Genomic DNA, 72,089 nt, shown 5'->3' with positions numbered 1-72,089 from the left:
GTATGAAGAGGGAAGGTCATTAATTGAGCACCCCCCTCATCCGATCAAAAGATCAGCCTCTAATAAGCCATGATATGAATTTTATTTCCTTTATATGTTCGTATTCTGATTATTTAATAAATACTAAAATTACTATGTAAAGCAATCAAGTATAGACCGTGTCATTTATTTTGGAATGATTTGATTTTATGCATTTTGAAAGGGGTTTTGAGATTTGTATAGCTCACAATTAAATTGAGTCCACAAATATAAAAAATCAATACCATCCCAAATTGAGAGACACAACCTTCATCCACCGGCAATCATAGAGTTATATTAATTAAGCAAATAGCCACATGGTAAGATGCTAGACATAATAATAAAAACACACAAAAGCGAGATGCTAAACCATAAAAACTCACATATTTACTGGCGTTCCGCAAACAGCTACAAAACAAAATTAGCAAAATATGCATGATCTTATATACAAAATCCTAATGCAATACACACGAAATGCGACAAGAGATTCGGCTACTAAAACATTACATGTGAATTATCTCCAGACATGAGATAGCGCACAAAATCACATAGGAATTGATTAAGCCCAAAATGTAAATTTAGCCGAACATTAAGGCATGAAATATGGATGCAAACATGGATATGATTAAAAAATTAAATATGATGCTATGTACAGATATGGAAGGCGAGTAAATAAAAGCAATAGAAAGAAATGAGATTAGAAGATATACATAAAAAGGGATAGAAAGAAGTGGCGGTTGGGAATTATTACAACACTAAATAATTACAAAATCGAATAAAAAAAACATGGGATTAGAAGATTATTGCAACACAAACCGAATCTAACAAATCATACGAATAAGATAAATAAATAAATAAAAAGATTAAAAAATTATTATTCATTCGTCGGTTAATATTCATTCGGCAGAACATTATTCATCCGTCGAAAATTATTCTATTTATTGTTGAGTGACTGCTTTGTTTCGCTCGACAAAACTTATTTTGCGGAGCACTATTCATCCGGTGGAGTAATATTCATTGTCGGCAGTACTATTCACAGCAATAAGTATTATTCACCCTCCTTGGTCATTATCCGTCTTACCGAGCATTTTTCATATGTGGCTACTATTCATCGCCGGAGGTACTATTTATCGTCGGGGTTACTATTCACCGCCGAAGGTTACTATTTATGCCAGAGGTAACTATTCACCGCCGGTTACTATTCATCCGGCGAGGTCACATATTTAACAAATAAGGTGGTTTCGACCAACCATTTAAAGCAGTAAATTACAACAGTTTATTTACAAATAAATTACAATAGTAAACTACAACAAATATGTGGGTAGTACATCCTTCCCTTTATAGTGATAAAACAGTTATGAAAAACAGTAAATGAAGTATTTAAATAAGTTATATCACATTTTAAAATGAATGAAAGTTTGCGAAAATTCACCCTTCGAGGAAATGATGAATTTTCTAATTTTCAAACTTTCTTCTAATCACCCTCAAAGTTATGGAATGTGTTCTCTATTCTCTGTCCAAAATTCAAATTTTCAACTTTAATGGTATTTTGGAGTATTGGTAAAAAGGCAACAAAGATAATGGAAGCAATATTTGGTTCAAAATAAAATATTTAAGACTTCTTTTTTTCCCCACTTGAAAAATTAATTTTTCTTTTCTCTCTCTCTTCTTCTCTTTCTTTTCTTATTTTTCTCCTTTACATTTTTCTTCCTCTTTCTGATCTACTTCCAATTTTTTTCTTTACTTTTCTGATTTCTTTTATTATTTTTCTCCTCTCAGAAATAAATCTCCCAGCTCTCTTTTGTTTTTCTGCTTTTGATCTTCCCTATCCCTCTTTTATAAGCAAAAGAGAGGAGGAAAAAAACAAACAAAAATTCGGTGGATGGGAGAATTTTTTCAAATGGTGCATAGTAAAAACACTGTGCACCATTGTGCAAAGATGAAATTTTGAAACGGTGTGATGATTTTCAAAAGGTGCACAATGAAAACACTATACACTTTATAATATAATAATATATAAAAGATATTATTTGCATAAATATATGTACAAATGCCCAAAAAAAATACAAAAACATGTAAAATTTTAAAATAACAAAATAAATGAACTAATAAAATATATTTTAGTAGACTAAATATGTAACATAATTTGGCCAAAGTGGGTCTAAAACAAAAGAAAACAAAAAAACAAACAACGGGGGTGAGAGTTGATTTTCAAAGGGTAAATAGCATCTTTATAATATAATAATATATAAAATATCTAAAATACATTAATTATACTAATATATGTGCAGATAGTCAAAATCAAAATATTATAAAAATACACCAAAACATGTAAAATTATAAAATTATATAAAGAAATGGACTAATAAAATATATTTTAATGGGCTAAATATGTAACATAATTTGGCCAAAAACGGGTCTAAAACAATTTGGCCAAAATGAGTGAAGGTTGAGATTAAAGTTTAAATTCCATTTTTCCACTGAGAATTTTGTGAGATAGCATATTTTTATTTTCATCATTGGGTAATCAAAAGAAAACTCTCAAGTCTTAGGGCCGGTTAAAATGGGATGTCTACAGTTGTCCCTCTTTGACAGAACTCGAAGTCATTTCATAACGTGAGTGAATGTCAAAGCCCGAAGACGACCATTTTGACAAGGCCGTAAGACTGGAGCAAACAAATAAGATACAGATGCAATTGGTTGAACCCGATGGCTACCTACATATCCCTTTGCAAGGAATCAAACTAGCGTAGTTCAAGGGTGGAATGCAAATGGCATGCTTGAAATACAAGTGAAAGTTGGACTTATATTCTTCCATAGCCAGTTGATAGTTGGACTTACGCGCTTCCGCACAACTGGTTGAAAGTTGGACTTACGCACCTCCACATAACCGATTGAAAATTGGACTTACGCGCTTTTCGTGCAACCAATTAAAAATTGGACTTCAGTGCTTCCGCACAACTAATTGAAAGTTAGATTTACGCGCTTTCGCATAACCGATTGAATGTTAGACTTACACGCTTCCGCACAGTCGATTGGAAGTTGGACTTACGTGTTTCCACACTGCCAGTTGAAAGTTGGACTTACGTGTTTTCACACAGCCGATTGAAAGTTGGACTTACGCGTTTCCATACAGCCGGTTAAAAGTACATGCCTTACGTGAGAGGAAGAAATGTGAACTTGCGATACAAACGCGTCTCAAGCGAGAGGAGAAATAGTGAACCAGAAATCCAAACGCGTTTCGTAAGAGAAGAAATAGCAAACTCGAAATCTAAACGCGTTTCACGCGAGAAAAAGAGTAGGTGGTATGACCAACAATTGTACCTAACCGTATTTCATACAGAGAGGAGGAAGGTTTAAACTAGGTAAACTTCAAATCCTTATGCTTTTCACGCGAAATGAGGAAAAATGGTGTCACCAACAGGTGTACCTAACCGTATTTCATACAGAGAGAATGAAGGTTTAAACTAGGTAAACTACAAATCCTAACACGTTTCACCCGAAAATAAAGAAAGGTGGTGTAAACAACAGGCGTACCTAATTGTGTTTCATATAGAGATGGGGAAGGTTTAAACCAAGTAAACTTCAAATCATAATGTATTTCATGCAAAAGAAAGAAAGGTGGTGTAACCAACAGATGTACCTAACCGTATTTCATACGGAGAAGGGGATGGTTTAAACGAAGTAAACTTCAAATCCTAACGCGCTTCATGAGAAAGAATGAAATGTGGTGTAACCAGCCAGCATACCTAACTGTATTTCATACGGAGAAGGGAAAGGTTTAAACCAAGTAAAGGAGAAAGGGGTCCTAACTAACAAACGAGACCTAGAGCGTACCTCAATACGAAATAGGGGGTGCTTTTCAACCAGGTAAAGGAGAAAGGGGTCTTAACTAACAAACAAGATCTAACCATACCTCAATACAAAATAGGAGATGGTTTTCAACCGAGGAAAGAAGAAAAGTTGTAGCAAAAAATTAGAACAATTAAAGTGATGTGAATAGATTGTTACCATGCATGATAAATGTAATAGACAATGTAAGTGTGACGGTGAATGCAAAAACACGAATGGGCAATGTGAGACACACAATATGCAATGTGATGAATACACAACAATAAGATAATAGGTGCACAACAGATAACTTCACAAAATGATTTTTTCTTTCAAAATTTTCTTTTTTCTTGATTGTTTTTTATTTTTTTGTTTTTCCTGAACATTTCTACTTTTCTTTTCTTTTCTTTTCTTTTTTTGAAAATTTCTTGTTGAATTTTTTTTTTTGTTTTTTTTTTTTTTAAACTTTCTTTTTGAAAATTTATATACATACCATATACACATATACGAATACAAATAATATACAAAATGTGTACTACGTACAGATACAAAATATATACATTCAAACTATATACATACGGATACATATACAATATACACAGACATACGGATACGGATATACAAAATATATACATATATGGTATATATATACATAATATATACAAATATACACTCCTTCCCTATTCTGTCTCTCTCTCTCTCTCTCTCTCTCTCTCTCTCTCTTCGTTGAGACACCCCATTTTTTACCACATGTAAAACTTAGACACTTGGTCCAACGCACTCGATGATGAAAACTGTATTGTGTGATTCGAGTTCTCGGCAAGGGAGTTCAAAGTCGAGCCCCGAAATAATCCCAAAACTTTCTTACTTGTCTCATTCTTACCTCAGAGGTTCATTTTTGACCATTATGCCACCCTATACTAGGTTTGAAACAGGGGAGTGGGGCAGCACATTAGGGCCCGGCCGTACCCCATTGGGAGCCGGTCGTGGCTATTTGGTCCTGGCCGTACCATGATGGCAATACACACTGTTCTGGGCGAGAACCCGCCAGCTGTATTTTTTTGAAGATATTTTCGACTTGTTTTGCTCAAATTCTATAAAAACGAGGTTATATCTCTGTTTTGAGGGCTGAAAATTTTCAAAAGAACATATACATACAAGACAGAGCTCTTTCTTCCTATACAAGTCATCCTTGAGCCAACCTATCTCTCTTAATCAATATCCATGCACCATACATCACCTTAGATCATAACCTTAGAACCTTGGTTGAGACTTGAGCATCACAATTCAAGCTTGAGAGAGTGCTTGAACTAAATTTGTGTTACAAACAAGAGCTTGCTTCTTTGAGAGATATAAGCTTACCACTTTCTCTTTTACTTCTTGTTCTATCTCTTGCTATCTACTTCTTATGTTTTTGTGCTATTTTGAATCCATTTCAAGTGTTTAAACTTGGGTTTGGATAGCTACCAAAGGGTAAAGAATGATAACACCTTCTCTTGCACCTTATTTCATAGCTCAAGCCCTTGTTTTTACACTCTTTTCTTTGCCTTTTAAACTGATTTTCAGAGCTTGGACAAGGCTAAAAAATATGGTTTGAAGTCTTAAAAATGGAAAGGTTAGCCAAAGATTGCCTCGACAATCCCTCTTCTCTTGGCTTTTTTTTCTTCTCCATTCTCTTCTTAAACCGAGCCCTACGAGAAAGCAGAGCAGAGAGCTGCAAAACGCTCCCTGCCATCACTTTAAAAATTTCCTTTTGGAGGCATTACATTCCCTTGTCATAGCTTCTTCTCGCCGTTCTCTCACTCTCTTTCCTAACCTTAACACTTCCCCAATTGAAAATTCTAACACCGGTTCCTCTAAGCCTCGACAGAGTGCCCCTGCCCCTACCTCATTTCTCAGTTTTCCTATGTTATCAGTCAATTAACTGATGGCAGCGCAGTCTGACATTGATGCCAATCACTACATTTTGAAGTCCTATGCGGAGACCATGACCTTAGTCTCCAATTTGTCCTATCAACTGCAGAACAGGACAAGTGAAGTACACCAATTAAACGCCCAATTCTCTCTACTCTAGAGTATGTATAACGATGCTCAAGCAGATATTGGTGAATTGAAAAAGCAGAATAAAGAGCTAAAACGCCAGGCCACCTCCGTGGCCCGATTTGGAGTTCTTTCGTACTCTGCATTTGATGGCCGGCGGGGAGTAGTTTCTTTTGGAAGCTCTGCCAATGCCGAGGCAGATGCCTGTAAATGAAATTGGTTTGTAACCTTCACCGCCAGGCTACTGCCGGAATTTGAGAAAAGAGTCACTCTCTATTTTTTTGTATTTTTAATTTTTTCTTTTTGTTCTTTTCCTCTCTCGTGTTCTTCCTTCTTCTTCTTTTTTTCTTTTTTTTTTTATGCTTAGGAATGAGCAGCAATTTTTCAGAATAACACCATTTTTATTTTTTTTTCAAATATCCTTTCTCTTTTTTGAAATTTTTTCTTTTTTCTTTTTTTTTTTTTTGGCACATCATAGCCTAAATGGCACAGTACTTGAGCTTGAAAATATTTTTCTTGAACTTCAATCTGAAAATGGTTGAATCTTAATAAGTTCTGAATTGGATATTGAGCCCTAAACTGACCAGAAATCAAAGAACAACTCAATGAAAGAAAAAGCAATCCAAACACACCTATTTACATTTGTTGGAATGAAAGACACTCAAAAAAAATTCTAAAAGACAAACCATCGAGCCTGCACAAATTCTACAGTTTTTCATTTTAGATATCAAAAATTGGCCGGCTGGTTAAATGATTGACCGACCAGCTGATTTGTTGTCCAACCAGCTGAAAATTGGCAGGCCAGCTAATTCATTAACCGGCTAGCTAAATGACCTGATGAACTTGCTGAAAAATTGGTCGGCCGCCTAAACAAGTGGCCGGCCAGCTGAAACAAACAAAGAGCACCTGGAGTCAACTAACAACTTGGACGGCCAACTGAATTCTTAGCCGGCCGGCTGAAACATGAACACGAGACTCGAGAGTGCAGGGAGAAGATAGAATTCCTGACTCGACTATGCCCCTAGTTCATTGCTTTGACTTTTCTTTTTTATTTTCTAGTAAAAAGAGTTTGATCAACTCGAGAGTTATGTTAACATGCTTATTCCACTATTTGTTTTGAAATCATGTAAGTCAGGTTGTGAGCATTAAAATTTTTTCATTGAAATTTGTTTTGAAACTTGTTTTCGCAAATGGCCACTACCAGACCAACATGGAATCAACCCTTTAAGATGAGCAATCTCAAATCCGGACTTGATTTGTCTTGCAGCTGAATCTGCCATAAAAAAGAGATAGGACAACTGAATTGAACGGAGATAAGCCAATTGAACATGGGCAAGACAGCCGAGTCAAATAAAAATATACCAATCAAACATGGACGGGACGAGAGAGTTGAAAATGGTTGGGGCCGAACTTCAAGATGAAGCTGCTTACGTATCCCAAAGATAGGAATTAGACCTTATGTAGTTCATGGGGTAAGGTTCACTTGCATATTAACACTCTCATTTTGTACTCTAACTTTTGTCAAAGCCGCCCTTCCGAGTTTTCGACCTTGTGAGCTTTTTCCATTTTTTCATTTTTCATTTTATTCATTTTTTATTTTTTTCATTTTCTATATATATATTTTTTCTACTCCAACTTTTACCTGGGTTGCCCTTTTGGGTTTTTGGCTCAGCGAGCCTCTCAAGGATAATACCTTTGTAGCTTGTCTATGTTGATTGGTTGTGAGATCTCTAGGCCATCTAAATTCATGAGAATGATTGTTCTTCTTGACCAAATAAACGTGATTAGGGTTGTGCAAAATACCACTCAATCCGCTAAAACTACACCAATCCGCATCAATCTGCACCCCGCTTTAACCGCTAACCGCGGATTAAACTTTAAAATTTATAATCCGCCAACCGAACCGCTCCGCTATAGTTAATACATATATATTTTTTAACCTCCAATGAAATATCAATGTAAAAATGAGTATGAAAGAGATTTAAGATATGAAATTTATTACAAAATAGTAGTTATATATATAAAACATATTATGTAAACTTACTTTGTGTTATATATTTAAAAAATATTATACAAATTAGTGTTATATATTATGCAAATGTATAATAATTAGTTAAAATATTCTTCAATCCGCCAATCCATCAAAAATCCCAAACCGCAATTTGTCAATCCGCTAATCCGCCAACCTGCCATTCGGTTTGTAATTTTATTCTCAAACCCCTAAACGTGATGATGTAGAGACCTAGCTAATTTGGTCTGAATTTACCCTAGGGTCATGGATAAAAACCTGATTGTCCTTCAGCAATAAATCTTCTTCTCTCAAATTCCAGGATTTGACTTTCTTGCCGGTCTCCATTAGCTTGAGAAATGACGCAATTTGAATCTTCGATCACATCTGACCTTTTTGCCCCTAGTTCAAGAGCTGCTTCTAATCCGGCTATACAAGCCTTCTTCGATCACATCTGACCTTATTGCCCCTAGTTCAAGGGTTGCTCCCAATCTAACTATGCAAGCCTCATACTTTGGTTAATCATTGAACATTCTAAAGCAAGGTTTGATAACTAAACGATCGAGTCTCAAGGTCGAGAGTGATCCTATGTTGTACAATCTCAAGATCAATTCCAAGCATGCCTTTGCAAGACCATACAAAAATATTTTTTGAAATCTTTTAATAAAGCAACTAGTCGCTCATGCTCCTCTGAAGACAATGTAGAATCAATCTGGACCAAACCAAGATCCTTTCAATACCCACATCAACAGAAATAATCTTATCTATTAAGGGCTTACCACGCCTCTTCCTCTCACTCAATCAAATTTTACAAATCCTGAAAAATTCCTTCATCTTCATTTTTATCAAAGTTTTGGGAAAAAATTCGAAAATATTTGGTCAATGCAATGATTTAAAGACACAGAGAAGTATGCGAAAATTACTGCATTTTAATTCAAAACTTTTAGCTCAATGATTAAAACAGACTCACAAGAAAGTGAAAAGACAACATACACAAACAGGACAATGATGCCCGAGTTATCACCCCTAAAAGTCACTAGACTCTGACTCACAAGACTAACTCGATCCCGATTCCAACTCCACAGACTTGGCAGAATCAAATTCAGACTCAACACCCAATTTAGAAAGTAAAATGAAAGCATTCCCAAATTGCTAATATCAGTACATGCCATCCATCACGTCTGGAATGAAATTTGTGCAATTAGCAGGTGGTCCATCCCCTATCACAAAAATGGTCACAATATCCTCCAAAGTTACTTGTTCTGCACTAGTTTCAAAATTCATTATAGATTCAGCCAGTGTCAGACCCAAAACTTCTTCAGTGCTTTTTTGCTTCTTGATCAATCCATGGCTCAAGAAAACCATAAAGAGGGAAGTGCATGCCCATGAGACTATCTGTCATAATGCCCAATTATGGCTCCAAATCATCTACCACTATAAGGTGTTAGGGTTTTGGGTGGAATCAAGGTGCATATATCATGAATAAACTAACACTCTCTGGAATAAACACCTTGGGTTTGGGTAGATGGGAATGTGTGATATATATATATATATATATATGTTGGGGTTGAAGGTGGGTGGTAGTGTATGGATGAGGTTGAGATGAGAAGGCGGTGGGAATTAATCATGGGGTGGAAATGGGTTGGAGGTAAGCTTGGCTCTTTTGAGGTGGAGCTATTGTTTGGTTATCAATGAGATCTTGAATCTCATGACGTAAGCAAAAACAACGATCAGTCTCATGACCATTTTATTGGTGAAATGTGCAGTACTTATTGGGGTCATGGCTGCATGGAAGTGGATTAGAGAGGGGTTAGAGATCAAGAAGCTTAAGGTGTCCCTTTTTCACCAGACTTTTCATGGCATAGGTTAGAGACACGTGGACAGAGTGAAATCTTTGGTTTCGAGGTTGGGTTGAAATGGTTAGTTGTGGGTCAATATCAGTAAAAAGGTTGGCCATTTTGGTGAAGGTGGTGACAGTGTTGATCTCTAAGGGTATGACATTGGCAACTGTGCTATTATTGGGAGTAGCATTGGGAGTGAATAACTTTCTCATGGGCTCATTTCCTTCTATGATGATCCCATGTCTGATAGCATTCTCAATTTGAACCCCAATCTCATGAAGGTCCTTGAAGTTGAAGAGTGAAAGAACTATCATGTTCTGCAGTAGCCATCCATCCAGATTTCTGACAACCATATAGACTTGATCCTTCTCCAGAGGCCTATTTGTCATCATTGCTGCCTTGGCCCTCTATCTGGTAATGAAGGCTACAAAACTTTCATTCGGCTCTTGGCGGGTCGCCTCTAGGTCCTGGGTGGATACCTCAATTTGGGTGTTATAAGAATACTGGGTGATAAAAGCCTCAGCTAACTCCTCCCAACTCTATTTTACTGAGTCTTCTAATTTAGCATACCAGATGGCAACTACACCAGATAAAGTTCTCCCAAACAAGGAAAGTTTTTGAGGCTGAGTTAGGCCCATGGATTCTAGGACATCCAAGAAGAGGCGAATGTGGACCATAGGGTCACTAGCTCTATCAAACTTGTCAGTGTGTAACATTTTAAACCGTTCTGGCAACCTCATAGTTGTTTCTGTAAGCCCATCCTCAATGTCTAGAACGGAGTTGATCCCTTGCGATTTTTCGAACACTTTTTCTAATTTGGATATTCTTAGCATAGTTGGGTCAATTTCATCAATATCCGTAGGGAAAAGTCCTTTCATTGGCTATGTAGGAACCCTAACATCTTCTTGCAGATTAGGTTCATGAGGTCCCTCAACTGGTGGAGATGGGTCCAAAACCGAATAAACCACTGGAGGTGGATGAGATGTGGACGCCCCATATGGGCATGGCAATTCGGCGAGAGCCTCTTTGTTGGTGGCAACCCTGTTAGTAATAGCATTCATTCTTCGTTGAAGGGCCAAAAGCATGTTTGCTATATTTGCCGGAGGTTGGTCCGTCATTACTGGAAGTGAGTCCATCATTACTGGAGGTGGATCCATCACCACCAAAGGTTTGTCCATCACCACTGAAGGTGGATCCATTATAGATCCTAGAAATTCCAACTAACAAGGTTCTAAACAATGAGGTTTTAACCTTTCTCCTTATAGTTGGTGGCAGAGAAACTAACACTGGTTGTCCTTGAACCAAATCTGCAATTCTACTAAGTCTACCAGCGCGAGTCCACAAAACTTGGGAGATATCAGACCATTCTGAAGCTATGGTGCTATAACTACCTGGCAAAAACAAAACGAAACTCCCAATCAGAATTTCTGCAGCATTTTGGCTCAATTGATCATTATGCACACTAAACTCAATCCCTCAAAATGATATGCTTGATCCACTGATCAGATTTGAGAACCCAAGATCTCATACATTGTACATAGCAGGAAAGAAAACAAACACTCCCATAGTGGGTAGGGTTATCTTATCCTAACTTTAAAATGATCTAAGGTTTCACTATTCACAAGTGGACATCCTAGCATGGGGTAGCATCATGCCCTAATTTTGGTAGTTGCTAGAGTTTAATATGTGCACTAGGTCAGTCTTTGGTCAAAAGAGGTACCTCAGCAAGATACTGATGTACTTGCCCAATCCAACAGATCAAGTGGTAGGTGGTGATCCCGATTCCAAGGCTTGTCCCACCATATTAGAGCCCATGTTCGTCTATCCACCCAAAGCCAAATAGCCATCCAAGATAACAGGTGACGAGCACAGGACTTAGGTGCACCAATGCATGAAATGAAATGAACATATAATTGAAAATAAAAATCATATCATGGAGTTCGAGCCAAGGTTTCTTAATAAATCCCCAACAGAGTCACCAGAAACTGTAACATCGCCCAAGGGGTACCTGCGTGCATTAAATAGTTCGAACCCTCGATTTCTTCAATATAGTCTTACGAGTGTAATGTGAAACGTAGATGAGAGTCTAGATTTAGAAACTTTTATAGAAAATCCATTTTATTACAAAAATCTTTGCCATAAATGGATTGCGTCATCAGATCTCAGAGTCGCTGCCTAATGTTTTGGAAAAATTAGAAAACTCGTGACTCGTACCAAGGTCATTGTTCGTCGTAACCAAGGATGTTTGGCTCGAAACCTTAGGTATGAAGGGGAAAGGTCATTAACTGAGCACATTCGCTCACCCGATCAAAAGATCAGCCTCTACTAAGCCATGATATGAATTTTATTTTCTTTATATGTTGATATTCCGGTTATTTAATAAATGCTAAAATTACTATATAAAGCAATCAAGTATAAACTATGTCATTCATTTTGGAACGATTTGATTTTATGCATTTTGAAAGAGTTTTTGAGATTTGTATAGCTCACAATTAAAGTGAGCCAACAAATATGAAAATTCAATACCGTCCCAAATTGAGCGACACAACCTTCATTCACTGGCAATCATAGAGTTATATCAATTAAGCAAATAGTTGCATAGTAAGATGCTAGACATAATAAGAAAAACACACAAAAGCGGGATGCAAAAGCATAAAAACTCACATATTTTACTAGCATCCCATGAACAGCTACAAAACAAAATTAACAAAATATGCATGATCTTATATACAAAATCCTAATGCAATACACATAAAATGCGACTAGAAATTCGACTACTAAAACATGACATCATCTCAAGACATGAGGTAGCTCGCAAAATCACATGGGAATTTATTAAACCCACAAATGTAAATTTAGTCAAATCTTAAGACATGAAATGTGGATGCAAACATGGATATGATTAAAACATAAAATATGATACTGTGTACAGATATGGAAAGTGAGTAAATAAAAGGGATAGAAAGAAATGGGATTAGAAAACATACATAGAAAGGGGTAGAAAGAAGCGGGGGTTGAGAATTATTACAACACTGAATAATTACAAAATCAAATAAAAAAGATATGAGATTGGAAGATTATTACAACATAAACAAATCTAACAAATCATACGAAGAAGATAAAAAAAATAAAAAATAAAAAAACGTTACTATTCATTCACCGGTTACTATTCATCCAATAGAGCACTATTCATCCGCCGAAAATTATTCTATCTGTTGTTGAGTGACTGCTCTATTTTTGGCCGGGAAAACTTATTTTGTGGAGCACTATTCATCCGGTGGAGTACTATTTATCGCCGGCAATACTATTCACAGCGACAAGTACTATTCACCCTCCTTGGTCATTATCCATCATGTCGAGCATTTTTTGTCGATGTTACTATTCATCGTCGGAGGTACTATTCATCGTTGGCGTTACTATTCACCGCTGAAGGTTACTATTTATGCCATAGGTTACTATTCACAGCTGATCACTATTCATCCGGCGAGGTCATATCTTTAACAAATTAGATGGTTTCGACCAACCATTTAAAGTAGTAAATTACAACAGTTTATGTACAATAATAAATTGCAACAAATATGTGGGTGGTGCAACCTTCTCTTTAAAGAGATAAAAAAAAAAAATTATGAAAAGCAGTAAATGAAGTATTTAAATAAGCCATATCACATTTTAAATTAAATGAAAGTTTGCGAAAATTCACCTTTCGGGGAAATGATAAATTTTTTGATTTCCAAACTTTTTTCTGATCAGCTTTATGATTGTGGAATGTGTTCTCTGTTCTCAGTTCAAAATTTAAAATTTCAACTTTAATGGTATTTTGGTGTATTGGTAAAAAGGCAATAAAGAGAATGGAAAGGAAGATTTGGAAGTGCCCAAGTCTTAGGGCCAGTCAAAATGGGATGTCAGAATAGAGTAATGCCATCTCCAATGGCAACTTGATCATTTCCTTGATAAGGTTGATAGTAGGAGAGATTGTGCAGATCATTAGTCATATGACTAGTTGCAGCTAAGTCAATGATGATGATGATGCTATAGATGGAGCTGGGGATAAAGTACTATAGGCCTTAGGATTGATTGGATGTGTTGATGTAGGAGATCTATAAGTGGAAGATGAGTTGTGCTACCTATTCTAAAAAGAAAAGTCCATTCTAAACCAGCACCCTAGAGCAGTGTGGTTCACTTTTCCACAAATCTGACAAACGACAGAATTGGAGTTTGGTCTACCTCTTTGATATTGACCTCCTCGATCCTCTATGATATTGACTACTCTGTGAACCTCCTTGAAATCTACCACTCTCTCTACCTCTTGAAGAACTTGAGGACATCTTCCTCGAAAAGAACCTCTGTAGCCTCCTCTATAGTTGCTTCTAGTTACAAAGTAGGCAAAGGGAATCTCTGAGGCATGTGTTTGCTCAAGTAAAGACAAAACATGAATGCATCCAAAACATAGTAAGGAAAACAAATCTTCCATAGAAATATGATCAAATCGAGCTCTACTAAGGAAAACAAATCTTTCATAGAAATATGATCAAATGGAGCTCTATTGGAAATTTTGAAAGGATTATACTCATCTGGTAAACCATTTAGAACTAACAGAACTAAATCCTCATCATCTACTGGTGATGATGCCAAAGCAAGTTGATCTGAGATAGCTTTGAATTGTTTCAAATAATCGTCCATTGTTAAGCCTTTTTTAACAATTCGATTAAGTTTATTCTTCAATTGATGAATATAAGATCTGGAAAGAGAAGCAAATCGTTTGGCAAGAACAGTCCAAACCTCATGACTTGTTTGACAATGAATTACAAAAGTGTAGACTGATGGAGATAATGTTACAATTATACAGCTTAAGAGATGAGAATCGATGGTGATCCACTATGTATAATATGGATTCAGAATTTCATGATTGCTAGAGTCAAGGATAACAGATGATGGACATACCTCTGAGCCATCAATATATCCAAGAAGTTTTGTAGCTTTCAAAATGTTGTGCAATTGACTCTTCCATACAATGTAATTACTTTGCTTGAATCAAGCTTTGTAGTTACAAAAGCACTCAGATTTGAAATCAACAATGTAAGATTTGCCAGAAGAAAGAAAAAAGAAAAATTTGAAGTACTCGAAGAATTTGGAGGTATAATCATAGAGGTTGTTGCAAGTATAGGGTTTGGAGTAGCCATTAAAGGATCGCTAAGAATCTTTGCTCGTAGGAGCTTAGAGCTCTGATACCATAAAGAAAATGAGATTCATTTCATTTAATACTGTTTATAGAGAGATCTAGAACATTATATAGACATGCGATACAATTGCTTAACCATAACTACTATCTACTTAACCTAACCATAACTACTTGTATCTAACTATAATTCTAACAAACTAACAACTTACTCTGAGGAGGGTCAACTGAGGCTACAGGCTACAACTCATATTGCAACCTTGACATGTATGGCTTGAGCTGCAGCTAAGCATGATCCACTTGATCTATCTGTGCCTTTAGTTGTGGCTGAGTCTGAGGCTGCACCCTTGGCTACGATTGCGACTGCAACCTTGACTATGACTGTGACTGTGACTGTGACTGTGACTGTGGCTGAGGCTGCCTTGTGTCTATGCTCAACTTGTCATCTTCGTCAGTTATCTTATCATTTTATTCTTTTAATTTGTTTAATTTTTTTCTACTCTATTGTGCTAGATGATTGTCTCTTTTTTTTCTCTTTTTTCTTTTTTCTTTTTTTGTTTAAATCATAAAATTACCTTATTCTAATTTTTAATTTTTAACCCACTTTCTTATATAATAATATTTTTTCAAAAACATACATATAACAAATTAAATCATAAAAATTTATTGCCATAAAATTACCTTATTTAATAATATTTTAAATTAAGCATACATATATTTATATGTATAACAAATTAATTTATTATCATAAAATTACCTTAATTAATTGTAAATTTTTATTGAATAACATTCTAAATTAGGGCATTTATGGATAAAAAAAACTCTTAAGACTAAATGGATTAACATTTTCTCATATGAAATTTATGGGTAAATATTTGTAAATTTATATCCAAATTTATAATTCAAATATAATTTTAAAAAACTAAGTTGAACTAGTGGTTTTTTTTTTTTTTTATCAACGGAAAAAAGAATATACATTAATGAAACCAAAGGATATACATCAATAAAAAAAATAAAATAATAAAAAAATTAAAAAAAACGTGCAAAGATGCATAACGCGGAAGAAACCCTACATTTCAAATTAAGGTTGGATTTCATATATATTTTTTTATTTATTTTTCCTATGCTCCCAACTGTTTCAGTTTTCATTGATAATTCACATATGGAGATTGAGATTATGTTTTTTTTTCCATGATGCAATTATTACACATTCTTTTAATGTTCATATGGAGACCCATGTGATGTTTTCTTCCCATGACCCATGCAATTGCCATACATTGTTCATGCCTACCATTTTTTTTTCTTCTCCTCTTTTTCTGTCTCACTATTTTAATTTATTTAGGTTCAAAATTTTCACAGTATTTTCTCTTTTAATGCTCTTTATATGAGATAGTGAAGGAACAATGGATTAAACTATATACACATATCCAAAGCCATGAGTTCTCTTTCACTCATCAAAATCTAATTATACATGTTTTCCCCATCTTGTTTTATTTTTTCATTTCCAGATTTGGTTGAGGTCTCATCAACCTTTGTATCGGCCTTGGCTTGCATATGATTGGGCTCAATTATAGGTGTCAACCTAGTTGGGATGTATTTTTGAGTTATGATGCAATTCAGTCAAGTCCTTCTTTTCTATCTATTTATCAATAATATTCTTTCTTTGCTGATCAAAAAAAAAAATGTTTTCCCCATCTTGTGAAAAGAAGATGTCTCAATTTAACATTTTCGGGAGAATTTCAAAAAAATGACAAAAGAAAAAATATATATATATATATATATATATTGTAAATTAATAGAGTGCGTGAGACATATGCTCAGTGCAAATAAGAATTGTATTTTGCAGTCCAATGATTTGTAATTATCTGATATGTTTCTTAATTTTATTTTATTTTTTAATATTCTACCAACACTTTAACTTGTTATGGTTCATTTGATATAAAATACTTAAAATACTAGTAGTCCATCCACCCATGCAATGCTCACGACAAATAGACATATAGTCCCCAAAAAATGATTCTTAACAATATATGATTACAAAATAGTTTCATGTATGTAACTGATAAACAAGAAAAGAAAGAGAATAAATAAATAAATAAATAAAAACCTATTCTAAATAAAATATTAAATCAAATCATCATATATTGGGAAATAAAATATTTGGTTTGGGAAATTTTTATTAACTTCATTTGGCTAAATGGAGAGAGAGAGAGAGAGAGAGAGAGAGAGAGAGAGAGAGAGAGAGAGAGAGAGAGATCTTGTCTTATTTATATTTCCTATTCTTGTATGAAGCAATCACGCTGTCACATTCTTAATAATACACCCATTCCTTTGGTAAAGTCCTGTTATAAATTCCTTACAGAGTAACACTACACAAAAGATGTATAACAAATATTGTACACATTGAAATTTATTTATGGGTTTCTCATCCATTTCTTCATTTTCTTGCTTCTGAGAGTGTCATGAATGTTGCAGGCATTAATGGAGTCATCACCAAAAGAGATCATGCCAGGTAAGAAGAGAAATATAACATGTTCTATCATTGCAATACAAATTTTCTTGCATTTATTCGACACCATGCAATAGGAAACTTTAAAATTAAAATAAATAAATAGTTGAAGAATTCTAACTATGCACATTGATGTCAATGTCATTTATCATGATTTCTGGTGATACTGTCGATATTTTAGGTCACTTTTTTTAAATTTACATTGCTCACTTATTGCTGAAAATTCAAAACCTAGTAACACGTGCTTGAGTTTGTGTTCCACTCCTAGTGAGCATTATACCTATCCCTCATTTCAAAAGTCAAGGCTCTTTCGATGATGAGTGTTCGGATTTGAAAATACTGACTTAGTCTTAAACCAGTCTATTCAATGCTAAGCATAATTAGCAGAAGGACTTCAAAAGGACCTATTTTCATCCTATGAACTTTAAGGGGCTTCCTTTGGAAAGAAGGGTTGGGTTAGATTGGGTTTGGGGTTATTTTAATTACAAAAAGACAAAATAGACTTTTTAGTATAATAAAACAAAATATCACATGCAACCCATAATCATTATATTATTTCTCTTAACAAAAGTCAAAAAAACCATTCCTAAACGAGGCTTTTTAGCCCCAGGCTAAAATAGCTAAAAAATTAAAAAGTTAACTCACTTCCCAAACCAACCCAAAGTTTCATATTTAATTTCTAGAAGGTGAGATAGACACATTATTCTCTGGGCTTGAGCCAAAATTATGTTGAGATAACCTTTTCTTAAACACTTTGGTAGTACTCTTGAGGTTAAAATTATTTTGTGCATTGCACTGCCTTGTTTTTTGATTTAGGCCTATATGCTTAATAGCTTGGAAAAATTGTTTAGTGCACGCATGTGCACAAGAGAATATTACATTTTCAAAAGCCATTAATGTCCCTTTGAGCATAAAGCATCCTCTTTAGCGTACCCCATTGTCGCTCATCTCCTTTCCTTATGAAGTCCCATTGTACTTACTTTATGAAGTCCCATTGTCATCCCAGACCAAACCCTTGAGTGGCAAGAGCCTCTTGCACTAAGTCTGCTCATTTTAAATTTTCAAAATAATTGCACAAACCCTAACAAACTCAAGCCTTCTAAGGAGCTACTTCACCAACTTTTTAATTAAAATTAACCGGGAAGAATAGAAAAATAAGCAGGAAAGCCTTCTCCCTTGTTTATAGGCAAACTATCAAATAAACAACTATTCATGAACATCAAGCAAAAGCAAACAATTTAAAGTAAAAAAGAAGATTAAATGAAAGTGTTTTGATGTTCTGTATCACATAGAGAGTACGAGTGATGGGGAAAAATTATTGAAGACTTTGATGGCTCTCTTTAGTTTTATTAGTACTTTGTAAGATCAATATTTTAAGCAAGGGAAGGACTGAAATGTTGACAAAAAAATAGGCAAACAAGCACTACAAAAAAGTTGAAAACAAGAATATAAGGAGAGTAAGGAGGGGGGGGTCCTTATAAAAGTAGGCAGGGACAAAAACAGACATGATTAGAGCGGAATGTAAGTGTGCTGGGGAACATGATAAGAATAATTGGACTAAATAAATAGTCTCTTAGGTTTTCAGAATCCTTAGGTCACCTTTGTACCCTATCAAGATTTCTGCTCCAAATATGCGGCACGATGAGAAGGATTCCGACAGCCATGGCCTCCACACACATCATCTTCGTCTCTACCGTATTTATCACTCTTTAGACCTAAGCAACTTATATGCACTACATGAGATTCCAAGCTTGTTATGAATGAGTTAAATACTCGTTAGCTGTTAATTACTTCTTAATCATGTCACATCTTTTTTCTGATCAGCAAAAGAAGCTTTATTGATAAAGAAAAATATACATTTCATATGAGATTACTAATCATATCACGTCTTACATACATTCTATACCTGAAAACTTAGATTGGAGTTTCTAAAACTGTAGCTAACAAGTTTACTGGATTCATTGTCAAAGCAATCACAAAGGAAAAGAGAAAAAATATATGTATTAAAAAAAATTATCCCTACAACCGAGCGAATTTACACAACATGGCAGCTACAAATTTGCCACCTCTCTAACTCCAACACCAATGAAAAGATACTAAATATGCTTTCTGATAGGGTCCTTTGTGGTGGTATAATATAATCATGCTTGACCTAACTTAGCCATTGTTTTCCAGTGATTGGTCTCCTTCTAGAGGACAAAAAGAAATTTAAGGCAATATATTACTACTAGTGTTGGATTGATCGGTTCATATTTTATTTGCTGAAATAGTTTGTTTGAGTGGAACATTTAGGCTAAATCATGTGTCCATAGAAAAACTCAAAACATTTTCCCCACCTTTGGTAAGCAAGAAAGTTTTCATTATTTGGATCTGTCTAGAATGTGTATTGGATATTGCATTCATATTGACCTTCTAGGTGGAATCAAACATAAAGACATACATTAAAGTATTAGATTACTAGAGAAAAATTCAGCTAATGCATTAAGTGTATAAAGGCAGTCTTGGCACAACGGTAAAGTTAATCCCATTGCAATCTATGAGTTCAAACCATAGAAACAGCCTTTATGTAGGTGTTGAGACACCAATTGTCCCGAAAACTTAAATTGTTAGATGATTGGCTAACAAGTTATATCAAGCTATTCAACACCCTCCCTCGTATGCAAATCCCGTCTTGCACAAAAAGATGCAAACATTCATACATGTTGGAGATGAGAGACACCAACTGGAACCAAATGCCAATAGAGACACTTGAACCAAGACATCTCCCAACTTGAGCTCTAATACTATATTAAGCCACCAATTATCCAAAAAGCTTAACCTATTAGGAGATGGATCCAACAAAATATATCAAGTTATTTGAAAGTGTTCAAATCTTTTGGGTGGAATCAAACATAAACACATACATTAAAGTAGTGGGTCATTAAAGAAAAAGTTTAGCTAATGCATCAAGTGTATATGAGGTGAAACCATAGAAACAGCCTTTACATACACAGATCATGTGGATGGCATCAAGCATAAACACATACATTAAAATAGTGGATTATTAAAGAAAAAGTCTAGCTAATGTATCGTATGTATGATGAGGGCGGTTTTGGCACAACGGTAAAGTTGTTCCATAGCAACCATGGGTTCAAACCATAGAAACAACCTCTACGTACTCAAATCGTTTGGGTGGAATCAAATATAAACACATACATTAAGGCCAAGTTTGGGAAGACTAAATAAGTGCACTTTTTGTCTTTTTAGACTAAAAAATTGAGGTTGAAAATATGGATGTTTGGGTTAACTTTTTGACTTTTTATTGGAAAATGTGTAATAAAAAATTGTAAAAATTGATTTGTAGGGAAAAATTTGAATTGGGAGTTGTGCAGCCGTAATTGTTGACTTTTGGTGAACAGTGTTAACTTTTTAACTTTTTGAGTAACTTTTTGGCTTTTTGGCTTTTTTGGAACATCCCAAACTTGGCCTAAAGTAGTGGATTACTAGAGAAGAATTTAACTAATGCATCATGGTGGCTCGATAGTAAAATTGCTCCATTGCGATAAATGAGTTCAAACCATGAAAATAGCAATCTACATGCAAAAATGATATTTTAGGTAGAATCAAATGAACATATACATTAAATTACTAGATAAAAATATAGCTAATGCATCATGGTGTATGATGAGGGCGGGCCTTGTCGCAACAGTAAAATTGTTCTATCTTAATCTTCTCCACACACGGGGATTAAACTACATATCCAACTATCCCTAAGCCCAGGCTAAGTTATGCATTCTGACCGGATCCAAAGACTCACGCACTGGGACTATCCATCATTTTTTTTTTTTATCAGCAAAAAGAATTTTTATTGATGAAATCATAAAATAGAAGAGTACATCGATAAAAAGGAGCTCGGAGCTACATTAAGCTCGGAGTTCCAATTGGAGAAAATCCAACACAGAGAGAGAATACTGGGACTGTCCATCATGATGTATACTATGATGTCCTACACCTCTTTAGGCAATATTGATGAACTACCACAAATTTTGAAATTTGTAACAAATTAGGGGTAGCATTATTAGCTATTAATGAATTAAAAAAAAAATTCTTCAAATGTTTTCATTTCTTGTGACAGATAATGAGAGCAGTGAAGTGCTGTAAAATTGTGTGAAGTAAGATGATTATAATGAGGTGCAAACTTTCTGTTTGAAAACCAATGAGCTGAAAGGGCTCAAAATTGGAAGAAAAGATAAACACAACAACATTAGACACAGTAAAAGTACTGCTTAATTATAATTATAAACAAAGATTTGATTTTTTTTTAAAAGATACTCTTGTCGCCACTACGCAGTAATGAACAATTATATTGATAAAATTACAATAAAAACATCATGAAGAAAGCAAGACCATCAAAAAATTAAATAAATAAATAAAGGTGCTAGTATAAAGCATAAGTGGTATAGGTTTAGGCTTACAAGATTCTTTTTTTTTTTGTACACTGTAACTCTTTTGTTACATCAGCAAAATTTTGGTGGTAAAAACAAATAAATAAATATAGAAAAAGTAAATATCACAATTTTCCAGCATAGTTACAGTACATTATGGCCTTATCTTTTCTTTTCTTTTTTTTCTTTTTTGATCGATAAATATTAATTGTTAGTTGTTAGATTAGCACCTATAAAAAAAAAATCTCTCCATCTAAGTATTTGCACTCACTTAATTCAACCCTTAAAGGAAATTGAACCCATGACCTCTTCAGATCTAAACCCTAAAAAAAACATGGTAACCAACTAGGCTAGGCCTAGTTGGTTTACATTATGGCCTTACCTTATTGAATTATTTTTGGTTGTACTACTTGTCTTTTACATCAATAAGTGCTTGTTTGGCCTATGTTAAAAATAACTAATGTTATTTTAGCATATTATTTTATTTGGATCACAATCGTCGTATTTGGGTCACATCACCTTTCTACCACGTCATTCTAAATCCAACTCATTTTTCATAATTTTTCATAAAAATTCAAAAAGTATACTAATCTAGCACTTCCCAAACAACTCTTAAATATATTTTCAATAATATATATATATATATATATTATCGCAAAGTAATAGAAATGTTAATATAATTTTGGGCAAAATTCATTTTACCCTTTATAGTATGATCCAATAACAGTTTATCTCCCTTTTAAAAATAGTTACATACCACTCATGTGGTTTTGGACTAAAATGTTACAATTACGTTTTCCATCCAAACTAACGGAGAATGTGTCTCACATGCTTATTTTGAGAGTGGAAAAGGAAAAAAAAAAAAAAATAGTCAAAGTTAAATTTTGATGTATGAAGACGAAACTAGCCTTATTTTACCTTTTTTAGTCTAAATTTCTTATTTAATAACATTTTAAATTAAAACATACATATTATATATATATATATATATATATATATATATATAATTTAATTAACCTAAATACCTTAATTTATTATTAGAAAAATTAATCATCATGTTTAATTTAATAACTTAATTTATTACCATGAAATTACCTTATGTAATAACATTTTAAATTAAACATATACATAATACATATATGTAACAAATTAAATCATAAATTAACTTCAATAATTTAATTTATTACCATCAAATTAAATTATAAAAATACTCTAATTTTTAATTTTTAACACAATTTATTATTTAATAACATTTTAAATTAAACATATACATATATATTTAACAAATTAAATCATAAATTAATTAAAATTAAAAATTAAGTTTATTATAAAAAAAAAAAAAGAAAACTCTAGTTTCTTAGATTAGTTGTGTTATGTTTTTAATTTTTTTTGCTTAGTCATGGAGGTAAATTTATTTATTTACAAGAGAGTAAAAAATAGAAGAATAAGACATAAACGGTATTTTTTTTTTTATTGTTAATATTATTGGTGTTAAGGTTGCATTTTAATCCAAAATCACATGAGAGATATATGGCTATTTTTAAAAGATATCAAGTCATACCACAGGGAGATAAAATGGATGTGCTCTATAATTTTCCCTGCTTCCTTGCAAGGTTTTGAAACCCGGACCGGACCGGCCGGTTCATTGAACCGGTGACCGGATGGGGTTCCGGTCCGGTTAGCCCTCTTAAACCGGCCAATTGCAAAAACCGGACTATTTATTGAAAATCGATGAACCCACCAGTGAACCGGTTGACCCGGTCACGAGTTGATCGAATCGGTCCGGCTCCTTTTTTTTTTTAGTTTTTCTTTTTTTTTTTCTTTCTTTTCTTTCTTTCTTATTTTATATATATATATTATATATATAAAATATAAGAATATAAGAAAATTTTAATTTGAAACTCTTTTTTAAGGGTCTCCTCTTGTGATGAATCCCATTAAGAGTTTTGATGAAATTATTGTGAAAGTCTTCACCTATTTATAAAAAAAAATTCTTTCAAAAAGACTCAAGAAATCCATGTGGGATTCAATCAAATGTATTGGAGGGAATATTAAAATTTTGATATCCCTCCAAAATTTTTGCTCTCCTTTCAATCAAATTATTTGAATTAAAATCATATGAAGGGAATATTAAATATTTGATTTCATCTTCCAAAATTAAAATTAATAATATTTCAAAATATATTATTATATTTTTCAGTAAAAAAAATATTAAGACAAATATTTAAGATAATTTAATATTTTTAATTTATAATTTTATTACTTATATTTTTATTTAAATGTAATTTTAATATATTTATTACGTCACGGTTCAATTCTGGTTCAACCTTCGACCCGCCCACCCGATCCTTTTTCTGGTTCGTTCACCGGTCCGGTTTTTAAAACATTGCTCTCTTGGATAAACTAATCAAGCTTGTGTTTTTTGCAGCCTCATGAATTTATAGATTCCTAATATTTAGATAGAAAAGCCATGGAGAAATCTGTATATGCTCATCATTTTTCATGTTTGAAGTTTCTTTTCCCATTGTGCTAGCAAGTTCACAGTCATGTTTACTCTTTAAGGGAAGGATAATGGTCTAAGTAATACCGTGGACCCGATTTTTTTTCATACCATGGGATGTTGGATAGATTTATATATTATGAAATTACAGTACCATGTTTAGTAAGAGTTGGGATGGGGGAAAGTTAATCCAACGAGTGCGAAATTAATTATGCCAAGGCACTGAGAAATTTAACGCATGGTTTTGAGGGAGTATTAATCTGTCCGCACAACTAATCCCCTTATTGGTGAATCAAATGTGAGACATTACAAAATTAGGAGACAAATCCTAAACATATGGGGTCTTATGTTTTTTAGTTTAATACCCTAATCCTGACACAATCATGTCGAAAAGAGTCGAATATGTATATGTTTATCTTTCATCTTCAATGTTGATATGTACAAGATGCTTTGAAGCTTTAAGTTTTCAGCCCTTGAACTACTTATCAAGTTTTTATATTGTTCATCCTATAATCGCTAAGAAAGGCTTGCAAATTGTTTTCTAAATTTGCAAAGAAATTTTTTCGTAGGAAAAAAAAAATGAAAACATTATAAAAGAAATGAGAATTTTCAAACTTCAAAAACAACAAAATAAAAAGGGTAAATTACGCATGTAGTTCCTGTAATTTGCTCTCCGTAGTTTTAATTGACTTGATTTTAACCCTAAATTTTGAATTGTGCCATTTTGGTCCAACTAAAAATAGAGGTTAAGAAACATTAGACGGAATATTAGCATGTCATGTGATTGATTTTCAAGGGCAAAATAGAAATTTTATTCTCCCCTTTCATCTCCTTCCTCACTCACAAACAGAGCCACCAACCCACCACCATCACTGCCATCAGGAGCCGGCAACCAAACAACAATCCCAACATCCATTTTATTATGTAGCTCTCTTTTGGATCCCAGAAAAAGGTTGGGTTATGTGTCTCATTAAGAGCTTTGGGAAGACAATTGTAGCAAGATTTAATATATATATTATGAGCCATTACTTTACATCTCATTTGGGACATCTAGACAAGATATATAGTTATTATTTATTTTGCCTCATACATAAGAGTTCAACTTAGTCCATTTTGTCATGCTTTGAACCAGATTTGACATATTTATTTATTTGTATTTTTCATAGCCATTCATAATCTCGTGCTCTTGATTGGTTTTTTTTATTTTTATTTAATGTGTCGATCTTCATTTCTTAGTTCAAAAAAAATGATACGAAACATGATACCTTTATCTTCCGATGTACCTAAAAAAAAAAACATGATACCAGCAAATTAAGTGTAATAAAGATAAAACACTATATGCATATTACCTATTTACCTCTTCTAAACTCTCTCTATTGTGAGTGGGAGTTTTGTACACTTGCAAAGTAATTAGCATATAAGTTTTTCGGCTGTGAAGCTGTGACTTTTAGGAAATGATTGCATGGGTAAAAAAATAATAATAATAATAATAATAATATATAAAAGAAAGAAAGGAAAGAGAAACTATTAGCCAACACCAATAATTGGGACGGACACTAAATAAATAGTTGAGATGAAAAATCAACATATGAAGCATTAAAGTAATTAGTAAAAAAACAATTTTAATGATGTAATTTTCAAAATTAGCTGCTGATTTCAAATGGGTGCTCATCAAGTGCTCGAAAAACAAAAGCAAATGGGGTAATGATTTCCACAATAGTAGGTTGTTTGGCACAAAAAAGTTATCTCATATTAAAAAATATTACACACAAAGAGAGAGAGAGAGAGAGAGAGAGAGAGAGAGAGAGAGAGAGAGAGCATCATTTAGGGTTGTCCCAGTGCTGGGATCTAAGACTCCAAAGGCAATCTAGTTGATAGGTTAGACTTTTTTTTTTTTAGTGTTTCCCCCATTCAAACTGTCATCTCTATGTCCACTTCCCTATCCTTCCTCTGAGCCTCTTTCCCACACAGAACCTAACCCTCCCAGGCCCCTACAGACCCCAATACCATTGCCAACAGAAGATACTGTCAAAAAATCATAATACTTAAAGTCACCAGAAGATGCATGGAAGTTCCAAGCTTCCTTGCTTATTACATACACTAATCTTTCCTATAATATGCTGCGCAGGTTACCTCAACCCAGATTCGATTTATCACTGGATAAATTTTATTCTTTTTTTTTTTTTTTTGCCTCTCACAACAAACACCATGTACACACTATATTCACAAAAATATATGCTGATGATCACCCAGTGATTAGTATTAGTCTTGATATATGTGCTAAATGTGTATAAATATATGTAAAAAGTGTTTAGTATTCTAACTATTTAGTATTAGTCTTGATATACATGCTAAATGTGTATAAAAATATGTAAAAAGTGCTTAGTATTCTAACTATTTTGGTATTATCTCCCCCTTAAAGACAGACTGTAGGTTATCATTAGCATGATCCTTTGTAAAATAACAGTGGATCTTATTATTTTCTAGATATGATAGGTCCTATATTTATACATATGGTTCGTACGTAGGAGGTAAAAAGAAAGGGGGGTAAATATTGATGTATCATTTTCTTAGTCATCAAACCAAGACATACTCTCTGAGGATGAACTGTCTAGTACAAAATCTGACTCCATTTTCATTTGGCAGACTTGCTCTAACAGCATTACACTCTGGTAGGGGCCTCCCCATCAACCATAACTCATTTGTACCAAATTTGCAGTCATGTGTGAAGAAATTGTTTCTTTAGTCGATTATAAACGTACCTAATTGCCTTAAAATAGCAAGAACATCAAGTACCCAAGACAAAAAATAGAAACTTGGTTGCAAGTCGGTAGGGGCCGCCCCATCGATCACTCTCGGTGAAGAAAGACTATTGATTAGTTATATACCGAAACACAGAAAAAAAATCTAGACCACACATTAATTTTTCTTTATCACTCTCGGTGAAGAAAGACTATTGACTAGTTATATATCAAAACACAGAAAAAATCTAAACCACACATTAATTTTTCTTAATCACTCTCGATGAAGAAAGACTATTGACTAATTATATACCAAAACACAGAAAAAAATCTAGACCACACATTAATTTTTCTTTACACTTTTCCGTGCAGATAAGTTTCCCATCTACTAAATATGATATACTATTGCATGAATACAAAATTTATCTTGAATAAAAACTAAGGCAAAATTGTAGCACATCCTAGTACATTGATACATCTGCTAAAATTAGCAAAAATAAAAGGCCACAAGGAGGATTGAGAACAAATAGTAATGTGATTGTAACTGTGTGGAAAAAAAGTACCAAGGTAAGTGGAATCTTTCTATATTTTATGACTTCCTTTGGAGCACAAAAGGGAGAAAGAATTATTCCCAAATATATTCAAACAATAAACAGTCTTCATACTAGTTTCACCACTGGTATATGTTTGACTGTGCTGAATGGATCACAACCTTCCCTTTAAATTCTCCTTCCATCCTTCATTTCCTGGGCCATTCTAAAAACTCCTCTCCTCTTACCTCTATTCAAATAGGAACTCTCTCTCTCTCTCTCTCTCTCTCTCTCTCTCTCTCTCTCTCTCAACATATTATCTAGCAGCAAAATGGTGTTACCAACTTATGGTACACTCGGGAAAAACACCTATACTGTCCTCAAGTTTCTCATAGTCATGTTCTTGAGCAACATTATAAACAGAAACAACCTTTGTTGTAACCAGCCTTTTGTCTCCTCAACAGTTTCTCCTCATTCAGGTTCCTCAGCTATCCCTTCTTCACTGAAAACACTAAGATATGACGGGTATCTAAGCTCCGAGAACATTGACCAAGCAGCCAATGACTTTGGCAATATATACCATAACCTACCATCAGCGGTTCTACATCCTAAATCGGTTTCTGATATTTCCTCTACCATAAAGCATATTTTCGAAATGGGCACCACGTCAGAGCTGACAGTCGCCGCTAGAGGCCATGGTCATTCCCTTGAAGGTCAAGCACAAGCCTATCAAGGTGTGGTTATCAACATGGAATCACTACGACAGCAAGAAGAAATGCATTTCCACACTGGGGAGTTCCCTTATGTGGATGTTTCAGCTGGGGAGTTATGGATAAATATCCTACATGAGAGTCTCAAACATGGGATTGCACCAAAATCTTGGACGGATTATCTTTATCTCACTGTTGGGGGAACTTTATCTAATGCTGGAATCAGTGGACAGGCATTCCGGCATGGACCCCAGATAGATAATGTTCATCAGCTCGAGGTTGTCACAGGTATGTTTGCGCAAATCATTTTTATTATGCATTAGTTTGGTTTAAATTCATAACGCATCATATATAGCAGTGCATGTATGCAAGTGACATCATTTCACAGAAAGGCGGGAATGTGATTTACCCGATTTTCTGCAAAATGATGATTATACAGCTCTATGCCCAGTTATGTTGTGAACTAAATCATAAAATTCAATAATGTATATTTTTAACTGAAACTTCTTTAACTGAGTGCAGGAAGGGGAGAGGTGATTATCTGTTCAGAGAAAGAGAACACTGACCTCTTTTATGGTGTTCTTGGAGGACTAGGACAGTTCGGTATCATCACCCGGGCAAGAATTGCTCTTGAACCAGCACCCAGGATGGTAAAACTACGTATCTTCTTCCCACCAGTAATATACAAAAAAAGATTTTATCACAAGAAATACTAATCTCTATCGTTAATCTACCTTTTTTCGCAGGTAAAATGGATTAGAGTGCTTTATTCGGATTTTTCCGTTTTCACAAAGGACCAAGAGCATCTAATATCATCAGAGGATTCTTTTGATTACATAGAAGGATTCGTCATAATAAACAGAACAGGTCTCCTTAATAACTGGAGATCCTCCTTCAATCCCAAAGACCCTATTCAAGCAAGTCAGTTCAACTCAGATGGGAAAACTCTCTTCTGCCTAGAAATAGCCAAATACTTCAATCCAGATGAAACTAATACAGTGAACCAGGTGAGACTAGTTAAAACTTCTTATCCTACCTTGCAGAATTCAACTAAAACAGTCCTCATCGTCAACCTCTGTTTACTAATGCAGAAAATCGATAGATTGCTATCAGAATTGAGTTATATTCAGTCCACACTCTTCCTTTCAGAAGTCTCTTACGTAGAATTCCTGGATAGAGTGCACATATCAGAGTTGAAACTACGGGCAACGGGATTGTGGGATATCCCCCATCCATGGCTAAATCTTCTCATTCCAAAAAGCAGAATTCACTACTTCGCTGAAGAAGTATTTGGGAACATTCTTAAAGAGACCAGCAATGGTCCTATACTCATTTATCCAGCCAACAAATCCAAGTACTAATTCGTTAACAAAATCAAATCTCTTTTAATAATTGAAATGTTTAGGGCTCTTAAACTTGACTCGGCTCGTTTCTATATTGCAGGTGGAACAACAAAACATCTATGGTTACCCCAGAGGAAGATGTTTTCTACCTAGTGGCTTTCCTAACCTCCGCAATGCCATATTCGACAGGAACAGATGGCTTAGCACACATTTTAAGCCAAAACAAAAGAATCCTAGACTTCTGCGAAACAGCTCGTCTTGGGATGAAACAGTATCTTCCCCATTACAGCACTTACGAGGCGTGGCGAACTCACTTCGGCCCTCAGTGGAATGTTTTTGTTAGGAGGAAATCCACCTACGACCCTTCAGCAATCTTAGCTCCTGGCCAGCAAATCTTCCGAAAAGCAATAGCCTTTTCATGACAATGTAGTAAGCCTCGCAGACCACAAAGAGCCCTCAAGGCACATAAAGCAAAAGCCATAATGCTTGAAACTGTGCATACTTTTGTCCTTGAAAAAAAAAAAAAAAAAAAAAAAAAGGGGACAAATTGAAGTCACAATTTTGGTGCTTCCATGGGTTTCCTGACAACAGCAAGTAATAAGACTGTTATGTTATTTTTTGACATTTTTCTTCAGATCTCAGATAAATTTCAGTCATCTCATCACAATACAAAGTTGTACAAAGGGCCTGCAATAGGATGGCCTTAAAATATGTCTTAATATTGCGATGCCCGATCCAAATAGCTACAGTAAATTTGAAAATAGTGATACCATCTCTTCCATTAAGATACCAAATAACTGCTAACAGAGAGACGAAATTTTTCAAATTGAAATAAATCTGAACCACACATTATTAACATGACACAGAATCTGAGAAGCCAGCACATGCTACAGCTACAAGAGTGAATCACAAGAACTCCATGGGGTATTAAAAACAAAATTAATCTTACTTTGTAGCTTTTGTAAATCCAAGACCTGGTCTGCATATTTCTTCCTGTGGATCCTCATAGTCTCGAGCATCACGAAGAGAAGCTTCAAAGTCAGTGGAGTCACTTGCAACTGGAAGAAAACTACCAATGTCATCTCTAGCTCCAAATCCACCAGCCCGTATAACGTCATCAGATGATATGGAAGCCTCCATGTTTACCTCACCAGAAGCATTTATGTCTGCCTGAACTGCATCCTGTGAGACATTTGCCACACCTTTGCAATCACCAATGTTAGTTTTTGCTGTGGTTTCTAGAGAACCTCGGTGTTGTTTGGGGTCATCCTTCAGTTTAGCCTCAGTTTGAGCAGATTCAACAACTTCATTTCGTGTGCTGGTCTCATTCATATCTGGTGCATTCAAAGTTCAAACAAATTCAATGCTAGGAAGAAATTACAGCATGAGAAAACATTAAAAACAGCCTTATATAACAATATATAAGTTATAACTGATCTTTCCCTTGAATCCTCTTGAATCTAATAAGACTTGGAATTACTAAAAATTTGGACACAGATGTGGCTTTGAAATCTGGCAGCAGGATCAAGTTCACATATTTATTACAGTGGGGTTGATTCTCTATGAATTTGAAGGGGGGGGGGAAAAAAAAAACTAACATGTGAATTAACAAGGGGAACTTCACAAAAATTTTGAAACTGCAGAGAACTAGGTGCTGGGCATCTTCATGAGCTAATGATTGATTATATGTACTTGAAACATTAACCAACTCATGCTATCTGCCTATTATTCAATTGAAAAGGTAGAGATCCTTCTCTCCGTTTGCATTCGTTCCTTATTTGCATTATGCTTCTCTCTATGTATGTCTATTTGCACCTCAATGCTCAAGATGGGGTTGCACGTAAGGAAGGGTTTTTGATAGCTTGATACACATTGTTGGACCGATTGTGTGACAGCTTAAGCTTTTGAGATAACTGGTGATCTAACATGGGCTACAACACTACCACTTCTCAACCCTTCTCACTCAACGATCAGACACAATGGAACATGTCATCAGCAAGCTTTACCTTGTATAAAAGGTTTGGAGTCAGTTAAATGACCTCCAATCACAAAAATTCAACATTTTCGTGAGTCTTGAATCGACTTAAAAGGGCATTTGTAGCAAGGTATAGATTGCTCTTATTGACACTCAGTTCGCTGGCCATAGCAATATTGCATAACAGTGAAAGCCAAAAAAAGAAGCAGAGATTGCTTGAAGCATATCATAAGTCCTCTATGAACCATAATCATCAATCAAATGAAATTTTAAACATGCCCTCTTAGGTTGTTTTCTTTATGCAGTTTTGTATATTCACATATCGCATAGAAACTGAGACCTAGTAAGCAACTGCAACCGAAGGAAGGAACAAAAAAAAAAAAAAGAAGAAAGAAAGAACAGAAAAGAGAATAGTTTTATTGAATAAACAAACAAAACACTAGGATAAGCTAAAAACAATAAATGGAACTTTAGAAAATCAATATCATCAGAGATCCAACCGTACTCTATGATAGATTTGAAGTTTCACAAAAGAGTGATTCTATTTACACACCACTTACTAAGTGCACACCACACAATTTTAATTTTATGTTTTTTACTCATTGCACACAATCTAAACCAAACCAAACCAAACCAAATCAAGCCAAGCCTTAAGTCCCATCAAATGGGGTTGGCTACATGAATCCTCCTCCTCCATGTGGCTTTATCAAAGGTCATTTCGTTAGTCAAATTAAGTAGATCCATATCTCTATTTACAACGCTAGCCAACGTTAATCAATGCACACGATTTATTTTCAAATATTCCTAAAATATCCATATCTTCCCCAATTCCAACCCTAACCCTAACCGTAACTTCACCCACCACCGTCGTTGTCACGCCATCAACCACTGCCGTCACCAGAAATCGCCACCGCTGCAATTCCCCTCCCAGCCATTCTCCTCCCTTTCCACTCTCAGCCCCCACTTTTTTCTTCTTCTCTTCAAATACCACCATCACGAACTACCACCAACGTCTGCCATTACCAAAAATCGACGCCACCACCGCCCTACCATCGCCATCACCAGAAATAGCCACCGCTGCCACCATACCATCGCCATTACCAAAAATCGTAGCCGTCCGCCACACCAAAAATCGCGATCACCATCGCCGCCACCGCTGCTGCGCTGCCCATGACTATCGCAGCTAGCGTTGCTTGCTAGAAGAGGGTAGCGTTGCTTGGAAAAACCCAAATCTCTCTCTCTCTCTCTCTCTCTCTCTCTCTCTCACTCTCACTCTCACTCTCTCTCTCTCTTCGTGGTGTGCTATGGAAAGAAAGGGACTGCAGGAGTGAGGTTTACGATTGTTGGTGGGTCGCAATGGTGTGGCGGTGGTGGCTTCTGGTGATGGCAGCAGCCAACGGAGGTGGCGAAGGCTAGTGGCTGTGATAGCGTGGCTCGAGATAATGGTGGAGTGGTTTATACAAAAAGGTAATTTTATTAAAGATCAAAATTGAAATTTAAAAAATTATAGAAATGGTGTGTATTGAGATATTTGGTGGTGTGTAAATAGAATTACCCTTCACAAAACTGTGACAATACACTTGTCCTTGTACATTTTTGGACAAATTACAAATACACCCCCTAAGGTTTGCTTAAAATATGGATTGCCCCTATAGTTTGGAAAATTACAATTACCCGCTTGCCATAATATTTTATTTAACAAAATTAACTAAAAAAATAAAATTCCTAACTGCTCTCTTATACAATAATAAAATTACCTGAATTATTAATTGAAATATATTTTTGACATCATTGAAAGTTGTTAATTGATTTGATGATTTATTAATAAAAGGGGTTATTTGTTATGTGTTAAAATAGTTGTGTTATTATTTATATAATGAGGGGTATTAGAGTCATAATGTAAGACTTGAGTTAAATATATATAAAGTGTTGAGGTGAAGGGTTGATTTAATTTTTATCAAACCCTATTACTACCGATAGTCTACTCTCTCTCTCTCTCTCTCTCTCTCTCTCTCTCTCTCTTTGTCTCTCTCATCTTAAATCTTAATCTCTACACACTTTAATCTTCAACTTGGTATCAAAGCATAAGATTCTACTTAAACAATCCTTCTATAAACTCGTGAGATCTTTGCAAGGTAAAGATGGCGTGCTGATATCAAGTCCGTACAGACATCGTGCTTCAGGACTCTCTGGTCTGGTTTGAAATTTTCTCTTGGTAATTATGGTTATTTTTACAAAATTAATGGGAGGCATTGATGTGAGTTTATGATTTTTGAATGTTTTTCGGTAATATAGTGGCCTGTTTTCTGATCTGTGACTCCAGCAATTGTGGGCTGTTTTTGGTTGTTGAAACCTAATCTATAGGTGCCAACTAAGCCTTCTCAGGCCTTCTTTGGTGTTTATTTGTTGTCTTGGTGCATTAGGTGGTGATTTCGTCGGGATTCAACCTATTGGTTCATCCCATCTATTCGTTGCTTCTATTCATCATGACTCATTGAGTTTTTTTATTCATCTAACTTGTTCGACCCATCTGAGTTCATTCATTCGACCCATCTAGTTGGGTTGTCTGGTTCAGTTGGTTTGAGAGACCCATCTGGTTGCTTCGTCTCCTCTGTTCGTGGGCTTCTCCTCCATCGCATTTGATTACTGATTCATCATCTCCTCTGGCTCACAACCCATTCGCGAAAACCCTAGATGGTTGTTCATGATTTCTCTCAATGCTCTGAGTCCCAATCTCTCTGGTTTCAAAATCGCAACATCAGGCTGTCGCTGGACATGTGAAGTTGGGTCGTCGTCATCTCTCGACTCGCGAGGTTGGGTCATCGTGACGTCAAGCTGCCTTGTCTCTCTCTGCTTCGACGTCTAGTTCTCTGGCTAGTTCTTCTTCATTCTCTTTGCATGTCTGCTCGTGAAGATTGGTTGTGAAGTTGGTTCATCGAGGCACCTGGTTTTCGGGTCATTGGATCTCTAGTTTGGCTGTTTTTGGTCTATTTTGAGTTTATTACACTTGAACCCCTTAAATTTTTGGTTATTACTCTTCGACCCTTGGTTTGGTTCTTTTGGTTCTATTTTAGATTTACTCTACTTAAACCGCTTAAATTTCTGGTTATTATGATGTCTCTCGCTTCTTATGAGTATGCTTTCTGTCATCAGAAGGGCCATTAGAAGTATCACTGTCCCAAGAAGCCTACCACGTCTTCTCAGCAGTCTCAAGCCCAGTCCCGAGCTTCTCATCTGAGTACTTTTCGTCCTTCCGTTAGTTCACTGCATCTGCTCCAACTCCTAATCCTGACTTCGATTCCTCGAGTGCTCAGATTAGTTAACTTCAGTATATACTGTCTACCTCCCAACCCTCCGCGTCTGCTTCAATTGTTTCCTCTCTTCATTCAAGTTTGCTTGGGTCTTTGTCAGGTATCTCTTCATCTGTCTAGATTTTTGACTCTGGTGCTTCTCATCATATGACTCTTCATCTCTCCTTACTTCAAAATTGTATTCCCCCTCCCTTTCCTATTACTGTTAACACTACTAATGGGTCTAGTATGTCTGTAATATATGTTGGGTCTGTTCTACCGTCTTCTATATTTGCTATCTCTATTTCATCTGTCCTTTATGTTTCTCAATTATCTATCAGTCAGCTTGATGCCTCCACTTTTGATGTTATCTTTTCTTCTTTTCTTTGCTCTGTGCAGGATCGAATGTCCAAGCAACAGATTGGGACCGACCGTAGAATTGGAGACCTCTATGGGATGGAGAGCTTGCATTTGCGTATGACAACTTCTCCAACTACCTTTTCCTCTTTTCAATTAAATTCTCTGTCCAATCCTTTCTACCTGTGACATTCTAGATTAGGACATTTGTCTGCTGACCGCTTGCAATATTTAACTCAGTCAGGTATATTAGATAAAGTTTCTCCTAGTGAACTTACTGAGTGTCAAGGGTGAAACCTTGCCAAAATGACAGCCTTACCTTTTCATAAAAGTACTTTCTATATCTGATACACCATTTTCTTTAGTCCATACTAATTTTTGAGGCCCTTCTCCTGTTCTCACTAAAAGGGTTTCTGCATACTATGTTTCATTTGTTGATGACTACACCCATTACACTTAAGTTATCTTATGACTCATAAGTCTGACTTCTACCAAATATACCGTACTTTTCAGTCTATGATTACTACACAATTTAGGCCTACTATTAAATTATTGCGGTCCGACTTGGGCGGGGAATACTTTAAAACTAAGTTCTGCGAATATTTGGCCAATTTGGGTACCATTCACCAAACTTCCTGTACTGATACACCTGTCCAAAATGGTCGAACTGCACGTAAACACCGTCATCTTTTTGAGACAGCTTGGTTTTTGTCTGTTATTCGTTCTTTTTGAGAACCTCAGTCTTACAAGGAGGCCTATCAGGATCCTCATTGGATTCAAGTTATGGAGGATGGGTTGTCTGCTTGTAGAAAACTAGTACTTGGGGGTTGGTTCCTTTGCTTGCTGGTAAGAATCTGGTTGGTTGCAAATGGGTCCACAAAGTCAACACTCATTCTGATGGTTCTCTTGAGTGCTACAAGGCTCGCCTAGTTGCCAAGGGTTTTTCACAGGAGTATGATATTGATCATGATGAGACATTTGCCCCTGTTACCAAGATAACTACTGTCGGTACTTTAATATTTGTCGCTGCTGCTCGACATTGGCCTCTTTATCAGATGGATGTTAAGAATACTTTTCTTAATGGTCATCTCGCTGAGGAGGTTTACATGTGTCCTCCCCTTGGCCTTCACCATTCCTCTGGACAGGTTTGTCATCTTCGGCGTGCTCTATAAGGTCTGAAGCAATCTCCTCGTGCTTGATATGATCGCTTTCAGACTGCTATTACTGAGCTTTCGTTTCATCCTTCTACCCAGGACTCTGTTTTGTTTCTCCTCCACACCTCTGCTGGTTTTGTTGCCTTATTACTGTATGTGGATGATATGATTATTACTGGCTCTGATTCTTCTGCTATCTCTGAGGTCAAGCAGCATCTCTTCCGTACCTTCGAAATGAAGGATTTGGGCCCATTACGGTACTTTCTTGGTATTGAGGTGGCTTTTCTCCCAAGAGCTACTTTCTATCTCAAGCCAAGTATGCTAATGAAGTTATTCACTGTGCTAGTCTTACTGACACTAAGATTGTTGATACCCCAATTGAGCTTAATGTGAAACTTAACAATACTGATAGTGTTTCTCTTCCTTATCCTACTTTATATCAAGAGCTTGTGGGTTGCTTAGTCTATCTGACGGTCACTCGCCCTGATCTTGCCTATGTTGTTCATGTAGTTAGTCAGTTCGTTTTTACTTCTCATTCTACACATTAGGCTGCTTTGGTTCAGATTCTTTGCTATCTTCGGAGTACTATATTTTAAGGTTTACTATTGTCCTCTACTTCTTCCTTGGCTTTAGTAGCCTATACTGATGTTGATTGGGCTGGTGATGTTACAGATCGTAAGTCCACTTCTAGTTTCTGTATGTTTCTTGGCGATTCCTTGATTTCTTGGAAAAACAAGAAACAAACTGTTGTTGCCTATTCTATTGCCAAAACCGAGTACCGTGCTATGGCTCATGCTACTGCTAAAGTTGTCTGGTTTCGTTATCTTCCGTCTGACTTGGGCGTCCCTCAGTCTTCCCTGGCCTCCCTCTATTGTGATAACCGTACGTAGTGCTATTCAGATTGCCCATAACACTGTCTTCCATGAGCGAACAAAGCACATTGAGATTGATTGTCACTCGGTCCGTCAGAATCTGCAACCTGGCTCTATCTCGCTTCCTTTCATCTCTTTGGCTCTACAACTTGCTGACTTCTTTACCAAGACTCACACCACTACTCGGTTTCAGTTTCTTCTTGGCAAACTCTTAGTGTTTTCTACTAAAACACCTTGAGTTTGAGCAGGGATGTGAGAATATTAGGTTAGGTTTATATATATGGTAGTGTACATTGTGTATATATATGGCAGTGTTTCCTTTTCCTATATGGTAGTGTTTCCTTTTCCTTTTTAGTCTTAGGGTTAGGATTACTATATAATCAGATGTATTCTTTGTATTATGGCACAATTGAATATACAGATTCTTCAAAAAACTTACACTTAAACCTCAATCTCTACACACTTTAATCTTCAACTTTATGAAATTAGAAACTTTAAGGGACAAAATGTAATTTCTAGAACCACCCGCGCGGGGGGGGGGGGGGGGGGGGATTTGTATTTTAAGCAAACCCAGGGGGTGTATTTGTAATTTACCCTAAAATTTTCTACTAGAAGAAAGAGGAACGTTCTGCAACTCTTCTAAGAAAATTGAACAATAATTGATGTAAGATTTTGTGTGTGCATAATTAATTTCAAAATAACAAATGGAACTAAAACTTGGAGCCTAGATAAATAAAACATCCAAGCAAGAAGCACCAAAGTTCACAAAACAAAAAGCATAGCCTAAACATTAATGGTTTAGGAAGAACAGGACACTGCTATCACACTAATTACAAGCAATAATGGGCAATGAGAAGCATTAAGCCTTTGAGAATATTAACGATCAGAACTTATTCTCCTTTTCTCAGGCCCTCTGATGAATTAAGCATACTGAAATCTTCAACTGTTCAATCCAAAACAAAATGGTGCCTGAATATAAGACCGGAATGTAATGGACAAGGAAACAGTTTACTATTCAATTCAAAGACCAGAATGGTATCAGTGACTCGATTAAAAAGTCAGACTTGTGGTTTTATTTACAAATTAGTAGATAAGATTGACCTTGAGGTTGTGTTGGTTGGTTAGCAGTGTCATGTCCGACTCCCAGATTACTTTGTAGGAGGATAGCAAATTCTAGATGCTAACCTTGTGGCAAAAGAAGTCGTTTTCTTTAGCAGATCCGTTAGTGGCACTCCTAATGTGATTTGCAAAACGGATATTGAAAAGTAGTTGATCAGACACAAAAGGAATCAGATGAAGATTTTTATTATAGTTTCTTACTTAGTATTTCAAAGATTTTATAATTTCATTTAGCATTTAATTAGGAAGCTTTTATTTTATTTAGTATTTAATTAGGAAGCTTTTAGTTTGGAAACTCTTAATTAGAGTTTTTTGGGTGCCTACAAATAGGCCATTTGTAGGAGGATTATTCAGCTTTCAATGAATTGAAATTGAGGATTTTTGTTTTGAGAATTTAGGGGTTTTTTTATTTTTGGTGTGGTTTATTCTTTCTTCATTAATACTGATTTTGCCAGCCGGCCTGCACCAGGTATATGTTTCTTTAATTGGGTCTTTTGTACATGTCAGTTGGAACAAATGATCTTTGGGAACCAGTGGTGGAAATGGATATGCTTTTGCATTTGTACTATGAAGTTTTCAGTATTAGAGAATGGCTGTCCCATGGGTTTCTTTTCTAGCTCAAAATGGTCGTGGCAAGATGATCCACTGTCTCCTTTTAATTCATCACATTGGAGACATTGAGTAGGATGATAGTGTAGGGAGGTATAACTAGATGGTTTGAGGTTTGCAAGGTAGGGGCATAATTTGTCAGTTTTTCATCTTCTCTTCGCAGACGAATAGTAGTTAAGACATCTAGAGTGCATTTCTCATCTGCTTCAAGTCAGTTTCAAGTTTACGATTGAATGTAAGGAAAAGCGAGCTCATCCCAATATGGGAGGTAAGGAATGGTCAAGAATTGGTGACCATATGGTGTTAGATTAACATTAGTCCTAGAAGCTTAACCTATTAAAAAATAGGTCCAACAATATATATCAAATTATCCAAAACCCTCCCTCACATGCAACTATGCCTTGCACATGGAGATGTAAAGAGACTACATAGAGAGAAGCAAAAATGCTATCGGGGAACAAATGCAAACAGAGACATTTGAACCCAAAACCTCCCCCAACCTCAGCTCTAACACCATTTTAGATCACCACTAGTCCCAAAAGCTGAAGTTGTTAGGAAATGGGCTCAATTATGTATATGAAGCTATCCAACAACGGGATTCAGTGAGTTCTTTTCCAACTGCTTATTCATTGCTTCCTCTTCTTTTAAAGCCACCTCAATTTAGAATTGTATTATTAAATATTTTGATTAGGATTCTGTGTACTCTCTTTTAAAAGAGGGAGGTTAAGGCATCAGGCAATTTAGACTGTTTAATCAAGCACCTTTAGGCAAGTGGTGGTGAAGATATGTCGTGATGAAGATGGTTTATGGAGAAGACATGAAAGATATTATTTAAATTTTGATATATAAATATGGCTACAAGACTAGTGGTTAGACCTCCAAGGAGGCTAGGGAATTTTATGAGGTAGATGATTATGAGAGGATGGTAGGAGTTCTTCAAGTTTGTTATGCTTGTTTTTCTTTTTCTTTTTTCCCATTAGCAATGGAAGGAGAGGTAGATTCTAAAAGATGTGTAGTATAATAAGGGCACCATTTTCAAAGGTGATTTTGGATTTGCATTCTATTGCGAATAAAAATGCCATGGTAGCAAAGGAAATCAAGGATTGCTTAGGAGCCTCAATAATTAAGCCAATTAAAGACAGGGAGCTGGACACAGTTGATACGTTTTTTGTTGATTTGTAAAAGGCAGAGATTTCATAGAGGGAGGGGGATAGGATGCTCTAGAAAGGAAAGAAAAGAAAATTTTCTATTAAATCTTTCCATTATGCCTTAGAGGTAGACCAGGTGGTACAAGTAGACATTTCCATGAAAGATTATTTGGAAGGGGGCCCACCACTAAGATGGCTTTCTCTGTATAGATTGTAGCCTTGGATTGTGCATCCTAAACATTAAATGGGGAAGAGCGCTAAGGAATGTTTTGATCACCTTCTCTTGCATTGCAATGTAGATAGGAAGCTATGGAATTTTGTTCGTTATTTTTGGCATTAGTTGGGTCATCCTGGACAGTGCTTATTTGGAGGATGCCAAATGAAAAGATTGAAGAAGAAAATAACAGTGATTTGCTTATATGGTTGATGCAATGCATTTGGTGGGAGCTAGAGGCAGAACCATGTTTGCACCAAGGGGGTGCAATGACACCCCACTTTGAAAGAAATCTATATATACTTAACTAATACCTATGGTTTGAAAGTTGATGATGCCTTTCCTATGCCACCCCCCAAAAAAACTCAATTTTGTATAGTGGGCTTACCATAGCATTTGAAATGGTGCACATAACAACATATTCTACATTCAAGCTCCAAAAATGACATTCTTCAATCATTCCGCCAAATAAATTTAAAAATAGAAAAACAAACTATCATTTTTTTTTTAAAACCGAGACCCTCCAAAATACAGAATTTATTTTTGATAATGTGAATTGGGTTTTTTTTTCGATAAATAAAAGACCATATTATTGAGAAAATGAGCATCAAGGTGATGTACAAGAATACAAAGAATGAGCCCCCGAAGGGGAAGAAGCAACCTAACCAATCAAATCATCCAAAAAAACAAGAAAATAAAACATATCCAGCTCTACCTTTCCCATTACCCAACTAAAACACCGCTTGCACCCCCCAATATAAAATTCTAGTTCCACCCCTAGATGGAGAAAATATATTTGAGGAAGTTTTTTGAAATCATTCTTTACTCCTTGTGGTTCATTCCTTTAACACTTTACCTCCTGACCTATTTTAAAAGGAAACACCGCTTGGAACCCCCCAATATAAAATTCTAGTTCCGCCCCTAGAGGGAGAAAATATATTTGAGGAAGTTTTTATAACCATACATGTATTGAAATCATCTTTACTCGTTGTGGTTCACTCCTTTAGCAATTTACCTCCTAGACCATTAAAATAGTGTTAAGAGCCATGTGGTTTTGGACTAACATGCAACCCTAACCCACTTACGTTAGCTACAAAAAGAAATTTGTATTGAGCCATGTGGGTCTTTTTTTTTTCTTTTTTTTTTTAACAAATAAAGTTTATTGCTCACAACATCTAGATGACGCTACCCCCTGGAAAGGGGAAAGACTACCTAACCAATCAAATCGTCCAAGAAATCCAAAAAAACAAACAAATTCGGATCCACCCTCCCTGTAACCCAACTATACAAAACTACAAAAAAAACCTATTCTCAAACCACGAGACAGACTAAGTTAACCCCCTAAAAAATATGGCAATTCCATTCTAACCAAACCAGCCACATTAAGCACAAAGGGGCCATGGCCCAAGCCTTTTGCCGCCTCCCAACGCCAAAAGTAGAGAAGATAAGCTCCCACAAACGATAAGCCACAGGACAATGGAGAAGCAAGTGATCCACAGACTCCGGATTACCATAGCACATATAACACTAGTTTACCAGAATATGACAATGGCAAACCAAATTATCAATAGGTAGAATCCAATCAAAAGTTGTTGTCCACACAAAAAACGCCACCTTAACAGGACGCGAAGGAAACTCCCCCTCCACACCACCAAACAAAGCCTGCTAGAAAGTAGAAACCAAGAAAACACCTTTCGCATTTGAACCCACAACCCCCCCCCCCCTCTCCCGACACCCCGAACAAGAAATTCAATAAATCCACCAGTTGCCTAACCTCTGAATCTTGAACATGCTAGTGTAATGTAATATCCCAAGTCACCGCATCTTCAACCCCACCCAGATAAGACGGCACCACAACGTCCTGATCAACAGTAATACAGAAAATCAACAAAAAACGAAACTACAAAGAAACCTCACCACACCACTGATCCCGCTAAAACCACACCCTTTCCCCTGACCCCTCTTAAAATAAAACCTTCTCCCAAAACTCCCCCCTACCTAGCCATATCCCTTTCCACAAACCACAACCATGAGTACCTCCCACATCGCCTATACTCCACTCCCCCTAGCCCACCCGATACTTAATAACCACCACCTGACGCCACAGTCGCTCCCCTTTTCCCACGCAAACCTCTAAAGCCACTTCTCCAACAAAGCCAAATCAAAAGTCAACAACCTCCATACCCCTAAGCCCCCCACCTCCTTTGACCGACAAATCCGATCGCAATTCACCAAATGATGCTTGAACTCCCCCCCTCCCCCTCCCCCTCCCCCCAGTCTCTCTCCATAAAAAATCATGTTGCAACTTTTCCAACTAGTATGCCACTGATACTAGCATCACATGCACTGATATGAAATAAGTCGGAATACTCCCCAAAACACTCTTGATCAAAATCATGCTCCCTCCCTTAGATAAATATTGTCATTTCCACCCTGTCAACCACTGCTTAACCCTTTCCACCACACCATCCCACACTCCTTTTGCCAGGGATTTTTATTGATAAATCCCATTTGGAAGTATTCTAACCCAAGAAATCCATGAAGGAATTTTTTAACCCACTTAGTCCCACGTATTTATACTTTTATTCCATAAAGTCTTTTTTCTTGATTTGCACTATTTTTTAACCCACTTACCCTTATATTTAATATTGATATTTAATGTTGATATTTAATATTTATTATATAATGTGAATATATTTTTAATTGACAACACATCAAAAATAATGTGAATATTCTCTCTCATCTGATGTGAATGTTCACAACACATTTCCGAAAAATTCTCTCTCATCTAATGTAGTGATATAAACGTTCACAACATGTGAACCTTCTTATTTTTAATTGACAACACATTAAAAATAATGTAAACATTCACTTTCATCTGATGTGAATGCTCACAACACTTTTTCAAAAATTCTCTCTCATCTAATGTAGTGATGTGAACGTTCACAACATGTTATATTTTTAATTGACAACGTATTCTTATTCACAACATGTAGTGATGTGAACGTTCACATTCGTATGTTTTAGTATGAATATCCACATCATGTAGTTGACAACACAATGAGAAAATTTCATTTCAAATTAATGTGAATATAATGATGTGAATATTCATTTCAATTACATGATGTGAATATTCACATCATGTAATTGACAACATAATGACAAAAATTCATTTCAAATTAATATGAATATATTGATAGTCAACATCTTGGGAACTATCAAAATATAATGACAATAAATATCAACATTAATAAGGGTAGGAGAGATTGGGGGTGTTTCGGTCTTCTTGCCTCAAATAGGATCTAATGAAATAGTCAAAAAGAATATGGGTTGGATGGAATAAAACTCTTAGAAAGATGACTTATCAAAAAAACTCCCTTAAAAGGGGCACCCAAGGGCAAACCCAAATAAAACACTGGTAAAGCCTTGCACCCCAAAATAGTTGCCAAAGTAGGAAGCCGCTTCACATCCCCTAACGAAATCAATTCTGACTTTGCCAAGTTTACCCTAAGCCCCAAGACTACCTCAAAACATAACAAAACACATCTCAAATGGCTCAACTACTCTAAATTAGCCCCACAGAAAATAAGAGCATCATCAGCATACAAGAGGTAGAAGATAACAAACGGTTCCGTAGTCCCAGATCCCATTGCAAAACCTTCCAACAAACAACCTTGCATGGCTCGAGACAACCTATGCAATACCTCCATCACCAAAATAAAAAGCAAAGGAGGCAACGGGTCACCTTGACACAAACCTCGAAAAGTCTGGAAGAAACCAGCATGTGATGACCTCGACACATATTATTTTTACGTATTATTTTATTGAGCATAATTGCATGATTATGTGTTAATTTTGTGCTTATCTGTTTGTTCATGGGATATCTGTTTAATTGCTTACTTTGAATTCGAAATTGAAAGCCTAAACAGATTCAGAAACCAAAATTGACTAGTTCAATAGGTTAGTTGGAATATTTAGGCCCCGTTTGGGAACAGGTTAATTTAGTAACTTTTTGGTTATTTGGCTAAAATATGAGTTAAAAAAAACTAGTATGTTTGGGATGACTTTTTGGCTTTTTACGAAAAGATTTGCAAAAAGTAGAGAGAAAAGAGAATCTTTGACTTTTTGGTATGGGTTATTGGCTTTTTGGCTAATTTAATAACTTTTTGACTAAAAAATTCGGTTGCCAAACGAGGCCTTAAAACCATATGGCAAGTTTGATTAAAATTTGATTTGGATCAAAATAATTAAATTAAATCAATTACACTTGATTAGAATTAATTAGAATTAAGGTTAATTAATTAGCCGTAATCTCATTTGATTAACTTAACTTAATCCAACCATATATATATGTTAGAAACATGTTTAAGAGCTCATTCCTCATCAAAAATAGGCTGAAAATTAGAAAGAGAGGGAAAGCAACATTTGTAGAGAGAGAGAGAAAGAGAATTGTGGAGAATTGAAGAAGTATTGAAGAATTAAGCAAATCTATACCTAAATTTAAGCTCTAGGTAAGAATCTCACCTATAATCCTTGTAGATAATCCTTGTAGAAGTTGAATTCATGAGGTTGTAGGATCATTTGCATAAAATTGTTAAAGAAATGCTAGGATTACTTTGAATTTAGTAAACAAGAGCTAAATTAGGACATGCATGCATAATTCATCATCTTTAAGTTTGATTTCCACCAAAATCTTTTGTTAAAATCCACCTACTCTCCACCTACTTCACCCACTTAAACCTACTCCACTAAACCTAACCCACTACACCACTACCACCTCACCTACTCCACTAAACCTAACCCACTACACCACTACCACCTCCACTTCACCTACTCCTTACCTACTACACACTCACCCTCTTCTATATATAGGAATCATGAATCATTGTAATATAGATCAATACAACAATCAATAATACAGCAATTTTAACATGGTATCAGAGCAAGGTTAAAGATCTTGGTGTTCTTCGCCTTCCGGCGGGCGGCAACCTTGCCTTGACTGCCCGCCGGAGCTCAACCAATTCAAACCTCCACAACTGCCTATGTCATTCACTGAATCACTATCCTTACCTCCACTTTCTTCTTTACTACCAGCTACAAGGTCTTCTAGTGTGTTGACACCAATATCACCACTTAATGTGTCTGATCTTCCCCCTATGGATTTTCCAACGTTGCTGCCTGAGCCACTGGTCAGGTTGCCACTATCTAGATCAAGTTCACCCCAGATCCTAACATTCACACCTCTAATGTGTGACCCTATTGTTCATATTCCAGTCATTGATGTTTGTTCCTCCGGCCAAGGCTACCTTGTGAGTGCAGGTCCTGCTATCTCGACCAGCATTCCACCGTTACACCCAAAACTTGTGAATCCATTGATTCCAGAATCTGATTCTGTTGTTGAAAAGGGTGCAAGAGAAACTCTGCGTCTGCTCATCAGTTCTAGCCAGACCAACCCTCAGCTGATGGATGTATTTCCGTCTGTTATGACCAGTACAGAGGAGAAGAAACACAGCATTGTTGCTACTGGGAGCCGGGGTCTTTACATTGGTGCCAGTGATGGTGGTGCTGTTGCAAGCAGCATTGCTGCCATGGGAGGATTGGTTTCGCTATCGGAGAAATCGATAGGAGGTAGTGTGATGAAGAGATGCATCATCAGCACCGATAGTTTGCTTTTGGACAGAATGTATATTATTTCTTGTGTCCTTAGTGGGTTTGTCATGGTCCTTCGATCTAGTAGAGTACTTGGGTCTCTGCACCTTTCTTACTTTTGTAATTAATTCCTTATCATCTTCCCTCTCACCTCTCCACTCGTCATCATCATTGCCTTCAGATTTTTTCCTTTTTCTCCTTACACCTTTATTCCCTTTGCTGTCGGAAACTTCATCCTCTAAGCCGATCTACTTTTTCTTTTATTTATTTACTTTACTTTTTCTGGTCTTTATCCCATATCCTCTTGTTCCTCACCCTCTATTTTATTTTTTCTCTTTGTTCCCACTATGTCTCACCCATACCCCTTTTTTATTTTTTTTAAACCAATCTTCATCTCTGCACCCACTCATCCAAAACTCTATAATATATTCCACCGCCTGCACATCCTCCCCCCAAAAATATTCTCTGTTTTCTTTCTCTATTTTATGTTATTCTTATTATTATTTTTAAACAAAACAAAACAAAACACAAAAAAAAAAAAAAAAAAAAAGACGCAGAAGAAGAAGAACTGCACACCACACTCATTTTATTCATGTTGGGGCTCACCCCGATCACCATTTTACAACAACACACACAAAAAAAAAAAAAAAAAAAACAAACAAACAAACAAACAAACCAAAACAAAACACCCACACCCACAGTGGGATTTTTCTTCTCTACTCTGCTGCAGGTCTCTTCTTCTTGCCTCCGTCTTGGACAGTCCTTGACGGTGCTGCCTCCGTGCTTCCTCGTCCACCGAGCACGTTCACTCCCCCCTGCTCCTCCACTGCAGCATATGGCGGACCTCCAAATCGGAACATCACGGTGGCCTTCCGCTTCAGCTCCTTATTTTCCGCCTTCAGCACACTTATCTCTGCTCGCGCATCCTTATACATGCACTGGAGCAGAGCCAGTTGGCCGTTTAAATGCTGCACCTCATTTGTCCTACTCTGCAGCCGGTGCGACAAGTTTGTGACTGCCGTCATCGTCTCCACACAGGACTTCAAAGTATACTGATTGGCTTCAATGTCAGTTTGCACTGCCATTTTTTGCTCCACAGACCGCATAGGAAAGTTCAACGGAGCAAACCCTGGGGCGCTTGGTTGAGGTTCACTGGCCCCCGCACCAGTTATCTCTCTTGTTGACTCGTTAAGGTCTGGAAAGAGAGTGAGCAGACCACGGGAAGACGAAGCCATTTTCTGGACAATAGAGTGTTACAGAGTGTCTCTCTCAGAAATCTCTCTCAGAAAACAGAGTGTTACCGAGTATCTCTCTCAGAAATCTCTCTCAGAAAACGAAGAGTTTTTTCAGAGTTTTTCTAGCAGGTTTTTGTCTCTGCTTCCAAGCCTCAGCCTCCGCTTCGGTTTATAAAGACCATGACAAAGAGGCCGACACGCGTTCTGTCGATCACGTGCATCGCCGCGTGTCTGGCGCACCTTTTGATGGCACGCCTTTTGAAAACATGGGCACGCCTTTTGATGGCACGCCTTTTTATGGATTGGGCACGCCTTTTGATGGCACGCCTTTTGAAAGATTGGGCACACCTTTTAAGGGTGCGACTTTTTAAGGGTCCGACAAGACTCTATAAACTGTCCCGACATTGATTCCGGTTAGCTCATTTATGGGTCCGACAAGACTCTGTAAACTGTCCCGACATTAATTCCGGTTAGCTCCTTCATGGGTCCGACAAGACTCTGTAAACTGTCCCGACATTGATTCCGGTTAGCTCCTTTATGGGTCCGACAAGACTCTGTAAACTGTCCCGACATTGATTCCGGTTAGTTTCTACAAGGGTCCAGCAAGACTCCGTAAACTGTCACCACAACTGTCACAACATTGTCTGCTACAACGGTCCAACATGACCCCATAAACTGTCTTCTACATCGGTCTGACACCGCCATCCAGTGTCTTCACCAATGGTCTGACACGACCATACAGTGTCTCTTATCCTCTTTTATTTTTATGTATTTTCTTGTTTTGTTACTCTCTCCAAACTCAAGTTGGTTAGTTCCTATCCCCCTTGAGTTTGCGGGGGGCTGTTAAAATCCACCTACTCTCCACCTACTTCACCCACTTAAACCTACTCCACTAAACCTAACCCACTACACCACTACCACCTCACCTACTCCACTAAACCTAACCCACTACACCACTACCACCTCCACTTCACCTACTCCTTACCTACTACACACTCACCCTCTTCTATATATAGGAATCATGAATCATTGTAATATAGATCAATACAACAATCAATAATACAGCAATTTTAACATCTTTACATGCATGAAGCTATACTTGCTATTTTTGAGAATTTCTTCATTATTTTACACTTCTCATCTCATTTGATCATGTTTTGAAGGGAAAAATGTTGAATTTATTACATGCATGGCAAAACTATGAAGTTTTGGGTTTTGTTTTGGAAAATTTGAAAGAGATTTTGAATTATAGTTTGTAATTATCAAATATTCATGTTTTATAAAGTGTTCCTTCATGTTTTCTTTACCCATGCAAGCTTTGGACTTGAAACTCATGCTTTTGAACTTCAAATGCAATTCTAGAAAACCTAAAATTCGCCCAATTAGCTCGAGCGACAAAATCTTCGCTCAAGTGCACTTTGCATGAAACCTGTACTTTTACAGAACATTACATAATGGCTCGAGCAACCAAAAATTGGCTCGAGCCTAGATTTCAAGCATCCAAAAGTTTTGTAGAGTTTTACAGATAGCTCGAGCAACAAAGGGTTCACTCAAGCGACCCCAGTTCATTTTGCATAATTAGCTCGAGCAACCATCGAGCCTAGATATCGACCATCCAGTACTTTTGCAGACAAGCCACACCGCTCAAGCGACCAAAGGTGCACTCGAGCGAACTATCCTGTTTTTAGCATTTTTGAAATACACTCCCGTATGCATGCTTTCATCCTCATGCTCTTATAGACATCCTTAGACATTGTTTAGGCATTCTTCATAAGGAAATGAATTAGAAACACATTAAAAGAGGATTAGATTAAGTAGAACATTTGCTTGAAACATGTGTTTTAATGTGTGCTTTGTTATGCGTATTGTGTAGGTGGACTCCCGAGCCTTAATATCGATACAACCCACTGTGAGTAATATCTTTATAAAGCTATGTTCGAAAAGTATTTTGAACTGGTTAAGAATGATATTTTGAATCTTATTTTGTTATCTATGAATGAATGTCCTTTTTGAAATTGTAATCGTGGCATCCTTTAGTGAGGCCCTCGCCTGGGGGAAACAATACCATGGCCTCTCGCCTAGGGAAAACCATACCATGACTCATTAAATTAATTGAAACACAGAGATCTCTGATGTTAGACCTAATGGTCCATATTGAATTATGGATTATTGATTGACCCTAGTGGTCTTATGTGCTTCGGCATATTGTTACATTGTTACTCTATTGGATGTACCACATATAACGATTAAATTATTATTGTTATCGTATGGTATTGTTATAATTGGACATACGATTGTCAATCAAAATGTTTTGATTTTTGAAATGGATTGTTTTGGGAAAATGAAAGATATTTTTCGAATCAAGTTGGACTTCATTCATATAAAACCTTTATATTGATATTACTCACTGGGCTCCAGCTCACCCCTCTTCCTTATATATATATATATGTGTGAGCAAGTGGAACGTCAAGTCTAAGCGTTGGAGTCTACTCCTGTAAAGCCATTTTTGAAATGCCTCCGTGATGTGGCGTGCTTGGACTCGAGAGGAGTCAAACTTTGTCAACCCTTTCTTTTGTTTTGTTTACTTTTGTTATTTTGGAACTTGTTATGGATAAATGTTGTATAAGAAGTCTATCTTTGGTGTAATGTATGTAAGCATGTATAAAGTTTAAAGTTTTAAATATTTATGAATTTGGCATGTATGCACTGCCCAATAGACTTAGTTATATTTCATTATTACTTCCGCTAAGCCCCGTTATTATATTATGATTGATTTTGTCATTGAGGCCGAAGGTAATCCGAGATTACTGGCCGGTCATGACCTAGACCTCTAGAGGCGGGTTCAGGTCGTAACACAGCATGTCTCATTCACCAAAACCGACATCTACACAATAAAAATGCAAAAAAGAATCCATCGCCTCCACATCAGCCCAAAACCTATCCTCTCCATAACAGACAGCAAGAACTTCCAACTAACATTGTCATGTGCCTTCTCAATATCTAACTTGCAAATGACACCCGGTCACCCTTGCCGAATATGAGAATCAACATACTCATTAGCCACCAAAACCGCATCCAAAATCAAACGACCTCCCACAAACACATTTTGAGACACTAACACCACAAACCTTAGAACCAGTCGAAGCCTACTAGCCAAAACTTTAGCTAAAAGCCTGTACATGCTCCCCTACAAACTAATAGGCCTGAACTTCCTAATGTCCTTCGCTCTCCCTTTTTTTGGAATCAAAGCAATAAAAGTCGCATTAAAGCTCTTCTCAAATTGTCCAGAACAGAAAATCTACTCCATCGTATCCATCACATCCACCTACACCACTTCCCAACAGTGCTAGAAAAAAGCCAATGTAAAACCATAGGGCCCAAGAGCCATCTCGCTACTGATCCTCTTTAGAGCACCCACTACCTCCTCTTCAGAAAATGCCTACTCTAACGTCAGGCAGTCAAGATTTGAAATGACATCAACGTCCATCCCATCTAAACCCGGACGCCACTCCTCCTACCTTCCGGAATAACCTCTAATAAAAGCCCACAGTCCCCGCCCACATCTCCTCATCCAAAGGAAATTCCACCCCATCCACCGGAATCCTCCCTATTTGTTTTACCGCCCTATGTACATTAGTCATCCAATGAAAAATTTTAGTGTTGTGATCCCCTTCCTTTAACCACATAAACCTAGACTTCTGCAAGCAACTAGTTTCTTCCATCCGAGCAATATAAACAAAATCACCCCTCACCTTTTCTTTCCACACAACATCCTCACTAGACAACCCCACCTCAGTTTCTTTGATATCAAAGTCGTGCAACTCTACCAACACTCCCGCATTCTGACCCTCCAACTGATCAAACACCTCCTTATTCCACTATTTTAAATCTGCCTTAAGCAATTTTAACTTTTGCACCAACTTACAACTAAGATACCCCAAGACAGCATAACTCCAACACCACTCACCTACCCTGTTCACAAAACCTTCAAACTACAACCACATATTCTCAAAAACGGCGAAGGACCACTCTGAATTCCCCTACTAACAAGAAGAATAGGCCAATGATCTGACACTGGTCGTAGAGGCAAATCTGGACTACCCTCGAAAAATGTTCCTCCCAACCTCTTGTCACCAAAAAACGATCAATGCGAGACAAAGCCTAGCCCCCAAACCACTATAATTGCCTGCCTGCAACGGCAAATCAATCTAATGCAACTCATCAATGAAAGAGGAAAAGGCCCTCATAGAACCCATCACACAACTACTACCTATTCTCTCCAACGGCCATCAAACCACATTAAAGTCACCCCCCATACACCACAATCCTCCCATCAAAATGCAACTCTCCAACTCCTTCCTAAACAAATACCGCTCCAAACCCCTCACAAGGCCATATACACCCCTATGTAAACCCAACGAAAATCATCTTCCACACACCAAAACAAGCACGATACTGAGAAACCACTCACCGCCTCCTCCATCTCAATTTATCCATGTGGTTTTGGTTCTCTCTCTCTCTCTCCATACTAAATCACATAACTATTGACGTTTTTTTTATTAAACTAAAAATAGAAACTTCAAGTTACAACATAACATAAGTTCTATTTCTCTGTGAATGAAAAAATAGGGCTTCCATGGTGCAAAAGATTATGATATCCAATGAGTTTATCCACCTTTCAATTTACATGTGGGGCAGTTTTGCCTTAGGCAATATCTCTCAATATTCGAGTTGATTGTAGGTTGACCTTCAAACATTCAGTTTTATCAACATAACTTGTGGACACAAAACGGGAAACCTTTAGTCTCTACAACATCATAGTCTTAATTTCCCGTTGAGAGATAAACGCTATATGTGTTCTACTATAAGTATCATTTTTGCTCTAAATTGTTTTCACAAACAAACAATTCTACGAGACATGTCTTTGTTTTCCAAAGCTCGTGATCCTCATAACAAATAGTCAATCGTAGATATTTTCATAAAAAACAATTTACAGAATTGTGGCAACCTTCAATTCAACAAGGGGACTGTTTCCTTGTGGGACTTTCTAGCCTAATAAACCTAGTTAATGACATTCCATTCGCAGATGGAAGTTGGGAACCTTCTACTGCTTTAGGTGATTAAGCACCCCACTAGCACTCGCCCAGCATCATCAAAAATGAGAAAGAAAGCTCAAGTTCATGCATCAAAATATAAAAAATAAAAAGTAAAAAGCTCAAATTTGCAAGTGCAAGCTCGTCAAGAGTAGGAGAGCAATAAATGCAGCGGCCATGTTTCCAAGGAAAAAAGAGGAGCCTAAAAGAATATAGGGGATGAAAGAAAAAGAAGTTAGTAGCAAATATGAAGACAAACAAATGCTTCATGGTGGCAAGCTAAGAAGCATGAACATGAACAGATGATACGACATGGACATAACATAGACACACAAACACGTAAATTTTCAAAAAATGGCAAGTCACATTGGGGACATTTGCAAAACATATAAATTTATATATTTATTATACGTCATATTTTTAAATATTTTATACTTGTTTTATGTCAAATATTTGATTTCATCACATTCATCTGCCATAGTATGTTATCTTAGTAAAAAAAAATTGTCTTCAAGATGTCCTTAGCGTATCCCAAGTGTACCAGCATGTCCAACTCTCTCCAGCATTTCCAACACATGTTTGGAGTATGTTTGTGTCAAACAAATGTATGTGACCTCCAGAGAGGTGTTTGTGCTTCGTAGTTGGCAAGTGATGGGAGGTAAAAAAGATGGTGGAGGGGGTGTTGGCATATTATGTGATCAATGGATATCAACAAAATTGAGGAAAAAGGTTTATAAAGTTACTATAAGGTCAACGATCTTTCACAGGATAGAATGTTGGGCAACTAAAATGATAATGTAAATTGTTTAGAAATATATTTGAAATTAAATATAATTTAGGAAAAATATGGAATTTCTATCTCTCATCCATGCAAGAGGCAATAAAAAATTATTTACTAGCAAATGTGAGCTTCTCTTTCTTCAAACATCATATAAAGATAGAAGATTATCAAGTGACGGACAAGTATCCGACACCCTTACCCTTGTCATATATGGTAGACATGAATGTTATGAAAGAAATGAAAGAATCTATGTAATACTAGATGAGAGATAACAAACTAAGATGGTTTAGTCATTTACAACAAAGACTTGTAAAGCAATGGTAAAGAGAAGTGATATGATCACCAAAAATAAAAATGTTGGGAGAGGGGAAAAACTAAAATTTACATGGGATGTGAATCATGATAGTAAAAAAATTATGTGAATTTATTTAATTTAATCAAGCATATAGCCCTTGACAAAGCAGAATGACGAAAAAGTAATCAAATCCCACCTGATTGGGTCACAAGGCTTGGTTTGATTTGTTTTCTGTACAAATCAATAATAATTGTAATACCAAATTTTCCACATATCCTGCCAACTATATATACCAGAATTATATTTCAATCTGTACAAGATCTCCTCAACTCCTTCAAAAACAATTCTTGTTGCACCTAATACTCCACATCAAGCAAGGAAGCACAACATCCAATGCCTTCTTTCTCCTATTATTGATTTTGTACCATCTCCAATGCTTCTCAAGGGATACACCAAAATCAATCCAAAACAAAATCAACACTATATGTCACATCTCCCCTAGCCACTCTTAAAGAGGTACTTGAAGGTATCCATCACTACAGCACACATCTACCTACCACCAATTTGGAACAAACATTTTTCCCCTTTTCAAGTTATCAATATGTGCTATTTATTGGACGATAAAGAGAGAGAGATTCTCTATAGCTACGAAGTTTTGCTATTGGCCACATGCTGCATTGCAGAGAGAGAGCATAAAAACCTAAGACACCTCAAGGAAAAACCTATATCGTATTGCATAGGTCGGAAAGAGAGAAACTTCAAAGGTATCTTTGGATGTTGTTACCCTGTGCATTTCAGAACTAGTACCTCGTTCTAAGCTGTCCTTTGGTAAAGCAGAGATACAAGAAATGGCACAAGGTGTCCTTGTGCATTCTTGTACTAACATCTAAGTTGTCGTTGTGCATTTCAAAAGAAGTAAGTATCTCGTTCCAGTACTTGAACCTCAATGGTCCAGTTCACAAAAATTGTGCAACATTGCCAGTTTAAACAAACTGGCTACCTCAGTTGACAACTGATTTTAAAATGACCTACCAAGAAATCAAACAAAAAGATTCAAAAGTCCAAATCAACCCAATTAAATTATGTCTCCAATATCTCATTTCTCTTCAATAAGCCCCAGATCCAACAATCAAAGCTCTAGCAATAGAAAAATTCTCTATGCAATTACACATATTATAAACTGCCATGACCAATCGACACGATTCTCGACTCTTAACTGTCATCAACATCAGTAAAACCAAAAGCTTATAGACCAATTTCGCATCCTCACCAGATAAAAGAACTAAATAAATACATAATATCACTTATAAAACTCATCACAAGAGTACTCTGTAGTTATGCATACCCAATACTGATGTTAAACATCATTACACCTATCAAATTCCGCCATACATCCTTCCTTTGTATTGAAAAATAAAAATTAATAATAATAAAAAATAAAAATAAAAATTTCTAAACATGAAAGGGTTCAGTTCATGAAGATTTCAAGAAATCAATCAATGTGACCAAGTTCTCTACAATAATACACCATTTTCTTGATTAAAAAAAGATGTTATTGCCAGAATCAAATGAGTCAAAGTTGAAGAGCTAGCACAAACATTCAAAAATGACAAAAACACAATCGTATAAAAACATATACATACATAGATATGCGTGACTGCGTTCACAGGTTGGAGAAAAGAAAATAAATAGGTATTAGGGTTTTATTTTGAGGAATTTCAGAGTCACCTGAGAGAAGGAGATGATGATGACGATGATGATGGTGGTGGTATTGTATTGTATTGTCGGTCTCTGTTTCTTCACTGTTGCTTCACCAACCTGAATGCAATGTCAAATGTGTAAATATATTTTGAATCTCATGAAACAGAGTTGAGTTTTGGCGTGTATAAGTAGGGAAATGCTCCGGTGTGATCGTAATACCAAAAAATTATGTAAATTTTTAGGAATTTGTTTAGGATAAATTACAAAGGGTTTGCTTAAAATATAGATTATTCTTTGTGGTTTGAAAAATTACAAATACTTTCTTATTAGAATTTTTTATTTAACAGAATTAACTAAAAAAATGAAATTCATAATTGTTCTTCTATACAATAATAAAATTATCTAAATTATTGATTGAAACATATATTTAACATTATTAAAAATTATTAATTGACTTGATGATTTATTAATAAAAATGACAATTTGTTATGAAATTAGAAGCCTTAAGGGATGAAATGTAATTTTCAAAATCACATGGGCGATTTGTATTTTAATCAAATTTCCAGAGATGTATTTGTAATTTACACATTTATTTAACACTATGTTTGGATGAGTGAGAAAAGAAATACTGTGATTTCTCACTTAAGTGAGAAAATAAAAATAAAAATAAAAAATTGATTATAGTTTTTCATCATTATATTTGAAAAAAAATTGTTTGGATAAAATAAATAAGAGAAAAGAAAAATATATATATTATATTTGATTTATTAAAATATTTTTTTGTAAGAATAATTTTGATATTTTAAAAAACTTTCATTAAAACTAATTTCTTTTCCATCAAATATTACCACATTTGGTAAGAAACAAAACATAAATTTGATGATAATCCTTTTTTTTTTACCATCACTCATTTTTTCTCACATTCTTTATTCTTTCATCTCTCACAAAATCCCTACATTTGAACAAAATGTAAGTATTTTTGCAAAAATAAATAACTAAAAAAAAAACTCGCTTAATAAATAAATTTTTACCAATTTAAGAGTTTGTTTGAGAAGTGGGTTGGTTTTTAATTTTTTGACTTTTTGATTATTTTAGTCTAAGGCTAAAAAGTCTCGTTTGGGAAGGACTTTTGATTTTTTTAATTTTTTTATGAGAAAAAAATATAATAATTATAGATTGAATGTGATATTTTATCTTATTAAATTAAAAATTTATTTTATTTTTGTGATTATTTTAATTAAGAAAGCCTAACTTTTTTTTTTTCAAACGAGGCCTAAATAAATTTATGTTTAACTTATAAAGAAGGATTATGGGTCACTGCTGTGGTAAATACACAGTAATGACTGTTGTGGTTCATTTTGTGATGCATTATGGGCTTATTTTTATGATCTGAACCGTTCATTTTGTAGGATTTGTTAAGTACTTCAAACCTACCAAAAATCATATTAATCGGATATCAACAACTATATGATCGAATTGCATATTTTTATACTATTTTTTAAAAGAAAAACTTCTTGTTTATTTTTTTGGTTATCAATCATATAGTTATTGGTATCCGATTAATATGATTTTTGGTAGGCTTGAAGTACTCAACAAACCTTACAAAATGAACAGTTCAAATCATAAAAATAATCCCATAATACACTACAAAATGAACCACAACAGTCACTGCTGTGTATTTACCACAGCAGTGACCCCAAATCCTATAAAGGATAACTTGAAAATTAAACTAATTTTGTAGTGAATTGCGCACCGATAATTTTCGGTATATGAATGTGTGAGTCATGTATGAGTCATCAGAGTTTAAGGTGGTGCATAAAGATTTGTGTCGGACACGTGTTCGGCGTTACTGCTCTCTACAACGCCACGTATCATGGGGCCTCCTCTAAAATAATGCTGGTCTCCTAACCCACAAACAAACCCCCCAATAAACTTAAAGATTTCATTAGGTATGTAATCATCAAATTTGATTTTCTTTTTTATTTAATTTTGTACAATTTTAATTATCAATATTTTAATGCCTTTTATGGTGGTTAATTTATTTCTTCCGGGGGGTTATCCATGATTAGTGGTAGTTATTGTTGGGCTTGCCTTGGTTGATTAGTTATTAGACTTTGTTCACTTTCTACCTATTATAAACAAATTATATGTTTGATGATGTAAATATAAATATTTCTTATAATATAATTATTTACCTATCTATTGACAAAATATATATATATATATAACTTATTTTAATTTGATCTTACTATTTAAATTGTGTCATTCTAATCCCTAATATATAAAAAGTATTTCAATTTAATTTTACAACAAAATTTTGTCAATGAACATCATACAGATAAAAATGTTCTAGAAACTAAAATTGTAATTTTTTTTAAAGTATATAAAAGTTCTAGATCATAAATTGTTGGGCGAACTACATTAACCGTCCCTATAATTTGGGATTTGTGTCATTTTGATCCATAGCATTTCAATTGTGATACATTTGATCATGAATTTTGAATCTCGTTCCAAATTGAAGATATTGGCTTTTGTGTTGGTTAACATATATGTTGTTTGAAATATAATGGCTTTTTTTTTTAATAAATAATGTTGGAACTTGTTTTGTTATAAAGTTTTATTTGGTTTAGTTTTCAGAATCTATTTTTTTTTTAAAAAAAAATTCTAAGAAACTAAAAATTAAATTGATGAAAAAAAAATAAAACACACCATTCTTATATAATTTTATCTTTCGGGAGGGTAAAAATAAATTTTTAAAATAATTTTTTTTTATGTTTATTTTCATTACATTAGTTTTTATTTTTTTTAAAGTCAAACATGACGACACTTTTGATATTATTATTAAACTAATCCATTAAATCAAAAAATTCAAAACTAAAAACATTTTATATATTAAACATATCGATTATACATTAAAAGCGTAATAACTATCCATTACATGATAACCATCCAAAAATATTTGTTAACAACAAATATAATCATCTATTATATGATAACCATCTAAAAATATCAATAAAAAAATCACGCATTACATGTTCATCATCCAAACACATACTAAAAATTAATTTTGGTAAAAAAAATTTAAATAAATAAAAATATAAAAGATTTATTATTTTATATAACTTTATCTTTGGTGAGTAAAAATAATTTTTAAAAATTTAAAAATAATTTTTTGACATTTATTTTTATCAAACTAGTTTTTATTTTATCAAATTAACGATTTTGCTTTTGAAATTGAGCAACAATGTGTTCAATTGTCCTTATTTGAAACGTAATTCAAAATTCAAAGTCAAATGTATCACAATTAAAAGGTCAAGGACCAAAGTAACACAAATCTTAAACTACAGAGATCATTAATATAATTCACCCTAAATTGTTTTTAATAATTCAATTTCTTTTTTAGAAATATAAAAATAATAATAATTTTCACACAAAGCTTTTTGAAAATTGAGTTTTTTGTTTTTCGTGTTTTTTTGTTTTTAGTGAATATTTTTTAAATTTTTAGTAATTTTTTTACTTTTTTAAATATACCTTACTTAGATGTATCTAAATAGTAAATTATTTGTGAAAAAATATTTTAAAAAATTAATAAATATACAAAAATATGAAAAATGTACTGAATTTTCGTATTTTTTATATTTTTCGTATTTAGTAAATTTTTTAAAGATTTTTTTCACAAATATTATACTTTCTAAGTGTATTTTATATCAGGTGTGTCTAAAAATTAAAAAAAAATGTTTAAAATATTAAAAAATTCAGTGAGAATTAAAAAAATACAGAAAAAGAACAAGTAAAATTTTTCTGAAAAGTGAATTCTGAAAACTAGAAACAAACAGAGTAATAGTTGATTTAGAATTTTTTTTTTTTTAATTAAGCACCCATGAAAATATTTTGTATTAATTTAAGGACAACTGAAATACATTTGTTGGGGTGATTCTATTTACATATCACATAAAGGACTCAGTACACACCACATATATTTTGAATTTTTTTACTTTTCCTCAATGCACCCCATTAATTTTTGTATAATACCAAAATAACCTTATCATCTTCCCAAACTTTTAAACCCTATCCCTAACCATCATTGGCCACCACCGCCTCTCACCGACACCGTTCCCTCTCCAACCACTCTCAACCTTCCACTATTGTCGACTGTCCCCAATCTCTTCTCCCTCTCGCTACTGCTTCCTCCTCTCTAACCTTTATTATCTTGCTTCACAACCCCCTTCCGTCGTCAATGCCTCTTTTTGCCATTGCCGTCGCAGCCCTCTCTTTTTCAGTTGCAATCACTAGATCGCGATCTCTCTCCCATCTTTGATTTATCTCTCTCTCTTTCTCTCTCTCCCTATTTCCATCTCTTTCAATTGCCATCGTGATCTCCTCCTATCGCAACTCACTCTTCAACCCTCGTCTTCTTTCTTCCAATTTCACTAGACATTGAAACCCTAAACAAAAGAGAAAGCGGCTGGGAAGGGGTACAGTAAAAGAGAATAAGGAGGGAAGGCAATTGTTACGGGAAAAAGGGATGTAGGACAAGATTTTCAGGACAAGATTTTAAGAATTTATATATTTTTTAGTTTTAATATTTTTGATATATTATTAGGATTCTTGTAATTTAGAATAAATATTTTAGAATTATTAGGTTTCTTAATTTTATTATTTTGGTATTAGATTTTGACTAGGATTTTAAATAGTTTAGAATTCTAGTTTCCTATTCTCTTAGGTTTCCTAATTTGTATTGATTTAAGTTTCCTAACTTATTTTAGAATTACTTTTCCTACAAGTATTAGGTTTGGTTTATTATAAATAGCTATGTAAGTCTCATGGCAAAGACAATTTTTTCATTCAATATTAAGATATTTTCTTTTTCTTGTGGATTCAAGGTTCTATTTTTCTCGTGGATTCGAGAGCCCCTTTCATCTACTAGAACGATATCTAGTCCCCGTGTATTCCGCTGTGTCAAGTGGTATCAGAGCAAAGATGGTGAAATTGATGGCATACAAACTAAAAGATGAGGTAATGAAGTTGACATGTGCACCAAAAAAGTTGATTGAGGATGTTGCAATTAATATTCCAAGATTGATAATTGAATATCCAACTGATTCTAAGACAGAGCAGAGTCCAAAAAGTATCCAACATCAACATAAAATACACTTCGTTGATTTTCTTGATGTGGAGCAATTTAATTTGATTTTCAATGCTTGTCTAATTGATCTTGTCAACCAGTTGAAGCATATAGAGAACAACTTTCAGAAAGTAAACTTCTCTGCATATAATGTTCAGTAGAGGGACAAACAACTGAAGTATTCCAAGTATCTTTTTATTTGGGATGGACGATGGCAGATCTCTAATATGAACTCGATGACGAGTTCTTTCAAAGAAGAGGAGTCTGATGTAGGACAAGATTTCCAAGACAAGATTTTAAGAATTTTTATATTTTTTAATTTTAATATTTTTGATATATTATTAGGATTCTTGTAATTTAGTATAAATATTTTAGAATTATTAGGTTTCTTAATTTTATTATTTTGGAATTAGATTTTGACTAGGATTTTAAATAGTTTAGAATTCTAGTTTCCTATTCTCTTAGGTTTCCTAATTTGTATTGATTTAAGTTTCCTAGTTTATTTTAGAATTACTTTTCCTACAAGTATTAGGTTTGATTTATTATAAATAGCTATGTAAGCCTCATGGCAAAGACAATTTTTTCATTCAATATTAAGATATTTTCTTTTTTTTGTGGATTCAAGGTTCTATTTTTCTCGTGGATTCGAGAGTCCCTTTCGTCTACTAGAACAATATCTAGTCCCCGTATATTCCGCTGCGTCAAAAAGGTTAAGTTAGGGTGGTGTCGGCGCCAACACGGCACTGGTGTTAGGTTGTGGCTTGCATGTACATTGAGAGATGGTGGTTGCTATGTAGAGTTTGTCCAATAAAGCAATTTAATTAAGAGATAAATTTGTAAATAAAAAAAATAGAAAATAGTGCGGACTGAGAGATTGAGTGGTGTATAAATAATATTTTCCTATTTGCCAATTTAAGGATACTAATTTTTTTGAGACAAAACTACCTTTAGTCTATTTTCATTATTCCACTACTTCTAACAAACACACCACTGCCACTTATAGCCGCCATCTCCGGTTACTAGCGGCAACTTTCCAATGACGGCCACCAATCCATTTTTCAACTACTCTCCACTGAAGTGAAATTTCGGTAACTTAGACCTCGTTTGGAGACAGGTTTTTTTAGTAATTTTTTGATTTTTTAGTTAAAATGTGATGTAAAAAAAATTAGTATGTTTGGGATGACTTTTTGATTTTTTACGAAAAAATGTGCAAAAAGTAGAGAAAAATTGAATTTTTTGACTTTTTTGTATAAGTTGTTGGCTTTTTAATTTTTTTAGTAACTTTTTGACTTTTTGACTAAAATAGCTACTTACCAAACGAGGCCTTAGCACAGTAAAATTCTCCAGCAACTCTTTGACAAGGTAAAATTTTGCTTTGCTAAGTTCATGAAATTTTATTATTTTCAAAGCTTCAAAAATTTTCATTTAACAGCCAAAAGTATAGTGTAATTTCATTTCCTAAAAGATGTAACAAAATTAGCAAAATGGTAAAATTTTAATCAAATAAACTCTTGTAGTAAAATTTATGTAAATGAAATTCCATTCTGCATTGTTAATGTGTAATTTCACTATCATGATGAAATTTCATTGGGTGACAACGAAATTGAACTGTTTTGAATAAAAAGATAGTAGAAGAATAGAAAGAAAGAGGAAGAGATAGGAAGAACATAAATTAAATTATGCAAAAATTTACTGTGATTGTGAATGATGACTCAGTTTAGATCTAGACTGTAGTTGCGAACAGCGGTGACTCATTTTAGTCTAAAGGATTGTTGTGAATGACGCTAATGGTTGATCGGAACCTAAATGTTATACATTTGGCCCGCTAAAATATATTTTATTAGTCTATAAATTTGTATTATTTTGTAATGAGAGAGATGAGTGTGAGACATGAGGTTGAGTCACGTCATCGAGGGTGGAATTGAAGGGACAAAGTTAGGAGATGCCACTCAGAAAATATAGTTACATTTCACATATTTTTCATTTCTTTTTTTAAATTCATGAATCAAACACAACTTTAATTCTACACTTTCCATTACTTCACTTTTAACCATCCAAAAAAAAGTGAGTCTCTTCAACAACACAATTCGCCTAGGTATATTTCAAAATTTTTCCTTTCCAACCGAGCTTGATCCTGGTACATCCTTGCATTCTCAAGTGGGAATTAGTTTCCTTTCATATCTTGTTTCTCCATGATTATCCATGCATTTATTGTGGACAGGCATGATTTTGGAGTCAACCCCACAAAACAACCGCTTTAGGCCACAAAAAAAAAGGCTAAAAAATTATTTTAGCTCTTGTACCTATCCACAAGGAAAAAGGCCCACTTGAATTTTAAGGGCCTAAAGTTATATTTTTATAAAGGGCGCAATCTGAATTAGAAATCCATAAAGAAAAAGCCCACTTGAACTTTAAAGGTCCAAAGTGGATAGGGATGACCACGGGCCGAGTTTGAGATAGGTCCATCCCCGCTTCCGCCCCTGCTCCTGCTTTCAAACCGCACTTCCGCCCCAACCTCGCTACTGGTGAAATTTTGTAATCCCATCAGAGAATACTCGACCACACTTTAAATAGTTAAAAAAAATTGAGAACCATTTAAATTTTGGCACACTAAATAATTTCTCTTGTTTCCATATATATAAACAGTGAGACTTTTAATATTATTATTTATTTATATTTAAATAGAATTACAGTTTTTTAGTATTGTTTTCTTATATCTAATTATATTATATATATATATATATATTATTAATAAATCGGGTTTGGATCGAAGGAGAGATACCATCCCCCTGCCACACCCCACCCCCATTGCGGGTGACCAAAATATAATCTACTCCAACCCACCAAAATATAATCTACTCCAACCCTACATAAGTGTCATGTTGGGTAAAATCTACCAATTCAGGCAAGTATGGGCAGACTCTCGCGGATCGAACTAAAATGTCATCCCTAAAAAAAAGATCCTACTTGCACCAAAAAAATGGTCAATTTTTCAATACACTCTATTAAAATAGTTATAATTTACTTTAATCCTATATTTTTTCACAAATTATCCTTCAAAGTATACCCAAATAATAAACAAATCAAAAATACTAAATTACACCGCTTTGAAACTGTTGGCTACATATTTTGTAAAAGCCAGTTACAATTCGACACGTGGCAGGGTAAGGGTAATAAAGGAAGGTTATTCAAGCCTTTAATCCTGATCGTACACGTGGCAATAAATATTGGTCCTCACATGATCTGGGTAACATTAGATCAATAACGGAATGCAAGATGACATATCTTCAACGGTTACTCATATTCAAATTCAAGTACAAGAGGGAAGCTCAACTGCCAGTAATGGCGTAATGGAGCTACTTGTAAGGAAGCATGATCAGCGATCATGGAGGAGCAGTTCGACGGTTCGAAGTGCAGTTCGAAGGTCATCACTGACGAGTATAAATAGCAGGGCAGCCCCTAGAAAAAAAGGAGGGACTCAGATCATACAAATCAGTCATTTACTTCATATATTTTCTTTTCCAGTCTTTTACATTTCCAGTCTTTAAATACCTGTTCTTTAAATACCTGCACTTTAAATACCCGCACTGCACTTCGATTCATAGGAGTAGCTTCAAGTAGATTCAAGTAAATTGCTGTTGTAAACCTCTCTGAGGCTGAGTTCGGACCATTGTAAGTGTTCATTTTTATGAAATACTTCAATTGTTCTTCATATTACTGTTATTTCTATTAACTTCTCCTAAGTCAAGCCACCAGTAAAAGTCCTCTTCATTGAGGCTGAAAAGAACTAAAACACAATCGTCTGATAATTGGTTGGCAATCACAATTTCTGTAAGGACTGATTGATCCTTGCTGGCACGCTCACATTCACAAAAATACCCTTCGAAAAGCCAAAAAGCCAACATATATTTTTGGCACGCCCAGTGGGACATAATTAAAAATGGCTAGAAGAAGATGACAAGGAGAAAATGAACGCTTGGAAGAAGGCGTGGAAGGAGAGGTAGAAATACCAAATCCAGAGGATAATGTGGTAACACATCCTGTGGAAACTCCTATATTGTCAGAACCTATGGTCGAACAGACCAGTACTTCTGGACAAGAACCATATGTTCATATTACTGGACGAAACCAAGGAATTGGACCATCCACTGTGCCATTTACTCAACCAGCAAATCCATGGGATGGTTTAGTAGATGCCATGGGACAACAATTAATGCACACAATGGAAAGGTGGGCAACATCCTTTTTGGATCAAATGAATAACCACCAACCAACAAACACAAGACACACGGAGGAAGTTGTAAATGTCCCCCAACAAAGATTGGCTAGAGAAAAACAGCCTATGCAAGTTATGGACATTCTAATGGTCAAACTAGTACCCAAAACTTTGAAAGACCATCACCTCAGTCTTGGTATGAACCCATTTCAAGGCCTATAGCAGGCCAAAATGCCTCAGTACTTAATAATGAAGCCACACAGGTTGGTGGATCTAGCCAAGTACAAGAAACTGGCATAAGAATGGTTACAAATCCCATGTTCGAAGCCATACCTGGCACAAGGGGGTACACTAATCCCTTATTCGAATTTACACCCGGGGGGTTGGAGGGTTTTCCTACAAATGGCAGAGACACAACACCTGTTCCAGCACCTTTTGCAGGTCCTTTCGCAGGTCAGGCTCAAAGGGGTTACCCACACCCCCAACAGCAACCTGCACCGCAAGGACAACCAGCCCCAAATTTACCACCTTATGGACCAAGAGGACCACAAGCACAAGTTTGTCCACCAAATCCTGTGTTTGTCCCTCCAGTAGTGGTTCAGCAAGCACAAAATTTGGTTCCTAGAGACCAGATTGCTGATATTGTTAGGGAGATATGTGGACCAATGGCTCGGGGGGTCCAGACTCCTATATACAGAAAACCATACCCAGAATGGGTAGATAGGGTACATGAATACCCAAGAGGATTCAGAATACCAGATTTTACTCTATTTTATGGAACTGGAAATCAGTCAACTGTAGAGCATATTGCTAGATTTGCTGCTCAATGCGGTGAATTCACTAACCATGATTATATGAAACTGAGATTATTTCCAAATTCTCTGACTGGAGGAGCATTCGTATGGTATATCAACCTTACACCTGGGTTCATTCAAAATTGGCAACAGATGGAAGAGGCATTCCATGCCCAATTCTTCCAATCAGAGCCAGAAGTTTCCATGGCAGACTTGGCTAGATTGAGTCAAAGGCCTGAGGAAAAGGCTACTCAGTTTATTGCCAGATTTAAAAGGGCTCGAAATAAATGTAGAGTCATCCTGCCAGAGCCAGAATTCGTCAGATTGGCTCAAAATGGTTTAGAATTCAGGCTTCGAAAGAAGTTTGATTCAACTGAATTCAGAGATTTGGTCGAACTGACCTATAAGGTGTCTCGATATGAAGCATTATTAGAAGAGGAACAAGATCGAAATAATGCATCATATAAGACATATTATAGAGATCCTAATTATGAAATAGATGCAGCAGAGATTGTAGGCAAAGAACCTGTAATCTGTGAAGCATTAATTCATAAGGATACAACTATAGACCAGCAGTTTAAAAAGAAAGACTTTCACAGAAAATACTCTTTCGATTTAACAAAAGCAGATGACATCTTTGATCATTTGCTCGCGGCTAATTTCCTTAAGTTACCTAAAGGAGTAAAACTACCATCTCCAGATGAACTAAAAGGAAAAGTATACTGTAAATGGCATAATTCTTGGTCTCACTCGACTAAAAACTACATTGTTTTTCGAGACAGGATCCAAGAACAGATTCGAAAAGGAAGTTTGAAGTTCTCAGCTAAAACAGAAAAAGCCATGGGAATTGACAGGGATCCCTTTCCAGAAGTTGGAGAGGCAGCAGCCAATGTCATTACATCAGACTTCCAGAACTTGTCCTTGACAGAATTGGAGGAAGTCAATGTGCAGATGCACGTTGCTAATCAAACCAACATCAAGAAGAATACTAGAAGCCCACCAGTTATTGAACAAGGTTTCTCGCACCAGAGGGAACACTCTGATGAAGAATCACTGGATGATGATTCTTTAGAAGCAGCGGTGATGCAGAGAATGTGCCCCAGGTGCAGACTCAGTTACAAGTGGTTGAAGGATGGGAAGCAATACTACAGGGATGTTCAGAGACGTCCTAAGTCAACCAATGCTTACAACAAAAGGCCGTATCCGGCTAGTGATAGGCAGAGACCACCAGTGGTTGAGCCTGTAGTGAACAGAATGCATGACAAAGGCAAGAAGCTCTTGCATGAATCCAGGCCACATAACTATTATAGAATGGAGAGTAGCCATTCTGAAAGAAAACTGGAGAGAGGTTCAGTTCATGGAATCAAAGCCAGAGATTGGCCCCCTAGACCAGTTTCACGCAGGACAGAAAATGGTCACCCTTATCGAAGGTCTGAATCAGATTCAAAACATGAGGACAAAACCAAGCACTTACCTTCACGGCCAGTTTCGAAGATGGCTTCGAAGGTGGAAAAGGGCAGATCAGCGTCTGAATCAGCAAGTTCATGGGTACCTGGAGTCCCAGACTGGTTTGTAATGCAAAACAAACCTAGAGAATTGCCTATTCGAGGAGATGTTGTAAACCAAGGCAGGATGATCAGGCCTCCTATGGTGGCTCCGAATAACTGGGTGCTGCTTAAACACCCAAAGACAAGGGAACCAGACATGGTCCCAGTCATCTCAAGATCACAGAGAAGAAAAATTCAGCGCAGGTACACCCAGTATCAGAAAGATCTGAAGGAAAGTGGAGAAAATTCTTCACCAGTCAAAACGGAAGGAAGGAAGAACCCAAAGTCAGACTATGCTCCAAAGCCAGTTCCACAGAGCAAAGTGGTCTGCAGCCGAGAACAGTTGGCCAAGGTTCATTCTGAACTGAAAACCAGAGAGAAGGCTAGTTTGGTAGGGTTGGAGAAAGCTCTGATGGAGACAGATAGCGAGACCGAAGAAGAGATTAGCATAAGCCAGAAGAAAGAGGTCGTGGAGGAAGAGATGTTCGAAGCCTTCATGGCTGAGCAAACGTTTCTGACTGAAGAGCCAGTTGAGAAAGATCCTTCGAAGGGATCAGTTAGCAATGAAATACCAGAATGCATCATGCAGGATGTTTCTGAGGGAGTCAACCAAAGTCACCAAGAGGGGGAACAAGTACAGCCAGCCATCCAGTTTGGCTCGTTTCCCCCAGTATCAGTGAACATGGTACACATACTACCACAGGAATTCCAAGCTGGAGATGAAAATCAAGAGGGGCGGGAAGCTGATCCAGTTCAGATCTCTAGTGAAGACTCGCAAGCAAGTATGGTGCAAGATAATTTCGAAATGGTTACCCCGATGGAAGATGAATATGAAAGTGAGGAAGTGGTAAGCATCAATCTATCGTATCCATTTGAGTACCCCTCGGATTCAATGACGCAGCACGTCAGGCCTTTGTACATCAAGGCTTTCTTTGATGAGATACAGCTGAACCGAGTCCTGATAGACAATGGGGCAGCAGTAAACCTACTCCCGAAATCTTCTTTGAAGAAACTAGGAAAAAAGAATCCCAGGTTGATACCAACCAGCACAACCATTGCTGGTTTTGCTGGAGATAAGCAAATGGCTCAGGGGATTCTACCCATTAATTTAAGTGTGGGAACCAGGGATTGTATGACAGCATTCTTCGTAATCGACAGTAATGCTAAATACAATGCTTTGCTTGGAAGGGATTGGATCCACACTAACAAATGTGTGCCTTCTTCTTTACATCAGAAAATCATGATGGCTTTAGGCAATGGAGAGACAGAGGAAATCGATGCAGATCCTCAACCCTTCATAGCCTGTGCAGACTTTGCGGAGGCTAAATTGTATATTGAGGGAGTGACACCGCTCAGTATACTGATGAAAGATGACAGTTCAGCCGAAGTGACGGCTGATGAGGAGGTGACACACCTGAAGCACTTAGTCCAAGAAAGTGCTGATGAAGAGGTTGTCCTTAGAGATGACAATGATGCCTGGTTATAGGCAAAGAGAGGAACCACAAGAAGCCAAGTCCTTGGCTTTGATTAAATTTTCAGCATTGGATATAAAAGCAATAGTCCAGAAAGTTCAGGAGCAAGAGAGAGAGGCCATGATAATTGGCTGCAAACAGCATAAGTAACAGGCTAGAGTCTTGACTCTTGGTAAGTACTGTGTCTTGGACATTGAAACAAAAGTCCAGGAGATACAGGAAGAGGAAGCCTTGTGGACAGATTTTGTCTATGAAGAGGAGGGCAGAGATATTGAATTGAAGAACCTGGGGGCAGAACCAAGCTTGAAGATCACTTCAAAGGTAGAAGAAACCAGAGGGAGTTCTCATGCACAAGACCCTTTAGAAGAAGTAAATCTAGGGGAAGGTTCTGTACAACAGCCCACTTATATAAGTGCTTGTTTGAATGCTCTAGACAGAAACCAGCTATTGGTTGTTCTGAAGAAATACAAAGATTGCTTTGCATGGTCTTATAATGAACTACCAGGATTAGATAGGTCATTAGTGGAACATAGGCTCCCCATGAAGCCTAATTTCAAGCCTTACAAGCAGAAACCAAGGAGGATGAGTCCAGAAGTAATTCAGAAGGTTAAGGAAGAGATCCTTAGACTCCTCAAGGCAGGTTTTATTAGAACAGCCAGGTATGTCGAGTGGCTATCTAATATTGTGCCTGTAGTCAAGAAGAATGGCAAAATGAGGGTATGTATCGATTTCAGAAACTTAAATCTGGCGACTCCCAAAGATGAGTACCCTATGCCTATAGTGGACTTGCTGGTAGACAGTTCGGCAGGTCACCAAGTCTTGTCAATGATGGATGGGCATTCCGGCTATAACCAAATCTGCATTGCAGAGGAAGATATCCACAAGACAGCATTCAGATGTCCTGGGAATATTGGCACCTTTGAATGGGTTAAAATGCCATTTGGTCTAAAGAATGCTGGAGCTACATATCAAAGAGCCATGAACACTATCTTTCATGACCTCATTGGAGGGTATTTAGAATGCTATATTGATGACATTGTGGTTAAATCCCAATCCATGGAAGAGCACCTGTTTCACTTAGAAGCAGCCTTTGAAAGAATGAGAAGGTTCAAATTAAAGCTCAACCCTCTTAAATGTGCCTTTGGCGTATCATCTGGAAACTTCTTCGGTTATGTGGTACACAAGAAAGGAATACAGATTGACCAGAACAAAGCCAAAGCCATCATTGCAGCCAGGCCTCCATCAAGTAAGAAAGAATTGCAGAAGTTCCTTGGACAGGTTAACTTTCTTCGAAGGTTTATTTCTAACACTGCAGGGAAAACTAAAGTATTTTCTTCCTTGTTAAGGCTGAAAGCTGAAGAAGAATTCGTGTGGTCAGCAGAGCATCAAATTGCTTTCGAAGGTATCAAAGCCTACTTGGCTAACCCTCCAGTGTTGATGCCACCAAAGGGGAACAAGCCCTTAAAGTTGTACATAGCTGCAGCAGAGAATTCATTGGGAGCTTTCTTAGCCCAAGACAATGAAGAAGGCAAGGAGCAAGCTATTTATTACCTTAGTAGGTTTTTAAATTCTTGTGAATGTAAATATTCAGCTGTTGAAAAGCTGTGTCTTGCTTTATACTTTGCTGCAATAAAATTAAGATATTATCTTTTGCCTACAACTGTCTTGGTAATTGCAACCACAGATTTGGTTAAATATATGTTATCTAGACCAATGTTGAGGGGAAGAATTGGCAAGTGGATACTTGCCTTATCAGAATTTCATCTAGAATATGTCCCTCAAAGGGCAGTAAAAGGGCAGGTTTTAGCCAATTTCTTGGCAGATCATCCATCTCAAACAGAGAGCCAGGAGATAATGGAGCTTGGTATGGCTAATGTTGAGCCATGGCAGATGTGGTTTGATGGGTCGAAAGCCAATGGTTTAATTGGAATTGGTGTTGTAATAAGATCTCCACAAGGGGTAGAAACCACGCATGGTTTCAGAGTAGATGAAGCCACTTGTTCTAATAATCAGGCTGAGTATGAAGCTTTAATAGTAGGATTAGAAATCCTTATTGGGCTACAAGTACATGCAGTTGACATATTTGGAGACTTTCAATTTGTGGTTAATCAAGTGAAAGGGATTTTCAAGTGTCAAAGCATAAGTATTTTGCCATATTATGTTGCTGCATTACATTTGCTTTCTCAGTTTCAAATAGCAAATGTAACCCATGTTCCAAGATTCTTGAACATTAGAGCTAATGATGTGGCTCAGAAAGTTTCGAACTTCAAGAGAAAGGATAATTTTCAAAGGGACATAAGTCAAACAACATACCAGAAATTAATACAACCTTTGAATAAAAGGAATATGGTCTTGGAAGCCAACCATAATGACTTACAAGAACAAGATTGGAGGCATCTAATAATGCAATATTTAGCTGGTCCATCTTCGAAGGCCAGCAGGAAGGTCAAATTGCAGTCCATGCAATACATGATATATGGTAATGCTCTTTACAAAAGATGGGGAGATGGCTTATTGCTGGAGTGTTTGGGCCCAAAAGAAGCATTAACAGCCATGGCTGAGGTTCATGAAGGCATCTGTGGCGCTCATCAACCTGGTGTAAAGATGAGATGGTTGCTTCGAAGGCATTCCTATTATTGGCCAACCATTCTTAAGGACTGCATCGAATATGCAAAAGGTTGCCAGGCATGCCAAAAACATGGCGCAATAAGGCATGTGCCCATAACTGACTTACATGCAGTAGTGAAGCCTTGGCCATTCAGAGGATGGGCCATGGATATGATTGGCAAAATACACCCACCTTCTTCGAAACATCATTGTTTCATTCTGGTGGCCACTGATTACTTCACTAAGTGGGTTGAAGCCAAGCCATATAAGGCTGTAGATCAAACAGAGGTCATTGGGTTCATTAAAGACTTGATCCATAGATTTGGCATCCCACAAACCATAATTATAGACAATGGGACTGTGTTTGATGGGAAGATGGTGAGATCTTTTGTGGCAGAATTTGGAATTAGTCTTGTTAATTCCACACCTTATTATGCACAAGCCAATGGTCAAGCTGAATCATCCAATAAATCCTTGAAAAAATGTATACAAAAGGTTGTGAAAGATAATCCTAAGGATTGGCACAACCTTCTGTTGGATGTTTTGTGGGCTTACAGAACTTCCCCAAGGTCAAGCACAGGAATTACTCCTTATGCCTTAGTATATGGGCATGATGCAGTGTTACCTGTGGAAATTAATATTAAATCTTTGAGGGTAAAATGCCAAGATCAGTTAGATCCCGAGCAATACCATCAAAGTATGTGCCTGGAGTTAGAAGGCATAGATGAAGCCAGAATCCTGGCTTTGAATAGCATTCTTTTCCAAAAAAAGAAAGCAACCAAGAATTATAATAAGAAAATTAAAGACATTGGCTTTGATGAAGGTGATTTGGTATGGAAGACAATACTCCCAATTGGGATTAAAAGCCATAAGTTTAGCAAATGGTCACCTAACTGGGAAGGACCATATCAAATTCATAGGGTTCTGCCTTTTGGAGCATACCATTTAAGAAATTTGAATGGTTATGTACATCCCAAAAGGATTAATGGCAGATATTTAAAACCTTATTTTCCAACCATTTGGGAAACACAAGGGATAGAGTGAACACCATATGCAAAAACACAAGCTTGCTCAAATGATATACAAAATATTGTGCTTTCATAAAGAATCAAGTACATTGTGCCACAAATTGGCCCAAAAATCATTACAATGCTTTAATTGTTTT

The 72,089-nt window shown here is 36.0% G+C and overlaps 1 protein-coding gene and 1 non-coding gene across 2 annotated transcripts; one reads left to right on the top strand and one right to left on the bottom strand.

Moving 5' to 3' along the window:
- The first annotated feature begins 27,701 nt into the window (after nucleotides 1-27,701).
- On the top strand, nucleotides 27,702-30,295 carry CKX1 (cytokinin oxidase/dehydrogenase 1). The gene is made up of 5 exons (XM_028229848.2): nucleotides 27,702-28,616; nucleotides 28,851-28,978; nucleotides 29,075-29,335; nucleotides 29,420-29,682; nucleotides 29,772-30,295. The coding sequence occupies exons 1-5, from the start codon at nucleotides 27,950-27,952 to the stop codon at nucleotides 30,091-30,093; spliced, it is 1,641 nt and encodes a 546-aa protein (XP_028085649.1). The 5' UTR covers nucleotides 27,702-27,949; the 3' UTR covers nucleotides 30,094-30,295.
- Nucleotides 30,296-30,345: 50 nt separating this feature from the next.
- On the bottom strand, nucleotides 30,346-55,366 carry LOC114286667 (uncharacterized). The gene is made up of 2 exons (XR_014346239.1): nucleotides 55,191-55,366; nucleotides 30,346-31,005 (listed from the first exon to the last, which is right to left on the bottom strand). It is a non-coding gene; the product is annotated as an uncharacterized LOC114286667 (transcript).
- Nucleotides 55,367-72,089: the final 16,723 nt, after the last annotated feature.

The sequence above is a fragment of the Camellia sinensis genome, chromosome 12 (genome assembly GCF_055761805.1).
Source record: "Camellia sinensis isolate YWXY chromosome 12, ASM5576180v1, whole genome shotgun sequence".
Lineage (NCBI taxonomy): Eukaryota > Viridiplantae > Streptophyta > Magnoliopsida > Ericales > Theaceae > Camellia > Camellia sinensis.
The sequence above is the reverse complement of the archived record's forward strand: the minus strand, read 5'-3'. Positions and strand labels throughout refer to the sequence as shown.

What these genes read in the sequence shown, in the direction of transcription:
- CKX1 (XM_028229848.2), top strand. Translation starts at nt 27,950, where the DNA reads ATGGTGTTACCAACTTATGGTACACTCGGGAAAAACACCTATACTGTC. An exon ending in TTGAACCAGCACCCAGGATG is followed by an intron (nt 28,979 to 29,074) that starts GTAAAACTACGT and finishes CTTTTTTCGCAG; the next exon opens with GTAAAATGGATTAGAGTGCT. An exon ending in AAACTAATACAGTGAACCAG is followed by an intron (nt 29,336 to 29,419) that starts GTGAGACTAGTT and finishes TTACTAATGCAG; the next exon opens with AAAATCGATAGATTGCTATC.